Source organism: Lineus longissimus, chromosome 6, assembly GCF_910592395.1.
Source record: "Lineus longissimus chromosome 6, tnLinLong1.2, whole genome shotgun sequence".
Classification (NCBI taxonomy): Eukaryota; Metazoa; Nemertea; class Pilidiophora; order Heteronemertea; family Lineidae; genus Lineus; species Lineus longissimus.
The window spans coordinates 10,151,052-10,222,149 of record NC_088313.1 but is presented as its reverse complement, the minus strand read 5'-3'; the positions used below and the strand labels follow the sequence as shown (position 1 = coordinate 10,222,149).

Below are 71,098 nucleotides of genomic sequence, written 5' to 3'. Positions count from 1 at the left end.
TAAAATTGACTTGGGAGTCAATTTGAAAACTACCGACTAGCACGTAAGAGGATTCCATTAGCATTATCATGACTAGAAATTGAACTGCCAGTCAATTTGAAGACTGCACTCTGGAAAGTAAGAGGTTTAGTAGTAAGAGGTAATTTTTTCACTTTTCGCATAACGCCCCTGCTGGCAAACAAGGAATGTTATCTGGTGGCGAGTCGGTCACTGAGTAGCGGTTACCGAGGCAGACGTTACATTATAGGAATGAATGATTCACTTTTCACTCTCCATGCGTGACCCGTTCCCTCTTCACACGTCTCGATTCACCCGTCCTTTTTGCTGGGGTGTTACTTAGGGATCACGTTTATCTCGTTCATTTGTCACTTTGAGTTTCTCGCGACGACTTTGGACTCCTCCGAGGACAAAATATTGGCGAGGTTGCTCTTAATCGACACCGAACGAAAGTGGAAGCTTAGGGAACATTTCTAGGTACGAAGCACGCTGGGATAGTTCCATCTGATTGATTGATTTTCAAGACATGCAGGACGTCGAATTGAAAGCTAAGGAATTGGTCCTCTGAAAGAGAATCTACCTTTAGCATTAGCGATTTTAAGCATCTATTTGGAAAGTGGTGTAGTCTCACTCACAATGTGGCCCGGTGATTGGGACCACTGCTCTCCCTGCTGCAGCCCAGGGTGAGGGCAATCGAGGGTATACCGGGTGGCCCGGTGGCCCCAAGCCCACGATTCACAGGAGCTTGTGATTGAAGAGGCCGAAGCTGAGAAACTCAGCCGTACAAATCAGTTAACAGCACACCCAAACCGTATTACATCCCATAATAATTGTTATATTATAATTTCCACCCGACGGAGCTGACGGTTCTTTCAGTCAACGGGCGCACTCCCTTTTCCAAGTAGTGGGCTCCGCCAAGGTCAACACCAGTTACTCGATCGGACTATACGCGGGAGGTCGGGCATTAGGTGGCACGTGGCAGGTAGTCGGAGAAAGAAAGAGAGAATTCAGCAAAACCAATAAACTACCGACTGAGTAGTCGGTAGTTTTATCATACGTCAACAGCATCGTGGTGGGCCGATTATGTCAGTGAGCACAGATTGGTTTTTGACATATCATACCGACATACCTTCGTAATTTCAATAACGTCATCCTGGTGTTCGATAAGAGCCTCAGTCTGTTTTCTTTCGTTTGCTGCTAGATGATGAGGTGAAACAACTGGTTATGGGATATCACTCCGTCCTCCCATTGCAGGTGTTGATATTTTCTAACCTACACCCACATTGGGTGTATTTAGGATCGACAGAATTTTATGCAGCTTTTTGAAGGATGCGTTGGGTCTGATGTCTACAACCCTGGAGTATTAGCAACACAATTTCAGAGAATATTGCTCTGTTCCTTGAGATGTCAACCTCTCTACCGTAGTCATCTTGCTTACCAACTGAAAATGCTCAACCTTTGTATCAAAATCGCATTTAGATTAATGGAAAAAACCCTCCCATTCAGCTCACTGCAATGAACGACAATGTTATAAGGAAATATAGTGTTTCACGAGAAATAGCGGAAACTAAAATTTGTTCCTGTTTGCGGAATTTGAGCACAAGTGTACTCACAGCCCAATAATATTGAGTAGCACGGGTGGTGCTAAGCGGCCACTGCCGTTAGCCTACTTCTAAACGATTTATTTGTTTTATTCGCAAAAGGAATCTGTCGGAATATAGTGACAATTGTAAATGTTCTATTCGACGCGAAAACATTTGTTAACTATTAATTTTGTCTAGTATTAGCAAGACATGCCAGCTTTAATTTATTTACCAAAAGGCTTGTTGTTCCGCACGTCGCAGAAACACTTTTTACATGTAATATTATGCAATGTTTTAAATTCTATGCAACCAAAGTTGGCAATTGCGAAGGCAGTTGGGCGCCACTCCTCAAAGGGAAAAGTCGCGCTTTTTTTACTGCCCCTTTCTTTACTATGCGAAACAATTTTTTCATACGAGTTGTCCGTTTCATTAATATTTGAATTACACAAATTTGAACGTTTTGTTGTAAAAACACCCTCAAGTTTGAAAATCGACGACCATACTCTGTCCCAACGTTTTAGCTCCCGATAGTTCGCACAAGTGAAATTCGCATCGATCTGCTGCCTCTAAAGCGCGTTGAGGAAGTGCAATACATGGCAATGTCTGGAAACAAAAAGAATCCGGAAGTATTATGTCTTGTAGTACATCACAGATCATAGTAAATGTCGTGGGAACTTGAGTTCTTATCGAAATTCGATTTCATAATCCACAATATTGTTGTCGGCATACACAAAGAAAAGCCCATCAGTGAGCGACTCATTACTCGATGTCAATTTCCTCCTAATGCTTACTGGATAAATCATGGTGGATTGATTCGACCATAATTGATAGAGAACGAATAATACGTGTATTTCATAGAAAAGGGATCTTACATGCGTCATATAAAAGCTAATACAAAATATATTGAGTGCTCAACTGTGATTTTGCAGAAATATGCTTGATTTCGTAGTAGAAATCTGACTACGAACAACGACTTATTAGTTCAAAGAGATCGAGTAAAAAAGATTTTTGAATATCAGAAAACATCTTAAATTACATATATATGTAAGAGGAAAACTGAAATAGTTCTTCAAAATCCAAAGTTTTCAATGGGATTTATAAAAACTTAAAACTCTTCTACTAGCACCTCCAGTACAATTAAATGACATGTTTTAGAACATCAACAGGTTGGGTTGTTCACAACCACGTTTGCTTTAGCAGCGCCGTCTTAACATGAACATTCTAATGGGATTAACTGAAAGTGATAACGTCCATAATGATACTTAATGTAACCGTTAAGGATAACTGAAGAGGAGGGATAAACAGGCCATTTTTCTGAATTTTAAATTGTTTCCTTTTTGATTCTCAACACCATAAACACAGTCTACATTAACATTATCTCTTTTCCTTGTCTTTGGCACGCGTAAAAAGCTTTAATCTATTCTAAACACAAGTGGATTTTAAAGTAGTCTCTTTTAACCAGTTTAGTTGATGAAGCAAAACTAAACACCGATGACAAATGTCCGTGTACTGTGGATTCCTGCTGGATTATACGCCGTAACCGCGATGTAGTATCTATCCTGGCTCGCGAGATCCACTTCCGAAGGTATCTGCATCTCTAACCAGGTCTGTTGCGTCTCTTGCCACTGTATCACGTCCTTTGCACCAACCACTGTACCTACCGAAACCTCGTATCTCAATTCGTGAGCAGATGTGAAGAGATTACCCCAGTTTACGCGGAACGTTGTGCTCGTTAGCCATGTGCTGTTCAGTAACGTGTAGTTCCACACTGAAAGATATACAATTTGTTATTTACGCTAAAATCATAATTATCATAAACTGACTTGCCGGAAGTTGAGTGGTTGAATCATGTACAGCCTAGCTCATATTGATATACAGACAACAACATTTGCGACAACCTTGTGCAAACCGCATTGAAAACGGTTGAATAGTTTATAAGAATATCATACGTTGTAGGTGACGTAGGCACAGAGAGTATGGTCGTCAATTTTCAAACCTGAGGGTTTTTTTAAACAATAAAACGTCCAAATTCATGTAATTCAACAACATATAATATTTCCTATAAACAATTCAACCGTTTTCAATGCGGTTTGTACAAGGTTGTCGCAAATTTTGTTGTCTGTATGATCATTATGATTACGAAGAAGTGCATTATTGTCTTTATCATGTAATCCTCAATTTACAAAAGGTAAACATTGTGGACATATTTTCGTCATTCTCGCATAACTGTTCAACAGTCAACGTCCAACGACAATCCCACTCGACAAATGGTAATATTAATTCATACCTTAAAAACCTTTTATTGGATTTTAAAAGCAGTTATCGAGTATGGACAACACCCAAAATATCCAGGAAAAAAACGGAAAAATGACTACAAAAACACATTTTCTCAAAAAAACCCAGCAATTTATACGAAATAAATCTGATGAGAGACAAATCTTCATACAAGTTCAGCTAGGCTATGAAGAATAAAAAAACCTGAAGTGATAGATTTCAAGGAGAAAATCGACGGAAAACACAAATTTAGGGACAGAAATTAGGATCACATTTTTGGCTCACCGTAGGGGAGTCTATACAATACCGCAGTGTCCGTCGTCGTCTGTCGTCGTCGTCGTCCGTCGTCGTCGTATCCTATTTCAAAAACAGTGGCACGTTTCTTAACTGCTAAGCCTATGAACTTGTAACTGTGTACACAGGACTCCCTTGGTCAGATGACCTGTGAGACTAAATTTCGGTCCGATCTGATTCTTAATTTGGCCACCAGGGGGCCGAATGTAGATATCTAAAAAGTGTGATATCTCGCTTATTAATGACTTGTTTGGAATGAAATTTTTGTGGTAGGTACTCATAGCAAGGATACATCATATATCATACGGGTTTTTAATTTGACCTACTTTTCAAGGTCACAGAGGTCAAATGGCGTAAATGGGCTGTTTCAGTGTAACTATGGCACGTTTTTCAACCTCCACAGCTATGAACTTGAAACTTAGTACATATAACCCCCTATACCAGATAACCTCTGGTGCTGAATTTCGGTCTGATCTGATTCTCAACTTGGCCACCAGGGGGCTGAATGTGGATACCTAAAAAGTGTGATAATTCGCTTATCAATAACTTGTTTTCAATAAAACTTTCGTGGTGGGTACTCATAGCAAGGATACATCATATATCGTACGGGTTTTTAACTTGATCTACTTTTCAAGGTTGCAGAGGTCAAATGGCATAAATTGGCTGTTTCAGTGTAACTATGGCACGTTTCTCAACCGCTACAGCTATGAACTTGAAACTTGGTACATATAACCCCATATATCAGATAACCTCTTGTGCTGAATATCGGTCCGATCTGATTCTCAATTTGGCCACCAGGGGGTCGAATGTGGATATCTAAAAAGTGTGATGTCTCGCTTATTGATGACTTTTTTTCGATAAAACATTTGTGGTAGGTACTCTTAGGAAGAATACATCACATGTCTTACGGGTTTTCAATTTGACCTACTTTTCAAGGTCACAGAGGTCATATGGCGTAAATTGGCCGTTAGAGTGTAAACTATGGCACGTTTCTTAACCAGTTAAGCTATGAACTTGAAACTTGGTGCATATAACACCCTACATCAGATAACCATTGATGCCGAATTTTGGCCTGATCTGATTCTTTATTCGGCCTCCAGGGGGCCATAATGGAAAAAGGAAGAAGTGCAATATCTTGCTTATTTGAGTGAATTGTTTTCGATAAAATTTTTATGGCAGGGACTTCTAGCAAGGATACACCACACCACGATTTTTGGATTTGACCTCCTTTTCTAGGTCACAGAGGTCAAATGGCGTAAATTGGCCATTAGAGTGTAACTATGGGCTGGCACGTTTCTTAACTACTGAAGCTATGAACTTGAAAGTTGGTACATGTAACCCCCTACATCAGATAATCTCTGACACCGAATTTTGGCCTGATCTGATTCTTGATTTGGCCACCAGGGGGTCAAAACTGAAAAAGTAGGACGTGCAATATCTCGCTTATTAATGACTTTTTTTCGATGAATTTTTTATTGCAGGGACTCTTAGCAATCACACGATATTGATCTTGTTGATGTCATAGACAATTATTGGTTGGATCATAAACTTATATATACTGCCCTGTCTTATTACTTGACATCAATACACATCTAAAAAAAGTCTTCATGCCTGATTGTGTTCACCATATTCACCTCCAAACTAAGCATGATCCTGCCTACTAAAAGATGTATACGGTGAGCACAATGGCCCCTGGCCGTTTCATTACATTTCTTGCTAAAATACATCTACTCAACAGCTGCAGGAGTGTAATTAGTCACATGTCCAGTTACAACCCGGTGTTAATAATTCTGATAAAGATATGCCCATGAATTATGTACCTCCTTCATTGAATGAGTTTTGAGTAATTGCTGTGCAATAATTGGAATACTAAAAGGAATAACCTATAATAATTTGTCTTTGCTCGTTAATACAGGGCCCTATGACATGGCAAAGGTGGATGTTTGGGGGAAGATCATATGTGTTTATATTAATATCAGCTTTAAAAAGGACTGTTAATGACGGGGTGACAAGAATCCCTGTCTCTAAAATGCTCCAATAGCAAGCGAAGACAAAGCCTCTGACAGCAAAGCTCCAATCCTAGCCTTCCCGTGGCGGCGTCGTTATCACCAACAGTGGTGGTGCGAAAGGCGAGTCCTGGCGCCTCAAAACCAGAAAGCTCTGGGTAGGTGAAGCTCATCAGCCGGCAAATGCAATTTATCTGGGAGATGGAAAACTCTGACATAAAACCCGAGTAGACCGGATGCGTCATCCCAGTGCAGCCAGTCTAGGAGACGGGCACTCCGAAGCCATCACCGAAGCCGGAGGATGCAAGCCTCGATGGCTTGCCAAATCGGGCACCCACGCATAACGGAAAATATCATGCACCAGATATCACTGGATCGATGTGATGTTGTCGTGTTGTGACACCCTATAGTTAGTTTATGTTTTTTGACACCCTGTAGTCCCATATAATTATCATAGGTGGCAGCACTAGGTGGGGACTTGCAAGATGGATGGAGGACAGAACACATGGTTCAAGACCAGAGTTTAATTTGATGATGAGAAAAGAGATATATTACAAGTTATGAAGTTGTTGATTAACATCAAGAGTTTGAGTTGATTCATTGATACAGTCCCATTAGGTCTCTCCGACCGGATTGAGAAGCAGTAAAAGTGACTTTTCTTCTTCTTGTGAGAACTGTCTGAACTCTGTGACCATGTGCTATCTATGTACATTTTGTGTACAGTTGGCCTGTGCATTCGGCCTGTGTTAGTTGTTGCTAAGTGCAGATGAAGCCAATGCATGCTGCTGTCCACAAGAAGGACTCTGCTGGACTTTGGATGCGGTTTTGAGAACTTAGAACACTGTACTGTGCCTCCATCGGGTATAGAATATTCTTTGTGTGAATATTCTGAGGAAAAATGTCAATCAATTCTGAGAAGAGACATTTACAGTGAACCGTGATATCAACGTTCGTTGGACGTCGTCAGTCTGATTTGTCGAATTCGTATCGTTGCTGATTGATGTGGTCCCTGAGCTGAGAACTGGTGTGTTCTCAACATTGACCATCGTCATTTGTGTGCTCATCATTGTCAAGTTCGATGCTAATGTGTTCCCGCTAACGCTGAGTGTCGTCATTTGAGCATCGTCGAGAGCTATAGCCTACATTATCGTCGTCGATTGAGCATCGTCATTCATGTGCTCAACATCCGAGTACCAGCAGTGTATCAGAGTATCTTCAAGGTCATCTTGTGTGTGAGAGAGAAGCTGTTCATACTTCATCCCATGTCCAGGGTCGTATCCCGTGCTGCATTGATGAACTGAACTGTTTTCAAATGTGCGCCTTGAGATTCAAGAACACTTCTGAGTTAGCGAGTCATCATCTCCCAAGGACTGTGACTTTCCAGTTTAGTGTATTGTTGTCATGTGCATGAATTAATATAACTTTCTTTCAGCAATACTATTTTAATTCCCTTTCAGATATTGAGTAATTTTGAGATCTTTGCCAAGTATTTGGTATAGAAGTTGGCCTTTTACTATGGTATTACATTGTACACTTGTTGTATGTATTGAGTTCGAGCATCTTAGTCTAGGTTTGTTTAGGCCTTTGTACTAAGTTAACATACATTGTTTGTGCATGTAGTTGAATCACCACATGAGTCTGAGTTCGAGTTTGAGTATCTTGGTCAAGATTGCGAATGCTTATACTAAGTCACCATACATTGAGTTTGAGAACTTTGCTTATTATTGGATGACGGAAATCTTTCTCCTGACTTTAAACTGACTTTAGTCTTGAGACTCTTCGCGGTAGTACAGGTTGTAATTTGATCTTGCTGCATACCATTTGGAGTTGAGTTTGAGAATCTTCGCTGTAGTACAGGTTGTAATATGACCTTGCTACATGTCAACAACCACTTTGAGTTGAGTTTGAAAATTTGCGCTGCAGTTTACAGTTGTAATTTGACCTTGCTGCATGCCTACTACCAAGTTGAGTGAGTTTGTGCTGTAGGGTTGTAATTAGACCTTGCTGTGCAACAACCAGCATACTGAGTTGAGTTGAGAGTATCACTTTGGGTTTTGAGTGACCTTACAGTGTAGCAAGTTTACTACATCAGTGTGACTGTAAGTAAAATTTACGTCTTTCATGAGTAGACACAAGAGTTGTTGCTACATTGTTGTGCTTACAAGTAGGCCTTGGTAAAACTTTAAATCTAACTTCACGAGTTCATAACACCTATTGTTAAAACTGGGTGTTTTTAGTCAACACTGCAAACATGGGTGATCCACCAACTTTGCAATCTCTACAAGAGAAACGCAGAATATGTCGCGCGAAGTATACTCGGCAAGAGAATACTGAGATTAGATTTTACAGGGAAGCTGCTACGTTGTTGGAAAGGGCAGATAATGTTAGGCAGTTTCAAACAGCAGTGAAAAAGACTGCTAACGCAATGGAGGAGCTCAATGCCATCTACGGTGAATTGAAGGATGTGCAGACCGAGGTGGACTTCATTCCTGATTTTGGGAAGCTTACTGAAGAAGCCTTGAGAGTCGAGACTGAGTCGGAAGAGAAGTACCGCACCCAGTACTATGACATCTCTGCCAAAGTTCAATAACTGCAAGCAGATGCAGACAAGGAGAGGCGCACCCCGTCAGAGAAGTCGAGTGATACCTTCACACCAGAACACTTTGCCGGAGACACTTTGAAGGAGACACTGCAATCCGTTCAAACTGGCATTTCGGCAGATCAGTTGGAAAGGATATTGGGGACTCTTGCTCATAAAAAGCGCCAGATTCCAAAGTTCAAAGAGGACACCGAGCTATTTGATCAATGGAAGAAGCTGGTAGGGACGAATTGGAGAAACCAGGGTGCAGTGAAGTTGAGAAAACGCATATCGTGATATCCTTAGTTGATGGAGAGGTTTCCAATCTCCAGAAGAACAAGCAACTATCAGAACTAGAGACTGAAGCCCTGAGACAACAAGAGGAGAAAACTGTCAAGAAGACCGATCATTATAAGACGGGAATATCCGGAGTGGACGGGGAAAAGTCCAACAAGCAACAAGCCATCAGGAGACTTAGTAGTCTAGAGCAGAGACTAAAAAAAGTCCCAACATTGACAGCGAGATACCAGGAGCAAATCCAGGAGTTGATCAAGACAAGTCGAGCAGAACGAGTGATTGAGGAAAAGGAGCCTGAGGATCCTAGCGTGTGGTACTTACCCCATCATCCCATAGTGAGAGAAGACAAGACGACAACCAAGGTCAGAATTGTCTTTGATGGATCGATGAGAGGCCCTGATGGAGTATCCTTGAATGCCACATTGTTAGCAGGTCCTGCTTTGCAACCCGACCTTCCTGGAGTCTTGATGCCATTCAGGCGTCACAGAATCGCATTGATTGCCGATATTGAAAAGATGTTCCTGCAGGTAAGTATGAATCCAGTAGACAGTGATTGTCAGAGATCTCTATGGAGATACCTGGACACAGACAAGGAGCCAGAAGTTTTCAGATTGACCACGGTCACTTTTGGGCTAACTTCTTCACCATTTTCTAACATCAAGACTGTGCTCGATCACGTCGCGTCGCATCGTGAGGAGTATCCCAAAGCTGCTGCAGAGATCGAGGAGCACATTTTTGTGGATGACATTTTGAGTGGAGATGACGTGGACGCGGAGGTAGCAGAGTTAGCAGTAGGCCTCAAGAGTATTCTGAGCCCAGAATGGAATCTGAGAAAGTTTCTCTCCAATGTACCAGGCGTTGTGTTGAATCTAGCCACAGAGAACATCGCATCAGAGTTAACCGAGAACATTGTTGGGGAAGAGATAGCAACCAAGGCTTTAGGGGTTCGATATTTCCCATCGAGGATGTACTGATGTTTTCCTTTGTTGAGAAAATGGAGGATGTCGAGTTAGACTTAGTAATTTAACTTCATCACATTTATTGCAGTTCTTGCTTTCATGCTTAAAATAATCCAGGAATTTATTACATCTGTTTTTTTTCAAATTCACTTTCAGGCTTTGTTACATAGCATTTAACACATTTAAATGTAGGTACTGAAACATTTGGTAGATACTGATTAACAGGATACTGATAAACATTGACCGTACCATAATTATTGTTAAATATTTGTCCTTCCATTTCTAGCTTGATTTAATGGAAAAAAGAGCGTGGCCGAGTGAAACTTTCATGACGAAGTCAGGCTCGAATTATTACTTTAGAGACTTAATCTCTGAAACTGGTAACGAATCATTGAATTTGTCACTGTAACCCTTCCACTTCACTAATCCGTATTTCTTGCCTTGACTGGTCTTGTTTCTTAATATCTTCTCTATCTTGTACTCTAGTTGCTCAGGATTAGGAACGTAGCTCAATTGTAGCTTGTACTTTGGATCACCAAATGTCTCTTTGAGGTGAAGGCCGTAAATGTTGTACCATACTGCTCCTTCGTTTTCCATCTTTCTGGCGTCTATTGGTTTCATATCTATTGATGAGTGAAATGTATTATTGTAACCACTGACCAAGTCACCTAGAACATATATCCACTTGTCGGTCTCCTTAGCCGTGAAATACCTCCACATTTTATTCTTCAAAGTCCTGTTGAATCTCTCTACGACTGCTGCCTTCTTGTTAGATTTTGAGGAGAACCATTCTATGTCATTTTCTGTAAAAAGTTGCTTGACGTGTTTGTTGTAGAATTCAGTACCGTCATCAAACTGGATCTTTTCTGGCACTGCATCTTCAAAAATCACTTTAAATGCATCTCTGATTTCTTCTCCCCTCTTACTCTTCAATGGTAGAGCCCAAGAGTAACGACTGAATAGATCTATGACCGTTAAAACTTCTGCATGTCAACCAAGTCAGCTTGCCACTGTTGATCGATGTATGATACCAATGTCTTTCTGAAGGTGAATTTCTTAAAGGCTGGTTTGTGTAGTTGGTGTGTTGGTAGTGTGTCTAGAAATTCATTCACCTCTTTGTACTTAATACCTTTAGCAGAGCTATGCTCTTGTCTATCTTCCTTTACCTGTTTCCACATTTTACTCAAAGAACTGTAAGCCGCAGGACTCTCGGGGTTGTAGTACAAATCTCTCAGATACTGTTCTTTGCTTTGAGTACCATAACTTTGATTTTCATAACTTTGATTTTCATTGCTTTGATTTTCATTACTTTGATTTACATTCATTTACATGGGTGAAGTATTTATTCACGAGCAGCATAACATGCTAATCTCTGGTGTCAGCAATTATGGTAAGACACATTTTGTTCTTGACCTCTTAGAAAAGGAGTATTGTAAGAAGTTCCAGAGCATAGTCATTTTCTGTCCAACATATTTCAATAATAAGACATATGAAAGGAAATGGATTTACCAAGACAACAACGTCTACATTATTAATCCTGAAGCAGTGGCCAGTAAGTTGGACCTTGTGCTTAAATTTGCTACTCTAACCTTTGCAGGGTCAGACACATTATTATTAATTGGTGATTGTGCTATTTTGAGAGACACACAGAAGAAGGTGTCCGAGTTATGTAATCTTGCATTTTCCAGTAGACACTACAGTCTGACTGTTTGGTTACTAGTTCAAAGGTACAATTCAGTAGTTAAGGACTTCAGAGAGAACATCAGACTCTTAGTCCTGTTTTTTAACAAGGATGAATCAGCCATGGAACATGCCTTAGAAGAAAACAGTGTTATTCCTAAGGACAAAAGACAGTATTACATAGAAGAACTTAAAGTGAATAGGAGATTAGAATTAATCATCAGGTTGCAACATCCTTTCGGGTTTACTCTCTCTTCCTCTTTCTTACAAATGAAACGGCCAAGGGCCATTGTGCTGACCGTATAGATATTTGGTGCTTTGGAATTCATCCAGGTTAAGAAACATTATGCATGTATAGTATATAGGTCAAACCAAAGTCGGTATGACATGTGATGTATCGTTGCTTGGAGTAAGTACCATAAGAATATCATCAAAAACAAGTCACTAATAAACGAGATATTGCACTTTTTACCTATTTTAGTTTTGGCCTCCTGGTGGCCAAGTTGAGCACCAGATCAGATTGAAATTTGGTGTCCGAGGTTACATGACGTAGGGAGTCATGTGTACCAAATTTCAAGTTCATAGCTTTAGTGGTTAAGAAACGTGCCATAGTTACAATCAAACGACCAATTTATGCCATTTGACCTCTGTGACCTTGAAAAGCAGGACAGATCAAAAACTCATGTGATATGTGATGTATCCTTGCTAGGAGAACCTACCATAAAAATGTTATTGAAAACGAATCACTAATAAGCGAGATATCACACTCTCTAGGTTTTCACTTTTGGCCCCCTCCTGGCCAAGTCGAGAATCAGACCGGACTGAAATTCAGGGTCGGAAGTCAGCTGACCTAGGGGGTCCTTTGTACAAAGTCTCAAGTTCATAGCCTTAGGGGTTAACAAACGTTCCACAGTTACGCTCAAATGGCCAATTTATGCCATTTGACCTCTGTGACCTTGACAAGTACGTCAAATCAAAAAACCGTACCATATGTGATGTATCCTTGCGAAGACTATCTACCATAAAATTTTTACCAAAAACTAATCAGTAATAAGCAAGATATGGCTTTATTCAAATTTTTTGTTTTGGGCCCTTGGTGGCCAAGTTAAGAATCAGACCGGACCGAAAATCAGTGTCACAGGTCATCTGACCTAGAGGGTCATGTGTACCAAGTTTAAAGTTCATAGCTTGAGCGGTTAGGAAACGTGCCATATTTACACACAAACGGCCAATTCACACCATTTGACCTCTGTGACCTTGAAAAGTACGCCACATCGACCTGATTTTTTGTCAACATGTAGAGCTACGTAACTTTAACTTTAACTTTTCGGTTTTAGCCCCCTGGTGGCAAAGGCAAGAATCAGACCGAAACAAAATTCAGTGTCAGGGTACATATGACCTTGAGCATGATGTATACAAAGTTTCAGGTTCATAGCACAAGCGGTTAAGAAACGTGCTAGAGGATACAACGGACGACGACGACGACGACGACGAGACGACGACGACAACGGACACAGAGCTATCGTATAGACACCCCTACGGTGAGCCAAAAAGTAGTAGACCCCTTATCCTACAGCACTCATACCTAGGACAATCCATAGGTACTCGTATTCCTTCATTTTATCACTAGGTTGTAATAGTCACTTAATTTAGGTCGTTTAGCTAGTGATGATACTTGTTTCTCAGGGTGAAAGTGGTTGTAAACAGCAAGAGCGGTGTCAGTATTATTAAAATCAATAGCAGACTGGTTTTCTCTCTTCATTTCAAGGTTAACGAAGTCAATTATCTTCTTTCTATGTTCTTCATATTCCGCTGATGTTTTATTTAACTCTTCCATAGCCCTATTATGTCTTTTATTTTCAGCTTCATAACTGTTCTTGTCTAGTGCTTTAAAAAGGTTACCAGATCCTGAGAATGCTAATGCTTTGACAACAGCGCCTCCAATCATAATAACAATACTTGCCATTTAATTCGGTGGATTTCCTTTTATCAACAATTGATATATTACATCAAAACCATTAAGGTCGATAATGTCACGGTGTTCATCTGTTAATTTAATCTCTATTTTATTGAATCTTGACTTGCATGGTATTTGTATTGGTTTAACAAAATCTGTATGTAATAGTATCTCCAATATCAGCTTCTTTAATCGGTCTAATGGCTAGAACATCTGACGGTTCCCCGTTATCAAGTACTTTATTAGTGTTAATTATGTCACAGTGAAAAACAAAATAGTTTATTGGTCTGAAATTCATTGGATAATCACTTACGACCAAACCATCTTCAGAAGAATAAGGCCATTCAGAACGTTTAAATTAAACCAAACAGTTCATTGGTTTTATCCATAAACATAATTTGATATCTCTTCTCATTTCTTCTCTAAAAGTAAGTGTATGTATGTCGTACCAGTGGGTTCTTCTAAATCAAAGCTAACAACATTTCTACTTAAGACGTTTTCTTTCAATTGATATGAAAATGCTTTTGAAAATTTGTCTAGGTCATAAAGACCATCAGGTATCGTAATAAGTGTCATGTATATATCCCTTAACTTGATTTTGACATTCTTCCTAGCTCCACTTATGTTGTGAAAGGAACAAGGTATTCCTGCATCAGTTAAACTAATATTAGATGCATTCTGAATTTCTTTGTTGAGATTAATAACTAAATCACTTGAACTCTGTTCTGGGTATTTGCTAGAATCAATGTTTAACTCAGTTTTCATTTAATTAACTTAATAATATTTTCATCTTCCATTTAATTATTTTAATTTTTAAGATTAAGAGTGAACATTAAAGCTAGTTAGGATACAGCATTTACTGTACCATCACTTGGTGAGTCTATCTTGACTTTAAAAATACGTTTTTATAAGTAAGATTGAACCACTGTTGATAATGTTAATCTAAAAGAATATTGGAAATATTTGAATAATATTTCAATGTTATTCTTAAAATATTTCAAATATTTTTTCATAATCTTCTTCTTTCAATTAAAATAAATTAAATTATCAAACAAAAGGAGTAAAAATTAAAGATAGTTTAAGTACAGCCTTTACTGTACCATCACTTGGTGTGTCTATCTTGACTTTAAAAATATGTTTTAATAATTAAGATTGAACACTGTTAATAATGTTAATCTAAAAGAATATTTGAAATATTTAAATAATATTTCAATATTATTCTTAAAAATATTTCAAATATTTTTTCATAATCTTCTTCTTTCAATTAAAATAAATTAAATTATCAAACAAAAGGAGTAAAAATTAAAGATAGTTTAAGTACAGCCCTTACTGTACCATCACTTGGTGAGTCTATCTTGACTTTAAAAAAAAATTAAATAAGTAAGATAGACTCACTGCATATTATGATAATCTAAAACAATATTTAAATGTTTTTAATAATATTACCAATTCTTTTTAATATCTTCTTCTTTCATTTATTAAATGAAATTATCAAATAGCATATTTGTGGCGTAGCACAACTTTGTTGCAAAGGACGAAGTCCTGCTCTAATACAACTCTGTTGCCAGGAGCGTAGCTCTAATACAACTGCGAGTGCGGCAATGGAGAACAGACACCAGAGCACATCGTAAACACCTGCCCATTACTAGAGCTGGCATTCAGGAAGTTCTGGCCCGTTGAGACAACACTCCAAATGAAGCTTTGGGAAAATGCTGACGACCTGACGGGAAGAACCTCCCGTTTTGTCGATGCATCCAAACTGCAAAAGCTAAAGCACATCTATTCAATAGCCATAGGAGTGTAATAAGTGACATGTCCAGTTACATCACGGTGTCAATAACCCTAATAAACGTATGCCAATGATGTTGTCCCTCCTTCATTGAATGAAGTTTGAATAATTGTTGTGCATTAATTGGAATACAAAAAGAAATAACTTACTATAAATTGTCTTTGCTTGTACTTGTGCTATAACATGACACACTGCATGTTGAGGTGGTGGAAGTTTGGGGGCAGATTTCAAAGTTCAATAGAAAATTTGTTTATTTTGCATGTTGATATTTTTGCAGGAAAAGCATGATTATTGCTCGAAACCAAGATAAGATATCAACATGAAAACACCCATGAAAGTATTAGTTATTGCTGAACTATAACACTAGTGATTTTTTGGTGGAATTTTTCCTTAATAAAAAAGTTTTTTTCGACCTTTTTAAATGGTTGATTATATAGTGAAGACAATAATGCGTTTCACTGTAATAAGTTAGTATTGACTGCCTTCCAAAAACTGCTCGGGTGAAGCTATAATATTTGCCAAAACCTTGGCTTCGCCTCGGTTTTGGTTGAAATTTAAGCTCCGCTTTGCGGTTTCGTGGACACACCCAATACCCCCAGTATCGATTCCTTAAGCGAAAAGCAGTTTTATTGTTCGTATGATTCATTCACAATTGTACTTGCTTAAATCGAATCCGCCGAGATCCACCAAAGCTGGCGGCTCCGTCAAAACGGTGACACTGGTGGTAATCTCTCCACTGGTCAGCCCCATCACGTTGGTAGCTCTGATGGACACTTCATATGTCTCTCCTGGTCGTAATGTCAAGTCAGGTAGAATCGCAAACTTTTCCTTATTAGTTGCGAGAGTCTTGAAACTCTTAAGATAGTAATAGCCTTTTAGCGCAACCTGAAACAGGAAATTAATGTGCTTAGTACTATTTCTAAATGATGCCACTCGTATGGATTTATTCCACTAATGCATTTTTGACCGTTGTTTTTTCTCCACTTTTAGGGTCGGTTACCCGCATGCCATCACAACATTAAGTCAACTCCATACAGTTTCCAGGAACGCTTGACGACGAGGGCGATTTTGAAAAAGAAAAGAAAATGTTAGCATATAACAAAATGCTGGAAGCCAGGTTCCCTCGGGAACTGCACGGAAGGTCTTCACCATGTCTTACAATAAGGAGAAGGGTTAAAAAATTACAAAATTGTTGTCACACATAGTACATGGCCGTATGTCCTAAATCGTGTATATTCAGTTGTTTTCCATTAAGAATGATTCAAGACATGCGGGATATTTTTCATTGTGTTCTCACCTCATAGTAAAGTATGCCACTGGCATCATCGAACCCATCCCACATGACATGTAGGGTATCGTTACTCGACTGGTAAAGATTAGCCGTTGCGTACCGCGACGCCCCCCATGGCCTGATCTGTACGATCGCCCCTGACGTAGATGGCGCTTCCTTAACGATGATCACACCATCTGAGGACATAATTGAAGACCAACCAGCCAGGTTGAAGCAACGCACCGTGCCATAGACTGTTGCGCCATTTGGGATGCTGGAGCCATTGAGGAAAGCTGTGGCGGTGTGATTGTCGCCGATGTTCGTGAAATTCATCAGGCCCAAGGAACCCGAGATGTAACCTGGAATCATTACAAACAGAATAATTAATTTTGAATTTTGAAGAAATAATTAAAACTAATCATCAAAAACGTGTAGAGCAAAGTCGTCATGACTGTAAGAGTTTGTAAGTCGGCCCTCATGAGCAGTATTGTCACCGACTGGATATCAAATTACTTGCCTAATTGATACCATGGGGCAATTTCCTCTGCCCTCGATAGGAGCACAGTAAGCACACAAGGTACCTATACCTCAAATAGACAACTATAATGTGGTAGTTTATTTTCTTTTGTTTCCAAGATGTATAATTAATCGTTTCCCAGCAATTTATATTTTGTATTTAGTTAATACTTTGGTAATAATTACAAATGATACATTAATGCTGTCCTTCAACTTAAACTTCTAGATGCACATGGTACTGAAAGATACAAGTTTTATTTCATTGAGAGGTCATACGGCTGAGAATTGAATCAGACTTACCTAGGCCCCATTCACAATAATCAATCCAACTCTCATTATCGGCAACGTCAAAATTGATGCTAATGTCAGCGCTGGACTGTAGTTTGAGGTCATCTAAAAAAAGATGGAAAATGCCTGACAGAAAATTGCCGTGTTTACAATTGCCCGAAATCTTGTTTATAATCATACATGGCAGGAATATTAGGGCCGTTCAGACAACAGGAAAAAGCCACATGCGATCCGATTGAATCTGAATCTGGTTTAACTTTTTCTCGTCTAAATGCAAAATGATCCGGATCAATGCGGTTCCATCTGGATTATAAAAAACATCGATCGAGGTAGTTTTAATCCAGGTGCATCCGGATGCATCCGAATCAAAAGCGTTGTCTAAACCCAAATGGATACCGAATCGGGATTCATTTTACATGGATGCATGTGCACTAACGTATTTTTTACACCTTCAAAAGCAAAGGTATTGGAGATTTCCACATCAATTTCCACAGAAATGGTTCCAGATGAGACCGGATTACGCTGAAAGGTTAAACGCGCGCAGTTTTTTAGACCTGAATGTGACTCAATCGGATCGCATTCGGATCTGATCCGAATGTGTTTTTTTCGCTTACCGTCAAAATGGCCCTATTGCATATGTTTTTCATTACAACCTTGAATCATTCTTTAGCATTTTCCCTGGTTTAATGGAATCGTGTTAAGGCAGTGATCTCAAGGGACATCTTAATCAAAATTATTCAAGAAAACATTGTGGAACAACGCCTTCAATTCCGATCTCCTGTTGTCATGAAAAGAAACAGTTTTAACAAGCTGTCTTTAAAAAAGACTGAAGGGGTGGTTCGAATTGTGGGCAGGGCAGGGACTGAGGTTTTTGCGCATGTGATGGGGGCAATCTGGGCAGGAGTTGTTGAAATGTGATGTGGTATCATCAGAGGAACCTGTCATAGATGTTTTAATTGTAAATCATTAAAAATGTTCTAGGATGACTGGGGAAATAGACGCATGATCAGTCCCATAGGAATTTGTCCGCATTCAGTAGGCCTATGAAGCTTAGGAATGCAATTGCGAATTGATCTATGATGGCTTATTGCTAGAACATGTATAATTAAGGAATTGAACCCGAGGCGGAGGACCTTGGTTGAGTTACCAAGACACTCGAGGGTGGAGCTAAAATACAGTCCAAACCCGAGCCGACAGGCGAGGGTTTGGACGAAATTTTAGCTCCACCCGAGAGTGTCTTGGTAACTCAACCAAGGTCCGAAGCCGAGGGTTCAATTTCTATTCTAAAATACCTCAAACTTAAAAAGATAGGCCACGAAATAACTTGAATATGTGCGAATTTGGCAAATTCCATCCATCGCCTGCCCGGAGCGCCGGTAGCGCCGTTGTTTACATTATGTCACGGCAGCGCGTACAGGAAGTCCGGATCGGCTCGCTCAAGTGACGCTAAAATCCGCGCAAATGGGCTATTTGGAGCGTTTTTCTCAGCAAATATGTGTAGTGCTCATTAAAAAACTTAGGGTGGTTGATGCTTCCTTGGCTGATTTGTGTTTGAAGCAGTGTTTTGAGAGCCTCAAACTTCTGAAGTGAGCTGTGTGCATGGTTCCACATTTTAGTGCAACCCGAGGGAACTTTGGTAGAGCATCTTGGTTGCGTGTCCAAAACACTCCACTCTCAGAACGAGGCTCATGCATTTTCCGTTTAAAAGTTGACTTTACGGTACCAAGGTATTTTAGAATGATAAATATAGCCCTATTTTGATCTCCTGGTGTTGGCCAGCTAAATGCATACAGTACTGTATTTACCGTAATTCAACTGTGTGGCACACCAAATTAGGTGATTCGAAATTCCCGCCACGCTTTCTCGCGAACTCAACTGGCTATCGATAGGCGGCAGCACCAACAATTTAGACGGCGCAGATTTTTTGGCGACTAAATGTTGAATATCTGCAAAATCAAGTTGCTAATCCACCAAATCAGGGTGAAAGGCGAATATCACTGTTAATGCGATGCTGCTGTGAAAAGTGTAGCATTTGATGGCGCCAGCAAGCTAAAATGTGTACATTCACATTGCGTATTGACAGCTTGACCTCCACAAGCAGACAGCCGACTCAATATAAGATTACTACGCTATACATCGGCGATGTATGAAACAAAATGGGTATTAAATAAATCATTTGTTCAGCAGGTTATAGCAGCTATTAGTAAATTCAAGTGTGCGAATCAAGCTGAGATTAATCTGAGGGATCTAGGCAGAATAGCATTGTCTTTTTGGACGTTACAAACATGAGAACTAATTTGTTCACGCAGATGCATACATGGGACTATAGATGAGTAAAAACGAATAACCAAGCACAGATGGTGGTTCGCAATCGAACCACCAAAAAATAATTCCTCAGTTAATTCACATCCCTCTATGCACAGTCTGTGGTGTTGGGCGGAATGTGTGTATTATACAGGGTGTCTCATAAAAAAGGTAATCCGGGCGAAATGGGTTAATATTTTAAAACCATTAATTATACAGCTTCTGACATTCCAGCACAGTAAAGAATAAGCTATGAGCTTTGTATTGATACCATTATGACGTCCATGCAGTCATGCATGATTGAGCACCATGGTCTTTAAAATGACAGGCAGAAGTGAACATGTTCCAAGTTGGGAAACTCCATGCAGTTGTCGTCTCACATGGTTCATTGTCAATGGTTCATTAATCATTTTATGTCATAACTGGGAGGGGTATTTTGAGGCTCTTATGGTGGGCACATGATGGTGCTTCAGCACATCGCTCTCACACAGTTGAGGAAACATTGACGGCCACTGCTTTGTTCAAAGAACGAGTAATCGCACTGAACCGCCCAGTGGCCATGAACAAGGTCACCAGATTTGACTACCAGTGATTATTTTCTTTGAGAGTACCTGAAGAACAAGGTTTATGAGACTCCAGTTCAAGGTCTAGCAGAAGTAAGAGCTCGCATAATTCGGGAGGTCAATGAGTCGAGGGACAATCCAGAGATGGTGGCATGGGGTGTTCAGGATATGTGTGGACATTGTCAAATGCATCCAAAGAGGAGGGTACACGTGGAGGGTGTCGGAGTTTAAATTGTAACTAGAGGCCCAAGGGCCTGGCGCTCAGCTGAGTTGTTGCTGCGTTGTTCGTATATATTACATTACTCGTCAAACTCTACTAAACTAAGGACTCAAAGCCTAAGGATATTAGCTTCTGGATGTGTAACAGTGAATTACGGTAGACTGGCGCAATCTACTTCAAGCAAGCTCCACCCTTGCAATGTGTGCGCAAACAGATAACCTAACCTATATTGGACCATCAATTCTACACACAGCAACATGATTCATCCTCAGCTGTTGCCATGATGATGATGATGATGATCCTTTTCGCAAATTGGTCGTCTTCTGTCTTTCTTCCATACTTTAGTGCCACCGGATGTAGTCTGCCCTTGTGGAGGGAGCCTTTCAGCACAGGACACAAGAATCCATGCGAATTGAATCACATGGAGAGACTAGCCCAATCACCCGCTTTTGGCTGGGTAGAAATGGGTAAATGTCGCAGACTGGACCTTAAACTCTACTGCCGACGTGTGAGGCCGGTCTGACAGATGAGCAAGTAGGGTCCACCTAATGCAGAAGGCACCAGTTTCCCTAACTAAAAGGGTAACATTAACAAAATGCTCTACCCAACTCTATTATTGCCTAAAGGCCTGTGTACACTAGTAAAATATCAGCAACATTTTTACAACATTTCCAGTTGCAACAAATGTTGCAAAAATGATGCGTAGTGTGTACAGAGCAAAACGCGTCTTACATTTACAACATGTTGTAAAATTGTTGTAAAATTGTTGCAAATTAAATGCAATGCAATTCTTTGTTGCATGTTGTAAAAATGTTGCAAACTCTTCAGCCAATCAGAAATAGGATTTGCGTCATGTGATCTACCTGAGGTCATGTGACTTGAACAAGAAGCAGGTATAGCAACTCTCAAGTGAGTGTCTTGCTTCGTAGGGTGATGAAACCTTTTCTAGAAGTTTCATCCATTCGCAGGAAGTTTTTGTATGACGGCTTGTCAGTCAGCCGCAACTCCTTTAACAGGCAGTTTTATGCCCCATGATCCACCCTCATTTTGATCCAGGGCCTGGTCCATATTCTCTTTGGTTATTTCGCCGCCTCTTCCGTCTCTCAACAATGACAGCTAAAATTGCTGCAGATTGAAGCACTCAAAACACATCTTCTCTCCTTGGAATCATCCATTTTCCCTCCAAAATACCTATTTCCCTTTGTTCCCACTAAAAAGTTTGCAACAATTTACCAACATGTTGTAAAAATGTTGCTAATTTGTTGCAATTTTGTTGCTAGTGTACACAGGGCCTTGAAGGGCTTGTTGCAAAATTGTTGTAAAAATGTTGGTAAAATGTTGGTAAAATGTTGCTAATATTTTACTAATGTACACCCTGCTTAAGTCAAGTGAAACTCTTACAAACCTTAGCAGAATGCCACCATTGAAATGTTGATAGCAAGTAAAAACGTTAAACAGATAGACTTGATTTTTTTAACCAACTGCCACATGCGGTTTTCTTTATTTAGTCAATTTTGAGGTAAGTATTACAGAATGAAATACTTGAATACTAAAATTGACTGGCTCTTCTGATGATTGCACTGGTGAACACCGAAGTCGATGGGATGTGCAAGGTCATAGCTCGATCCTCTCTCTTGGTCATCTGTGATGTGGTCACCAAATATGTTCAAATGCAGCTGCAGTAGTGCAGATCATTCCTGCAAAACATGATGAGGAGATAACATTTTAATTTTGATAGATAGCTAAGCTAGCCAAGTTTTATATCAAATACAAGGCCAACAACAACTGATAAAGCCCGCACCACACGGTGAAATTTGCGTGATGCAAGTGACACGCGTGCACGTTGCGACAGGCAAATTCTCACTGTGTGGGGTCGTATTTTGCTGCGTATCTTCCTCGCGTGTCGAGACGCAGCCGATCTAGCATGTTTGATATTTTCTCGACACGCGAGGAAGTTAATCACCGTGTGGGGGCTACCTGCAGCAATGTTGCGCGAGTTCGACGAATCACAACAAGCAGATCGGTCACATGATTTATAGGTCAGTCACATGATACCAAAATGGCAGCGCCCGGGAACTGTCAAATCCTATTAGAAGTATTATGGACCAAGAAGACCAAATTGCCCTTATTCTCCTGCTGTTACTCCGTCGGAGGCGGGGGCGGAGGCGGCGCCGCGTGGACCGTAGTCTTTGGACAAGGCCATGGATTCAGAGAAGAGAGGATAAGGGGGCCTATGCAAATCTAATTGCTGAATTGCGGGAGGAGGACCCCATGAAGTATCGCCAGTTCCACAGAGTGAGAGTGCGGGTCGAGGAATTTCAGGAATTGCTCGAGATGGTGGGGCCGCAGATACAAAGGCAGGATACAGTAATGCGACGCAGTATCGATCCTGGCCAGAGACTTGATCATGTGACCGATCTGCTTGTTGTGATTCGTCGAACTCGCGCAACATTGCTGCAGGTAGATCCCACACGGTGATTAACTTCCTCGCGTGTCGAGAAAATATCAAACATGCTAGATCGGCTGCGTATCGACTCGCGAGGGAAGATACGCAGCAAAAAACGACCCCACACAGTGAGAATTTGCTTGTCGCAACATGCACGCGTGTCACTTGCATCACGCAAATTTTCACCGTGTGGTGCAGGCTTAAGGCGCTAGGGCCGAATAATCAAGGAATTTCATTGAGAATGAATTGTGATAAGAGTGATGAATCGGCCCCGTTTGAAGCATTGTGCTATGTACAGTGTGCATGTGTCAGTGTGTATCAGCTATCGCATTTATTGTTTGTTGACATTTCAAATCGCCGGAGTCGATCCTCAATTACACTGTTTATGTACATTGGCAACCTTACCCGATGATACCAGAACGATGTTTATTATTGTCTTGTTTATTCACATTAGTTCTGCTATGTGACAATAGTTATTTGTTGAGTAATCCATGATTTAAAGCCGGACTTTGACATCGTTTCTCAGACCAAGCTGCATTTCGCAGATCGTTTTTCAACGATCGTCGACGAACTATTTCAAATTAATCACATCCAATTAAACAATCCAAGCCTTCCCTAATGTCATCAACATGCAAAAACACAAGCAGCCAAATATTATCGCCTATGAAATTGTGCATTTAATGAGAACTTACCTCCGAATTGACAGAACGCGATCTATTCCATAGCATGGTCTCCTTACGACTGAACTGCGCAGACTCCGAGACGTGACGTTCGCTGCACGTGGGATAACTCGCGCGAAATTTAAAATGCTCTTCTTGGGGGGGGGGGGGTGCTCACTAAATTGCGCCAGTAACACCACCTGGTGAGAAATTCATGAACCACGCCTATTGATAATGAAAGAGCAAGCTTTGCTCTATAAGATTAGATTTGATGCATGATCCCCAACTTAAAGAATTAGGAGAAATCAGCTGCTGGAAAAGTTTTTGGAAAATTTCGCTCGGTGCCACCTAGTGGCCAAACCGCTCATCCTGCCGGACCCACATTTGGTCTATTCAGGAGTCCTGAAGGGTCTCAACGCCTCAGAGGGAAAATCTATCGCCTATCCGCCATTGTTTTGAAACGTGCCTGTTTAACGGACAGCCAGACAGACAGACAGACAGACAGACAGACAGACAGACAGACAGACAGACAGACGGACATTCATTCTACCATTTACTCATATGAATAGCTCAGCTTGTCAGCTGAGCTAAAAATGTTGGAGTCATGTGGAATAAAATTTATCTGAAAGAAAGTGATGTGTTGTTTATCATTAAACATGCTTTCATTCTCAGCCGCGTAATGTGACTTAATGTCAAGCTTGAATTTCCCTACATGGAACCAGGTGATTTCTCCAGACCTTTTTCAAGGCCATGGTGCTCAGTCATGCATTGCAGGTTGGACGCACACTTAACTGTGCTGCAATGAGATAAGTTGATAAATTAATAATTGCATTTACTGACTATGTGAGTACTTACCACTTCCTAATCCATCTCGTATGTAGTAAATCACAGGTGCAGTTAGGTCGACCAATATGGGGTCAGACGCAATCTTAGTATCCAGGCCTGCCCTGTTGGTCCCGATCACTGTCACATGCACGTTCGAATTATGATACATCTGCAGGCCACTGTTCATAGCAGTATTAGCACGGCCGACCGACTCCCAGCCCTGAAGTTGAGTCCCACCAGGAACGGTCCCAATTGCCCAGCGGTAGTCCACAATTGGCGATTCCAAATCGACCATGTCCCAAGTCGCCCGTAGTATTGACCAGTCGTGAAGGAAACCTGTGTGAACCTGCAGAGGTTGGGTATGATTGTTGAATGGGGACACCCTGTGCGGTTGTGGACGTGATCCATCCTGACAATGCACGACCGACACAGAGTCCAAGGCAATACCAGTCTTCTCTCCCAATGATGAAAACTTAATAAGAGCGGATGTGGTTTCTGTAGTAAAGTAGTACACGTGCCTTTGCCAGTCTATGTGTTTTTTCAAGTCGTCTTGCATGTGGTCATACCTAGATGGCCTACTGTACAGGCTGAACACATGGCTGACTCCAGGAACTTCAAGTCTGCCTTCTTGGGCAAGTAAAGGTAAGCTTCCTGGTGCGACATGGCTTGCCTCGAACGATAATCGGTACTTCTCATACGCTGCAAGTCCAGTTAGAGTCTGTGAGACATCCCCGTAAAACAATAAGAATTGTTGTCCGTCTTTTGCCAACACTTGTTGCGAGCCCAACAGCTCCCATTCCGTCACGCTGCCTTTGGTCCAAGAGCCAACCGAGATACGGTCGCCGACTTGGCTTGGCTCCGCCACGGCTGCATCGAAATCTAAAGCATCAGAGTCGTACTCGAATGATGGGTTACCTATGAGATTTGTAGAATCGCAGGCAAGCTTCGACGCGACCACTGGGGGTGTATCGTCAACAACAACACCGTCACTCACGACGACATCTGATGACAGCCCCGCAGCATCAACGGCACGAACTTTGTTGTAGAAAATGGATCCTGGAATATCAAATTCACTTTTATTTTACATTATTACCTACAAATACGTATGGACTACTTGCAACAACTGATTCATTCTGCAAATGATGAATGACCTGTTTTTACATTTTTGATACAGGTACATTGCCATATCAGAAGAAACGAGGCTAGGTTATCGAATGGGATTATTCGATCAGCGAGCAACTTAAACCTTCTTGAAATTTCGCAAAGGGGATGTTCGGCTAAGGGACCTGATTACCAAAATTTTTTTAGGGTATTTATAGTAGGAATTAAAAGATGAAATTTGCATGGATGGTACAAAAGACCGAACTCTAGATGATGAAAAAAGAAAATCTCGGCATATCTGTAATTAAGGATGGAAAACAATGAGGTTTCTAAAAAGTGGCAAAAAAGGTAGAAAACAGTAAGAAATTAAAAATATTAATATGAATATCTTTAGAATTCATTATAATCTGTACCCTGACAAAAAATTATTTTGATCCGAGATTGCCTTCATGCAGAAAATCGAGAAAAATCAAGAAAAAACGTCATATTGCTGGGTGTGTGTATTGCATGGAATAGCCATTTAAAATGACCAGCACAAAAGAATAAATGAACCAGTAATAACTTTGATAACACAGTCCTGTGGCCCTGTGTCTGTTTCATTAATTGACTAGTTTGGTTGAAGATTGATTTGGCTCTGTATGCATGCATTCCATAACCTCTTGATGACCAGGCGGTTAACCCTTTTTGCTCATGTGTGTCTCCAGCGCTGGTCAGAATTTATTCACCCTAATTTGAGTATATACTGTATGTTCAGCGAAGAAAAACTACATGCATATAGCGTTTGTGCAAGAATTGGATTGGCAAGGGTGTTTCCCATTCATATCGACTTTATGTGCAGGCAATTGGTACTTATATTATTAACTTGTGTTTTTTTTAAACATGTCAAAATGTACATCAGTTATCAGTACTCAATATTTGGTTCTTTTTAGCTCACCTCTTAGCAGAGGTGAGCTTATCCCATACCGTGGCGTCCGTCGTCCGTCGTCGTCGTCGTCGTCGTCGTCGTCGTCGTCGTCGTCGTCGTCGTCGTCGTCGTCGTCGTCGTCGTCGTCGTCGTCCGTCGTCCGTTAGCAGGGCACGTTTCGTAACTGTTAGAGCTATTGAGTTGAAACTTGGTACACATGTACCCTTATGTAATGACACCTTGGAGACCAAGTTTCGGTCCGATTCGTTTCATGGTTTCGCCACCAGGGGGCCAAACGTTAAAAGTGAAAATATGCAATATCTCCCTTAATAGTAGTCGGGAAATTTTGAAAAAAATATGGTAGGTACTTCTAGCAAAGGTGCATCATATATCCTCCGGGTTTTTGATTTGACCTCCTTTTCAAGGTCACAGAGGTCAAATGGTGTGTAAATTGGCCGTTAGGATGTAACGATGGCACGTTTCTAAACTGCAATGACTATTGATACCAAATTTGGTACACATTTACCCCTTAGTCAGGTGATCTCAGGGACTGAAGTTTGGTCCAATATGATTCACCACTTGACCACCAGGGGGCAAAATCCAAAAACCTTAAAAATGTGATTATTCCTTAACTTCTTGCCCGATTGCCACCAATTTGATATCATGGGTATATCTAACCACCATACAGTATATGTCACACAGGTTTTTAATTTGACCTTCTTGTCAAGGTCACAGAGGTCAAATGGCGTAAATTCGCCGTCAGGCCGTAACTATGGCACGTTTCTTAACTGCAATGACTATTGATCACAAATTAAGTACACATGTACCCCTTGGTCAGGTGATCTCAGGTACTGAAGTTTGGTGCGATCTGATTTGCTGTTTGGCCTCCAGGGAGGGGGCCAAATCCTAAATTCTTCAAAATGCTATTATTCCTAGTAATGACTTGCCCGATTGGCACCAATTTTATATCATAGGTACATCTAATTCTAACAACCATTCAATGTGTCACCCGGGTCTTCTTTGATTTGACCTACTTTTCAAGGTCACAGAGGTCGAATGTACTGTAAATTGGCCATTTTGGGGAAATTGTAACTGCTTGGACCTACATCAAACCTAACACTACATGACACAATACCATGCTCTTTATCCATCTTTCCTCCACATGAGGTGAGCACAATGGCCCTGGCCATTTCATTTATGTTGGTGTTCTTGCTTTTTTAGTGGTATTGTCTTATTATTGAGTATAGAATAGGCCATCTACAATGTGATTTTTATGTGTGTGACAAGATCAAAGTAATTACATCATCAAGCCATACTCTGAACATGATGCCCAGTGGCAAAACCAAATTATATAAATCCCTCAACTTGATCATGATGTCATCACAATACCTCCCCCCACCCACCCCTTTTGTGTTGGTCATGGTTCATAAGCAATTTCTATAGTTGTTTTCCACTCTAATGACATTGGCTGTCCATGACTAAATGCCGTTTTTAGGCAGTGGGTTCATTTCTTGTTATGTAATAGTCCTTGTAATAGTGTTGGGGAATTTTACCTGTGTATTTCAGTAGTGCACAGTTGTTCTTCAAAGATGCCTGAAAACCAATGTGAACACTGTACCCATGTATTCACCCGATGGAGTCATTTGTTGACACATTCGTGTCCATTTAGAGTGAGTGCAGTGGATGCAGCTACCTTTCAAACTCTTGAAAGACCAAGCAACGTAAATAGTGTTAAGGATGCTTTGGGAGCCAATTCAATTTGTGAGCGACTTATTATTTGTCAGGCCGGCAAACTTGCCGTACCAGGAGTGTGGCCATTTGTGTTTATACCCGGCAGAATAAATGCAACAGCTTATCTGAAGCTAAAGGAGCTAGCAGCTATCAATCCCCATCAGGAGTTGCACACAATTCTCAAAAACAATGGCACCATAACTTATAATGCATACCTGAAAATTCATGACATTTCCTCTAATACTGATTATACTATATGTCCGCCATGGACTCTACCACCAGGAGGATGTCAATATTCGTCTAGTATTAGTGGAAATATGGTAACAATTGTGCAAAGCTCGGTGAGTATGCAGGTTTTGCGAAAACTAGGTTACTTTGCCACAGCAGTTTTACTGCATGATCTATTACAAATACTCATCCTAGTCTTCACTCCGACATTGTGTGATGTTTACTGGGTAGATACTTAAACCCATAGCCTATAGGACCAGGTTCGCGTCATCATGGTTCTCACCACCTGGGATGATGTTGCATTGTGCCTTTTGGCGGTTTCAGTCATTTTTGACATGCTCAGCCGGATAGGTGGCGCTTTGTGAAAAATGTACTTTTGGCTTTTGGATATAGACGAAGTGATTTGCAATTTGAATGAGAAATACCATTTCTATTTCATTTGACCTACTTTACAAGGTCACAGAGGTCAAATAGCGTTAATTGGCCATTTTTACTAAAAATCTGCCCTGTGACATTTGAACCTTTCACTGCGTTTGGAAATAAGGTCGATTTCTTGGCCAATTTCTTGTATTGAAGGAGGGTAAACATCTGATTTTGGCGGGAATGCAAGGGAAAGAGCAAATGTCCCAGGGCAGATTTTTAGTAAATTCAGCACTGTCTACCATGAACAGAAAGAGAAATCACTAATCCTTCACACGTCCCCCCAATAATGATTGGAAATATTTACCCCTAGAGTTGTTGAATATGACAACCCTGTCTATAGCATTTCCATTACTATGAGACCAAGGGTTGTCATATTTGACAGCGCTGTTGAATATTCACTTTTGCCGAACTGATATTGTTTGAAGACAATAACTCATTATACAATTATTTAGCCAAAAATAATTATCCTGGATGTATTAACCTTTTATTTACCCACCCTGTAGTATGCTTCTTTCTATTTTAAACAAGATACAGCCACACTCACAACCCGGACATCTTGGAGCATCACAGCATAGCCAGGATATTTCAGCTGAGGATAGTACAAGTTCACATGGAGACTCAAGCGATGAGGAATACGGTTATCTGGATTTTTCAGATGAAGAAGATGATATTCAGGGGTGTTCTGAATCGAATGTTCAGAGCAGTGCAGGACAAAATGGACAGAGTGGATATACATATAAACAAACTGATAGTCATTATGATGAAGTGTATGAGAGGCATCAGTGGCCAAAAGAAAGACGGGAAAGTAAAAACTGTTTCCGTCATCCATGGATGTTGCAGGAAGGCCAACTTCAGAACTGTTCAGGACTAAGGGTCAGAGATTTCTGGAATCTTGTATGGCTACAGAGAGATACCGTTCACAGAGACTCGGGATTAGATATTTCTGCACGTGTGTTGCTGTATAGGTATAGAATGAGGTCAAACGTTGACTTCATTGACATTTCGGCCACCTTCCAAGTCGCTGCATCAACTGCGCACGACATCTTCTGGTCACAATTGACCTATCATCTTTTCCAAAATAGTCATATACCAAATCTCTTCTGGTCTCCATCAACCACAACAACCGAAAAAGATAAGTTTTTTCAAAGTGTTCAACAAGCAGAGTCGCCATACCACAGGGAGTTGCTATCGTATATGGATGACCCAACAGGACGACACCGTAGCCCAGTAGGAATTTCCCTTGATTCCAAGAAGGTGCGGGTGCCAAATTCCATGGATTACGATAATCAGAAAGCTTCTTATTACCCAAAGAAGGGTGGTCATTGTGTCACATTTACCTCATTAGTCAGCACAACAGGGCATGTTTTGTTGACAACGCCAATAGCTGCAGCAGCAACTCCAAGATGTGGTGACAGCCAATTGGCAGGCCTCGAAATTGCCCGTGAGTCACACCAGAATACAGGGGATCATGGGATGACGTCCCTCTTGAAAGGCACAGATCGTTACTTTGTTGTCCTTGCTGTAGATAAAGGGTACATCTTCGTTCCTCATAATGTCAACCTGAACAACATTCAGAACTTCCAAGAGTGGTGTAAGACAAATGGATGCTTTGTAATATGGCCCAGTGATGGAGATGAACAAATCCTGCAAGTACGAAATAATAACATTCAATTCGTGGACTGTCCTGGGGATCCCATTCTGACAAAGAATAGTCGAGCCATTGTTGGAAAGCTGCGTGCAGGTGTTGAGCAATTTCATGGGGCCATGAGGCAGGAGAAGATCTTTACCACAGTGCCATATCAGTTTCTGCTACCCCTTGGAGAATCATTTTGCCAGAAGTATCACATTCCCTTGGCTTATGCGAACAGCCCTCGCTTGTCTTTAATATGGCTAGCCAGTGTGAACGTGTACAACCAATTCCATAGGAAATTCAGCTTGAAATTCGTCAGCAACCAGGAACAGATACGACTAGCGCAATTGGTGAAACTTCGGCTGAATCAAACAAGTTTCTTGCACGATCTTGACATTCAGTGGCCAGTAAATATCACTGACATTCCGAGGTCAAATGCTGCTTCCAGCGGCTGGAGTACGATAACAATGAGTGGAACTGGGACTCTCAGAAATCAGCTGAATCTCCCCACAGTCGATGCGCAGGAACGGGATAGCTTTTATGAATTGCCATTGGGTCCATTCCTGTTCAAAAGAGCTCTGTCCTATATCACACACCTGCGGCAGCTGGAGCTAGACATCCCTCCGATTCTTGACAGTTTTGAAGACATCAGTGACCTCTGGGATGCAATGCGCGAGCCTCCTTCTACAACTGTTGTTTACTACAGAACACTGGCAAATGAACCCCAGGGATGGGATGAACAGCGCTATTTCCAATGGCCAGTCTCTGGTGGAATTAAAATCATTACAGCAAAGATGCCATCAGCAAATCGATCAAACCGTAACACTACAAATCTCAAACGCCCACTGTTGGTCTTCGCTGATGTTCCAAACAATTACCTGGGTTTCACAGGACCTCTAATGAAACTTGTGGGCTGGAATTGCAGCTCGGCAGCTGGAAGCGATCTAGGATCACGCATCCTTGTATCTGACGCCCATGTACTAGCCTTACTGATCATAATATGTGGAAATCTACCACACAGGCCAGTGATCAGACTATGTCACATGAGTGATCCGAAGTTGCCTCTCTCACTACAGCCAAGTTATGCTGGGCCACAGATTTGTAGACAAGTCAGCGTAAATTCTGCAAATAGTCAACATCAGTCCACAGTGCAACTTGGGGCGAGCACTTCAGTAGCAGACAGTCGATCTTGCAGTGCACAGACCCAATCACCACCAATCACAACCAGGATACCAACAGTGTCACCTGGTACTTCCTCAGCCAGTCGATCTTGCAGTGCACAGACCCAATCACCACCAATCACAACCAGGATACCAACAGTGTCACCTGGTACTTCCTCAGCTGCATCTACTTCTGGATTTCTTGGCCTAACAAATGACGGTAACATATGCTACAGCATTGCTGTTAGTCAATGTTTAAAGCATGTGGGCTTACATGACAACATTCGAGGAACAAGTGCACTTGATAATATTTTTATGAACACCTGCCAGAGAATTGGGGGTGAGGAGTTCTCGCTCATTCCTCTAATCCGTGCAGTCAATGCAACAATGCAAGGAGCAGGATTCAGAATCCCACTGTATAATGACGCCGGAGAATTTCTAATGGAACTTCTGCAGAAACTGCACATAAACGAGGGTTTCCTCACCTCTTGGCCTGCAGAACTGGTGTGTCCTTCCGGGCATGTGTCACAGAAAATGGTCGGTGCAGATAATTTCAGCATCCGACTTAATGTTCCACAAGGAAATCGTGCTTCGCTGCAACATATGTATGAACATTATTTTGAAGAGGCAGCACCAGTTCCACTGATATGTGAGACACCAGTTAGAAATAGATTATGCGCTCAAAGTGGCATCGGATTACAAGTATGCAGGCAAGGACAGGTGTCAATTATAGAACTAAACAGACGCCTCGATCTGTTATCCAACACAAAGTGTACTACTAGTATCTCTGCTCCAACTTCAGAAGTTTTCACTAACCAAACAGCAATGGCAGTGCTATGCCATTCAGGAAAGTCCTGTGACATCGGTCACTGGTTATGTTTCCTAAAAGACACGAGACAGGATTGGTGGAAGCTAGATGATAGCCAGCGGCCAGTTAAAGTTTCACCCTGGGAGACCCAGGGCAATCTACTTACAATAAATGCGATATTCTTTCGCTAGAATAGGCAGCATTAGAACCAAGCTTAAATTTGTACATACTTTGAAATGTTTCAAACAATTTAGCCTAGAACAACTCTGGTCTCAGGACAATAGGCTAACATTTTGTAAATACGTAAATGCTCAGAGATGAAGTGACTTCCCCGTGAAGAGAAACAGTTAAAGCATGGATGTCATGAAATGGCAAACGCCGGTATCAACCAGTTGACGAGATTACCCGAGAAGGGAAAGAGTTGAAGGACAATCGTAATATGTATTGTTCACCTGTGTCATGAACGAGTTAGTCGTGAAATGGCGATTGCTGGTATCAACAAGTTGACGAGATTACCGGAGAAGAAAAAGAGTTGAAGGACAATCGTAATATGTATGCCACACACGGTACATTTTCATCGTATAGGAATTGGATAGGAAAAACTGGCAACGTGTCTGTCAGGAAACATTGTTCAATTTTTATCGTAAAGGAAAAAAAACTCCACAAATAGGTTCTGTCCTATTCATTTCGTTCAAAAAATGCTATGCGAAATAATTAATTTGACCGTTTAAGCTGGGGCTACATTTTTATGTCAAATTGACCTTTCGGGCCGGCGATCATCGACTACAATGCTTTATAGGTACCCGGTATCTGGTTTGTAAAGGGTTAACAATACTAAAAAAAATTATGACCCCACCATACACGATACATTACTTGATTGTTCAAAATATTTCCTAAAAAAATATTGATATATATTTTACATCCAACCGATTCTCATGGAAAATCATAGGAAATATTTTAAAGGAAAATAGTATATCGTGTATGGCGGTCACAGGGTTAAATACGATTTCAACTTCTTTATAAGCTTTAAGAAATATTTCCACAGCGGCCAAGGCCATCATATTTATGACCCCTTGTATATGGGACAAAAAAAGGCATTCTTTTAACACAAAAACATACTCATGGTTAGAATGGGTTTAAAATGCCCAATTATTCATTGTTGGGGCAAAGAAAGGTGAGATTAACATGTTATATTATAGTATGTTATTTCATTACAAAGAAGATAAAGATTGGGAGCAGGATCAAAATATCACCATTTATTAAGGAATTTCTCTGTACTTCAATTACAAATTACATGTAGATCGTAAAAATCAAATGATTTTAACAAATGTCTAATATTATTATCTTGCTGGGACAGAATGGGTTAACTTCTTCCAGTTGGTAAAGTTGACAGTCACTTAACAATTGAACTACTCAATTACAGCATTTATAAAGCTTATTGAAATAGATTCATGTCTGGCAAATAATGCCTCACGGTGTTGTGGTTTTCTATTGTTAGTTAAGTTCAATATGGCTATTCCATGCAATACACACACCCAGCAATATGACGTTTTTTCTTGATTTTTCTCGATTTTCTGCATGAAGGCAATCTCGGATCAAAATAATTTTTTGTCAGGGTACAGATTATAATGAATTCTAAAGATATTCATATTAATATTTTTAATTTCTTACTGTTTTCTACCTTTTTTGCCACTTTTTAGAAACCTCATTGTTTTCCATCCTTAATTACAGATATGCCGAGATTTTCTTTTTTCATCATCTAGAGTTCGGTCTTTTGTACCATCCATGCAAATTTCATCTTTTAATTCCTACTATAAATACCCTAAAAAAATTTTGGTAATCAGGTCCCTTAGCCGAACATCCCCTTTAATCGTTATTACGACCATAGGACTACATGCATACCTCTTATTATTAATGTTTGATATCAACCAAGTATTATCATTCGGAAACAGTATGTGTTGTTTGTCAAATTATTTACTATATTCACTATCTCTAGTTATTAATAGACCTGTATTCTCCTCATTAACCGCTTGGTGGAATATTGTAATTTTTTTAAGTCTGAGGTTGGCCATTCGAAGAACTTCAGCTATGTCTCCAGTCTGTAAGAAGCGAAACTTGCAAAATATGCTCTGATCGTGCAGATTTTTCACTTTATACGTACCAGAGTCTTTTAAATAAAGAGTCGGGCAACTAGAGAACGTATTTTGCTTCAGCATCAAAGCTGCCGCCTGTTTCGGAAGACGCGCGTCGGTACAGAGCTCTCTCGGGTCACGTGCTACACCCAAGCCAATTCCACAAAACTGGACTTTGAACAATTCTTCCATCCACTGAACATGGCTGTCACAAACAACCCGTTTTAAAGCAAACGCCTGCTTCAAAGTCACTGATCTCTATAAAACTATTTGGATGTAATGTAAAAGATAGCAATTATATGAAAAGAGATATGTCTGGCATTTTGCTTTTCGACAGTTTTGAGGAGAAGTGATGGCACTGGTTCGAAAATAATTTTTGAAAAGGGTTTTTTACTCCACATCATCACATATTTTTGTGGTTAGCAGTTTAGTATGTTGTCGATGCTTAACGGACCATCTAAAGTTATCACATGGTTCCATTGATTGTCTTCTAATGGGATATCTATATCTTATTAAATTTGACCGACCACAACTAGTGTTATAGCAGGTTTAATTTCGCGTTCGCGGTAAAAAAACGAAAAAAAAACATGAAAACTGCAAAATGTCTAGTTTTTTGTGGTTAGATGTTCACTTGTTTAGAAGTCATATTCCATGCCTATTATAATGTTTTTAGCTCAGCTGACAAAGTCAGCAAAGCTGGTAATATTACTAAGGGAATGGTGTCTGTCCTTCCTTCCGTGTCACTTTTGGGCATTTTGTAACCGCAAGGCCTAGGCACTTCGTTGACGCTGCTAAATTAGGCGTAACCAAAGATGAACTCAGAAACCAAAAATCAGCGCAATCCGACCTACATTAAGCGAATGAGGTCATCAGGAAGTTTAAAACTTCATTCCTTTATACCTTGGTCCACAGAGGAAATATTGTTTTCACACCTGGCCTAATATTTTTTGATAATTTTTCATTTTTACTTGGAATGGAATTAGTTTAGTTTTCACTGCCAGTTGGCGCTACAGGCACATTTATCTGAATTTTTGACGATTCAAAAGCCCGGGCTATGACATATAGTTGCGCAGTTGTATTCTGCGCATGGAATTGGCCAAGGAACCAGGCTATATTTCAGCATACCCACTGTGACCAGTCTAAAGATGGAAGATTGATTTTGCAACATGGTAACCAATTTTCTGCTAAAAAGAAGTCAAGTGGGCAATATTATCACTAGTTCCTTTCAGTGGGTAGTCATAAGGTCTTTAGGGACTACTTTCAGAAATTAGTTCTTGAACATTTGGCCACAATTCTGTGAAAACGATATTAGAAGTGCACGCTCTGTTCGCGAATTATTTTGAAGTGGAGAATTCCCACAGTATGTGCAGTGAATCGGCATGATTTTGTTTGCATTTTAGTTTTTAGTACTACGATTCTTACATGAGTAAAAAGTAGACATTCCAAGCAACACAATAATGTTACTCCCATAAAAATTGATTCGAAATTGACGGAGCTACGGCATTCTGTTCGGCAATTGGCAGCGCTGATAAAATACATTGCATGCTAAGGTCTCGTTAGGGAGTTTTTCCCAAATGTACGCGACGATGACGCGCCCCATTAACATGACGTAACATCTATTTTAAAATGCGTTTCCAAAGTGATTGCACGAGGACAACCCATTTGTGTCGTATGTCACTGAAAACGCCCGATTCCCCTGATTCTGCAGGATGTTAAATCGGGCATTTTATTTCTTTAAATAAATCATAAGCATGGCATTTGCTCCTAGCTCTGTTCACCATCCCAAATGGCATTATTGTCAATTGGGTCGGACAATCACGAAAAACCCCAAATATTATACATTTCTTCCTGAATAATTCTTACAGTGACCATTCCCCAATGAAAGACAGTTGCTTACACTACACAAAAATCAAAAAAAATCGAGGGTCAACCATTGAACTTTTGAGATATGTTGAATTTCGCACAAATCAGCGAAAAACGCACCAACTGGCACTGGACGGCATTTCAACACGGGGCCGACGCACATCCAAAGTTCAGTGTACACATACGTCGGCAGCAATAGTAAATGCGTAGTTTCTTGTTAGCCGCCTATTGAGTAGCGCTCTAGGTTTCAGAAACTCCAAAAAAACATGTCTTTGCCAAAACAACTGCTGAATCAACACTGACATACTGTGAGGACCGAGTAATCAATGATTTTAGGAACTACGGTTAGGGCTTGGCCGCGCATGAATACAAAAAAACCCTTCCTAATGAGACCTTAAGGTAAGGTTGACATTACCCTGACAGCTTTTTTTTAACATATGATAAAACTGCAGCCTCCTACACGTCTCCTGATACCCGACAACACAGGTTTCCTCAAAAGGAAAGGCTTGAACGACCATCTAGAAATATCATAGGTACTATGACAATCTGCTCAAATTGTGTCATACTTAGCATCCCATACGTCGAAATATATAGAACGCCTCAATTGTGCAAAATAATCATGTTCAGCGTCAATCACATACTGCAAATCATGCATATTCTTATCCTGAAAGAATCAAGTTATTCATATTCAACACATATCATATAGAAGCATATTTGTTTAGTTCTTGGGCAAGGCAATTCATGCCTTGTGCCACTGCAGTGTTCACATTTGGCGGAAACTGCACTTAAAACAGGTACCCCTTTAAGAGCAACTGGTCATTTTGCATTCGTGCTGCAAGCAAAACTGACCTTGGGAATGCCGAATAGATTGTATTTTCAGGTAGTCAAGGCATTTCTTTGTAATATGTGCAAAAGGTCTGACTGGATTCTCTAAGAGGACACCTCCGTTGTTATAAGGGGTAGTTGTAAAACAAGAAACACAGAAACGAAACAGAAACACAAAAACGCAGAAACGAAACACAGAAACGAAAATCAAACGGGTTTTCATAAAAGTTGGAATCAAGCGGCACGCCGATACTTTCCTTGCCCAATCCGTTGTTATTGTCGTTTAAAAGTAAAATCTGAGGTTGGTGGGTTGCGGCCAGCCGGAATGCAATAGAGTTGTTGAGGGGATACATGGAGCAACTTGGGGGGGGGGGGGAGGGGGGGCACGATATGGGTGAAGTCTTTTGAGGTGGTGGTGTAGTACTTTGGTAGGTTCGATTCGATTCCTACAGCATGTTATTTTAAATGAAGGTGCAGTGCAACATCTTGCCTTGTAGTGTTCAATTTACATGAAGTACCAGGATCATCCTACAAATCCCGTCTGATGCAGCACTAAATGCAAGGTACGGTACCAGTACATGGGTGAATCATTTCGACGTTATGTGAGACGTGAGAGACCAATTTTGGCGACTAGAATAGAGTAAAGTGGGGGGGGGGGGGGGACTAGACTTGGACTTGGAGTAACTCAATCTTGCCTGCCCAGCTGCTGCCTTTAAATAGTCCCTTTAAATATCTGTTTATGTTAATGAGGTTGCAGTAGGGAAGTTCAGCCTAGTGTCGTGCACAGGCCATGGAATGTACAAAAGAACAGGACTCGCTATTCGAAGGACTATTTTCTATTTACGCTGTGTAGTACATACATGTAGTGTATTGGCACGATCAAGGCCGGATGCTGCCAATCTGCGCACACGTTGATGAGGCTAAAAGGGGTATTGGGAAATGAGCATTCCTCCTTCCATTCCGACTGAATACCAGTTTTAGTTACACCCGCGTTCGCGGGTGGCAACAAGATGGAGTCTGCAGACCAGAATTCGCCACAAGACTGGTTTCTGCGTTTCGTTTCTGTGTTTCTGTGTTTCTGTTTCGTTTCTGTGTTTCTTGTTTTACAACTACCCTGTCATAAGATACCAAATTTGATGAAAAGGGCCGAGTTTCACTTCGGGCCTACAGGAAATGCGTTGGAAGAAAACGATGACGCTCTGTTGTTTCAAACGGCACACTGTTCACCAATATTGCATATTTCATATAGATTTCTGTTGGAAATTATTCAAATTATTCATGGCTACATGGCTAAGTTGAAATTAATAGTTTCTGAGCTCATGAAAATGTCGTCATTACGTCTTTGTACGTGATGATGACGTGCCCCATTAATAGGTCTGTCTCATAACAGAACGTAAGGGACGGACGGGAACCAAAACCAACGTCCATGGACGCGTAGTAGGATTAATCTAATAGGCCTTCACATGTCACGTGGAGCACGTTTGCGTTCCAAGTTCTGAATGGAGGCCGGCCATATAACAATGATCTTTGCACTGAATAATTGCATTCAATGGCAATAGACCGCCCATATTGGAAGGTTCATGTAATTTTCCTTTTTTATGCGTCTAGCCTTATCCCTGCGGTGACATGATTAGACACCCATTAAAAATGGTCAATAAAATATCATTCCTTTGTCCGAAATTGAATTGATTATTGATAACATTTAATTGCCATGGTTTGTGTTGGCCAGCAGTCGCTTGGCCTCAGGCTACTTTCACCATGGAGAGAATTAGGATGTTTTTGTTCGCTGCTCCGCCGCCCATACCACCGCCACCAGTTTTGCTTGCACCAGCATTTCATAATTTAGAAGTGCGTCCGCCTCCGTTGCCTCCAAGACTTGATGAAGTTCTCACCAATCAACCAAATGGTCCATACGGTGGTAACGACGTCTTTACCAGGATTAGAAACCACCAGATGGACTTTTGGTATCTATCAGGTGAGACAGCCTTATCAAGGAGCTGCTCACGGTGCTGAACTTCTAGCTTGCCTGTCAACTAATTGCCTTGCCCGAGACATTGCTACATGTAGGAGGAGCACGCATTTTAAAGTTATAGCAGTGATAGTACAGTTGGTTCGAGCCATTTGGAAGCCGACATGTGAAGGCCTATCTGAGTTCTCCTTCTTCTTCTCTGTATAAAAAGGTGCATATTGCTGACTAAGGAACGAGGCATATTGACATTACCTCATCATCTCTATCGGACCAATTGATATACTTTTTATGCACGCATACAGCACGCCACAGCTAGGTCCGAGTCTTTGGACAAATGGTTTGTTTAATTTGTCTCTTCGATATTGCTCCTTTGATATTGCATCAGATTTTCATCGCAATTCAATCTATTCAAGATATAGCCCATTTAAACCTGCCTGTGCCACGGGTATAATGCTAGTAAAAAAGAATTGGTTCCCGATCGACTCACTAGGAATACGCAGTAGAGCACAATGTCATGAAAAACGACCCTTTGTAAATTCCAATCACCTGCAGGACAGGTCAATTTCTCTCAATAAAGTTAATTTTGTTGACTCCTGTAATCTCTACCTTATCAAAAAAAAAGACAGTTGTGTTAGTCCCAAACTGCTCATTTCTATTTATTTTGACCTCTGTTATCAGGATACCTCTCAATTACAGACAGCATTTTGTATCCTTGGATACAGCACGTACAACCCAGCCTGGACATACTACAGTTGTCCATGGAGAAGTCACATCCTCTCTGACACTTCTTGTCTGTAAAGCTACCGATACAACATACTTAACTAGGGATATCTTCTGTTGCGTCCTGTAATATTTACATGCCATGGATGATTAGTTCAGTCATATTTCATCCAGCTGGCAGCTTTGCATTTGAAATTTTAGTGGGAAAACGTGTTCTCTTGACCTTCAAATAGTAGTATAAAGCCGACATTTACTACTTTACACCCTCAGTCCTATGTTATTACTATTAGGTCATCCAGCTGAGCGCCAGGCCCATGGGCCTCTTTTTAATTTATTATAACTGTTATTTAATGGCATATTTGATAGTTTTGTGATTTTGAAGCCCAGTTCGTAGCTAATTTAGATTAGAAAGCGGATCATTTTCCAATCGATGAGCTGTTTTGGCACACAAGCGCAAAGTGGTGTGAGGTATATCGTTCCAATATTGTTGAACACGAAAATAGGCTTAAACCTTACAAATATTCATGATGTGTACATCAACCACAGTTCGGTGAATTTCTGATGTCAATTTCATACAGGGTACAAGGTAATTTTTGAGTCACCTCATAAGTAATAATTTACAGTATATGTTGCCATTAATTACAACCTTATTATGGATTTTTCTGTAACAAATTGCAAACAGATGAGAGAATGCAGTTTAATTGTGGTTTGATTATTGTTATGTCAGTTCGGCAAACGTCAAAATTCGGCAGCGATGCCGTCTGAGGCAACCGTTGCGTAAAGTGACACTTTCGGTGAAAATTGACACCACAGCATTGAAAATCATGTGAGCATCGTTCGATTAATTCCGGGTTTTTTTTGTTACTGCTGAAATTTAAAAAAACACATATTTTACACACAAATTTGCGCCAGAATATTCTGCAGTACATGTCGTCTGCTGAGCCAGAGCTTACAAGACGGGGACATGAGACAGGTCGTATTAATTAGCTGTATTTGAGGAAGTGTTTTAGAATTGAACCTCCATCAGTTGGTCTGACGCCACATTTCAGTGGAGGCCATTCTGAAAATTGAGAATTTTCAAAAATGCGTGGATAGACTTACATTTCCTTGGGTAAATATTTAGATCAATACCAGCTGCCCCCTATTAATCTATAATGGAACCCCCGATCGGCAGCGCTCGGCCCCGAAGTTATCCCGAAGCTGAGGGATGCCGCATGAGGCATCCGAGCGATGCTGTATAAAGCAACCGTTGCCGTTAACAGCAACGGGGGATTCCTCGAACGGCATCGCTGCCGAATTTTGACGTTTGCCGAACTGATGTTTGGCAATTAGCAGCTAATCAACAGATCTGCCAAAATTCTTAGATCGTTCTCATCAATATCATCTATATTGTACGTATTAGTAACCCGAAAAATCATAATGTGCACCTCATGTACAGAGTAAATATTTTTCGTTGAATATTGGTCGTTCCATCATTGTTTTGCTCCTCAGCTCAGTTTGTAGCTTAATGAAAAAGGGCTTCATCATGGCTTTTAGTTAATTGCATGAGAGAGCTGTGGGATCAAAGGAAACTTGCCGTGATGACCAAACTCTTTATTTGAAAGACTCTGATGTGTCCTTGCCCAAAACTCCTCTCAGAGCTCGTGTGATTGCCAGTCTATATATTATTACTTGACACGTAATTGCTCTAGCTCCGCATTAACCGCTTGGTGGAATTTGCTCATTTTTCGAAGTCTGAAGTAGATTGGCAAAGTAAATCAACTTCAGCAATGTGTCGAATCTATATTTTCAGCGCAAAATATAGTTTTCGGGATTTTACCATCCGAAGGACGGTGCTGCCATATACCCGAGATGAAAATGAAACCCCTTTTACAGTACCATCAGAACATGTCCCCAGCTATATTTCACGGCAACAGAAAAAAAGCTCCACAGTTAGGTGAATTTCTGAGGACAACTTCATACAGGGTACAAGGTAATTCGGAATAATATAATGCCTCGACACGCAAGAAATGTAGTGTTCATTCCAGTGTCTGCGATGTGTACATACAGTTACTGATGGAGGCCAGTACTATGACAACTGGAGGCCACTTCAGTGGATTCCCCTCGCTGCTCCACAAGTCCGACACCCAACAAGTCCGAGCACCTTAAGTCCGAACCACCATAAGTCCGAAAGATGTGTATTGTATAAAAAAACGTTTTTTAAACTTTAAAAAATAAAAACTGATATGTCTAGTTCACCAATTGGTCGAAAAGTTATTCAAGACCGAGTCGAATATCATGCTTAAAGGCCTGCGTCATTTGTTAAATACTTGAAATTTGTAATGGACTATAAAATTTTCTAATTGCGTGAATACATTACATACACGCCATTGAGTTCAGCATTGCTATTGTGTAGACAGACATACAAATACTATACAGAGTGAGTCAATAAAAACTATACACTTTTTAAATCCTTTTGTTTTATGGTGCAACGATATACACAATATTTTTTCACATGTACGTTGGTAGCAACTCTTCCTTCTTATCATGGCACCAGTTGCACTTCTTTAGGTTTATGCATGTCTGCACAAGTGCCTGTTAAAGGGCTCCAATGAAATCTAACTTGCTCTAACTTATCATCATCACTGCAATCAGGGCTGGATACGAATGAAATGGACATGAACAAGATTCGTGTCCTGGGTTGCATAATCAATTCACTCGGCCTAAGATATGAAATGAACATGCCATAAATGTTTACTGCTCTGATGAGGCAATCAGAATGTGCTCTAAAATCAGAGATAATGGCAACCACCAAAGGAGTTGACATTGGTATTGTATTGACCAACAACTTCCCATTCATTTTAAGTCAGTGGAAGGGCAGTCACCCACAGCACTACCAATTTCCCGCCTTTTATTTTAATGAGATTTAATGATGCTGAGAACTTTAATTTCAAATAAATCCCAGTGATAACTCATTATTGTCCGACTTATGAGATATCGGACATATGACACCTTTCTGTAAACGACCGACTTGTGGGGTCGTTCTTGTGGTACTTCGGACTTATGATACCTTGCTCTGAATGTCGGACTTGTGGAATGTCGGAATTGTGGTACGTTTTCAAAATGATTTTTTCATCGTCGGACTCATGATACTTCGGACTATTAGGATGTCGGACTTACTAACGGGGGACACCCTTCAGCGTGTGTTTTCTTCCATTTGACTTTACTTCACTCACCACATGTTTACCTTTGTTTAGTGTCCAACAATAGAACCTGATCTATGACGTATATTAACCCTCCACGGACAGCCTCCAAATTCTCAACGATTCAAATTAGATCTAACTAACTCCTGGAACCTGGTATAAGCATATCGCACCTTACTGGTAGGTAATGCATCCTTTCACTAATCATGCAAGGATAGAATTTGTAAACACAATATAAAGTTTGATAATCTTTCTTTAGGAGATATAATTACATTATAATTAGATATAACCGACAGCATGAGCCACATGTCATGCAGGTTATTCTTTTCAAAGAGATGAATCCGTGACCTACCAGTTGCCATGACTGACACTGCAGCTTGTCCTTTCGTCGTAAGGCCTACATTTGTCTCACTCAGAATTGTACATTCCCCAGAATCCTTGCTACTTCCAACACACCATATATAGTGATCAACGAAGGAATGCCGGTCTAAGAACCCGTGCCAGTTCGCTGATACTTCTGTTGTGAAATTCTGGTACTCGACATCATGAGAGCCTAAAAATAAGGACGGCTTGAAACATAAAAGACAACAACCAACATGACCAAAGCGACACAATTCCTTTTAGTTGAAGTGTGTGCCTTTGTCTTCCTGTAAACGCGTTGATTTGAATCTACTCTGAACAATCACTATTGAAAAAAACAACTATTGTCAATATGATGCAGTCCGGTATGACCATGATTGGCTTCTCCAGTGACCTTATTGATTAAAGCTGAACTGCATGCACAAAACCGGAGCACCCCATGCGGCAATAGTAAGAAATCCAAACGACCGAAAGACCCTTCTGAATACGGCCTGAAACATGGTAGACCTCCAATGCTTCGGTGCGCTTGATTTCACAAACCAGCAAGCCGTGGGACGATGCGGACAGTCTCGGAGAATTATGGAAGAGAAAAAAATCTAAATCTTCTCCAGGGATTCTTACTATTGCCACATGGGGTGCTCTGGTTTTGTGCATGCAGTTCAGCTTTAAGATCCGAAAACGATCAATAATATCGAATTTGGTTGCTTTTATCGAACCATTATAACTGGCCTGCTTTTATCAGAGTATGTGACCCACACGATTCTTACCGAGACCATCAATGACATATCCTGGAAGTGGGTTTTCCGTGTCAACAATGAAACCATCAGAGTAATCCCAGTAATGGAGATTTGCGTAATTGTATGCCATGATAGAGCAGAAGTGTCTCTTTCCGACAGGAAGGGTAGCCGAGACAGATTGATTCGTCAAACTTCCAACATCTTGAAGACTTAGCGTATTCTGGCCTGAATGACAAGAATGTGATGTGTTAAGCTAAGCTGGTGGATGGAAGGGAGCTGCGGTTCCAATAAGTACTTTCTCTGACTATAATATATTCCTTTTTGCGTATAATATTCTATATTGTTGATTGGTAAAAGAGGGCTGTCAAATTTATGAAAGATTCGCTTACCTCCTGGAAACGTGCCCAACATGAGCTTGTAATAACCAATGGCTTCAGTACTAAAGTCTCTAAACCGCTCGTTCCAATTGAAAAAGTTTTGGGATGGGCTGGTGCTATAGTCTACATCAATAGTGGCCTCCAGTGTTCTTGTGTCCTTTACCTAAAGGGAAAAAAGCTCCAATAAAATTTTATCAAAATTCGCTAATCTTACCAAAACTGAGACACCGTTACTTTGGGACGCACTCCTGATAAAGACTCACAACTTACTTCGACGCAAGAATCAAGTACCGGCAGCGGAATACGATATCGTCCTACACGAAGGAACCGATAAGTCCGAAACGAACAGCTTTTCTTGAGGTGTGGTCAGGTTTTGGGCAAACTGAGGCAAAGCCAAGGATCAGGAATGTCGTGGTGCAATCCTGATGGATAACAAGTGTGCCATTTGGCATGCATTAGCATGCAATGTATTTTATCAGCGCTGCCAATTGCCGAACAGAATGCCGTAGCTCCGTCAATTTTGAATCAATTTTTATGGGAGTAACATTATTGTGTTGCTTGGAATGTCTACTTTTTACTCATGTAAGAATCGTAGTAATAAAAACTAAAATGCAAACAGAATCATGCCGATTCACTGCACATACTGTGGGAATTCTCTATTTCAAAATAATTCGCGAACAGAGCGTGCACTTCTAATATCGTTTTCACAGAATTGTGGTCAAATTTTCAAGAACTAATTTCTGAAAGTAGTCCCTAAATACCTTATGACTACCCACTGAAAGGAACTAGTGATAATGTCGCCTGCTTGTCTTCTTTTTAGCAGAAAATTGGTCACCGTGTTGCAGAATCAATCTTCAATCTTTAGACTGGTCACAGTGGGTATGCTGAAATACAGCCTGGTTGCTTGGCCAATTCCATGCGCAGAATACAACTGCGCAACTATACGTCATAGCCCGGGCTTTTGAATCGTCAAAAATTCAGTTAAATGTGCCTGTAGCGCCAACTGGCGGTGAAAACTAAACTAATTCCATTACAGGTAAAAATGAAAGATTATCGGTCAGATGTGAAAACAATATTTCTTCTGTGGACCGAGGTATAAAGGAATGAAGTTTTAACTTCCCGATGACCTCATTCGCTTAATTTAGGTCGGATCGCGCTGATTTTTGGTTTCTGAGTTCATCTTGGGTTACGCCTAATTTAGCAGCATCAACGAAGTGCCTAGGCTTTGCGGTTACAAAATGCCCAAAAGTGACACGGATGGAAGGAAGGACAGACACCATTCCCTTAGTAATATTACCAGCTTTGCGGACTTTGTCACCTGAGCTAAAAATATTAAAGGAACAAGAGTTGTCCGTTAGTTCTTTCAGATCTTTTCCCCAAAATATTTTACCCTCTAGAATATGAACCTAGCTAATACTGTGTCGAGGCTATTCTTACAGCCGGTTAAGGCGCGCCTGTTTAATCGTTAGACAGGCTTTTTGGACAGGTGACCCTCAACCGGCTAAATAGCCTCCATGAAAGTTCTATAAAGACTAATGCAAGTATAAACATTGTATGCAGTCAAATTTTGCAGGCACAAAATAGAATTGTGAGAGATGGTTCATTGCTTACTCACCCTCACTCCTCTGACTGTACTTATTTCGGGCGCAGTGACATCAGGATACACGCCGTCTGATGTGAATTCCGCGTATGTGTCTGCATCATACCAGGCTCGTACGAAGAAGATATATTTTGTCATGACCGAAAGCTTCTTTCCTACAAAAAATAAAAATAAGAATGATTGTCGAGCATCATGTTATTATTGATCAGACAAACAAGAGAAAACAGAATCGGAAACCGTTTGTATTTTATCCCACGATTTCCTTCACCATATACATGTAGGTTTCAAGTTCGTTAATTTTCTCAGTCTAATCACCAAACATTCTAAAATAAGAACTATTATTTATAGAAGAGGATGTGTACATAGCATGATGTGTATGTAACAGTAAAATTATTGTTGCATACACAGAAGGCGAATACGGCCATAGAATAGCCGTACCTCCATATTGTAGATGGTGTAATTGTTGGTCATGGGTTCGGTTCTTTGGATAAACTCTTCAAGTATAGGTACAATTCTTGATAGTTACTCCTCAATGGGGTGATGTAGTGCTTCCGTCATGGGTTCGATTCTTGAGATATTCTCTTCAATGTGGCGGTGTAGTACATCGGTCATGGATTCGATTTTGAGATTTACTCTCTGGTGTGGTGCGGGTCTCAGCCCCCTGTTCACCTCAATATATATATGATACCTTCCATTCGTCGTGCTGTGGCACCTATCCATATCATGTCACAATATAATAGTCCCAGTGATTTGCATTTGTAGCCCCTCTATGTATGACCATAGCAGCAATATATGGACAGTTAGATGCTAGCGCCACCTATCAATCCCATGAACCAGCCAAAATTGACATTCCAAACTACCATAATGTCACAAGCTCCTTTAACATCAAGTGAGTTGCACTGGTAGCGCCCTCTCTGACCATAAGGTCAAATATATGCTCGGTTAGATGCTGGTGCTACCTATCTATCACCATGAACTTAGCCAAACTCATATTCCAAATTAACCTAATATGACAAGATAATTGTTCCTTTTTATTGCCAGTGAATCACCTGTGACTAAAAATGGTATTCCATTGCCTCGGCCGCCAGTCCATATTATAAAATTAAAATTATTGTGTAACCTTATGTGTACTGGAGTTCAATGTCATGGCTTGTATGTGCTAGAGTTATGTGTGCTAGCTTGATCGACTCCAGCTTGCGTTTGGCCTACTTTTGCAATGACAATAGCTCCTGGAATAAATCGCTATAGCGATAATCGGGAAAACTAACGCACCTGCATATTCCGTATATCATTATTATTCCAATATAGGACTGTATATCGCACAAAAATTTGCGTTTGTACCAATAAAGGTGTTTTCAGTGAACACATAGTTTATGGAGGGCGCCATTTTCTCACTTTTTTCGCGATCTCTCCTCCAAAACTGGAGAGTCGTGACGTCACGTGTGCAATTCACCGCATGTCAGTATTGTCACAATAGCAGTCAGCTGATTGATATTTTGAGATCGTGATTGTATTGTTATCATGGCGGCTTCGGATGATAAAAGCTACGTTGACAGCAGTGACACTTCGATGAGCAGCGGGAGTTATGAAGATTTGAATGTAGGGGGAAATGTTGGTGTACAGGGCTACCAGTTTGAGCCGGAATATGAAGAGGGGGAGCTTGCCGCTATGGCTCAAGCTATTGAAGATGCAGCTGGACCCGATGTTGATGGCCAAAATGAGGACCATGCACCGAGGCATTTTGCATTCAAGCAATCAATATATTACGCGAATGTCCAAATAAAACGAAATTAGAATGATTTAATTGCGTGAAATCTTGAGACATGCCAGAGAGATGTGAATTGCGAAGAAACGTATATTGACATGGATTCACACACTGCGCACGCGCGAAAAGCGGTGACAAGCCCATAATATGCACGATCGGTGCTTCGGAATTTCAGCCAATCACTGCCATTGCACACACCGCGTCATCATCGAGGGAAATTTGACTCAAAATGGCGTCGTTCATGTCAGTAAAATAGGCACTATTAATATCAATTTTTCTTCCTGAACTATAATATTTCTTCCACTTTCAAAAGGTTTGTGGTAAAGAGGAATACTCATTTAATATATTTCCATTGGTTTCGTTCAAAAAGGCTGCCAACGATTTATTCCAGGAGCTATCCTTTAACTACGATCCTAGGATGACCAGTCTGTGTATTGTATATAGGAAAATACACCAAGTTGCGCTCTTTGCGTTGCGTTGCTTGCTTTGCGCAAAGTCCACCAAGCCGAGTGCACTTATACCATTGATCTGACCGGCCTTGCTGATGACACGACCGTCTGACGCATCGCCAACCGTTCAGGGTCGAGTAAACGGCCACATAGCTATACAGGTCTTGGCTTAAGCTCATGATACATACCTCTTGGCAGCGTGACGATAGCATGGGTATTCTGCCCTGCATCAAACCAAAATCGATCAAACGCAACACTGAAGATTCCGTTGGGTGAACTTGGGCTAGATGCTATTCCTACACTGTATTCATACCTACAACACCCAAAGACAAATTGTGGTTACAAACTCTTAACGACTAGTTGCTATTAAGAGTTAAGATAATAATAATTTGTCTTTCTTATGAGGCAACAATGATGTCAAGGGCTTGGAGATCGTATCCTTGGACCAAGAAGTATAATTTTCTCCCTGTCAACAGTTGCTTACATTACTTCTAAATTAACATCACAAACACATTAGCATTACCTTATGGGTGCCCTTCCTTGCGTATTGTCTATCTTCCAGACAGCAGCTAGCGTGCAGCGGGAGGGGGAATAGTCAACATCATCAGCTTCTGTCGGGCTAGCAGGGAAGTTGAGGTCAATCACATCATAGACAGCTAGCGTGTTGTCTGTTGGAGCTAAAATCATCAAAATTAAAAATGCTTAGCATCACAATCATATACAAATCCGCAAGCGTGGGATTTCTGAAGTATGAGACGACGCCCAAATGATGGTCTTTGGCTTGGAAACCCCCCAAGATCGCATGTGTCAATATCATCCGGCTTAATATAAAGGAAGAAAAAAGGGTGTCTCTCACCTAATACCGTCGCGTCGGAATTATGTTTCAAGCGTGTAAACTTAGTTCCATCATTTGATAGCGCCAATAGAGGCAAAGTAGACCGGTTTCGGCTGCAAGTCAGTCTCAGCAATGAAAGTTCAGATTCTCTCAGTCATGTGCTATCAAGCATTTTCATCTTATGGCTAGATTGGTCCCTGCTTGAGTCGGATTACCCCGTTGATTTTTGTCTTTGAACATCCAATCAGTGGCGTTTCGGTATTCTTGATCATCAGCTGTACTTCGAAACAGTTCTAATCTACACCCGAGCGAAGATTTGGCTGAGTTTGAGGGATATTGTTTGAAACTGACAATTTTGGCCACAGCCAAGCTGCATATGATAACACCTTTGATGTCAACTAGTTAGTAATAAGTCATTCAACATTTTGCTCTGGATATCCCCATATGTGATAGGTGGGAGGGGCGTGGGGAGGATGAAACAATGAAACACCATTTCATTCCTTGTACGGTAGCCTGTAATAGGCCTAGCTCCCGCCTGTGCATCGGAACCCAATAACCGATATAGAGGGCATTAAGTCACATCAAAAAGTAAGCGCTTTTTCTAAAGTGAGCTGATGTTAACAACTTATTTCCGAATCTACGCCGAATATTTTTTTTAAATCTGAATGTGAGAGTCAGTCAAGTGATCAAGTCATACATGACTGGGGGCTAAGGTCAATTATTATATTGGTGTCAAGTAGCGTTATGCTATCCCCATCATAACAGTCTGAGAATCAGGAATAAGTAACAATAATCACCGAGACAACAATCAGATAATATTCGAATATGATTCTTGGTTAAGTTCTTATTTAGTTTCGTGTACATGAACATTTACATCCCTTATAAGATTGGTGTAAGATTCGTAGTTAAGGATCCTACAATAACGTTGTAATGAATAAACTGGTGCATGCACACGAGATCTTAACTGAGAATCTTGAATATATCGGAAGAGGTCGAAATAATTCACATAAGGTATTTTCATGATTCTCAGCTAAGATCTTGTATGCAAGCAGACCGAGAATATGTAACTGACTACAATGATCAAAAGTTCACCACAGTATCATGCATGGGAAGTTAAATCGGAATTCCGATGACAAAGTTGCTGGACCTAAATACCTGACGTCTGTACGCTGCATGTTCTATCTGCATAATGGCAGACCTGGTCGTGAGGGGCACAGATACAATGGCCAAGGCAGCTGTGTGCGGTACACCGGCGGACAATGGACACCATCCCTCCAGGGAGCAGCTCGAACAGGGAGTGAGATGGAGTGCTGAGAAGGCCAGCCTGAAGAAGAAACCAATGTTCTACAATAGGGACATTCTTAAGCATGCCAAGAAGGGTTAGTAAGCCTAACAGAATCAACTGTGAAAAGCGGTTGTCCGGTAAGGATTGAGGATAAGCCAACTTGTGACCTCAGAAGTACACAGTCCTGTTTAAGTTATAACCTGTCGTTATAAGACTTGATATACAACACCCAACTCGTCAGTTCAAGTTACAGGTTCCCCTCTTAAATCCACAGGTTTGAAAACTGGCCAGGACGAGGTTCGGTGAAGTAGAGTAAGACGGCAGAGTTCTGGGTTCAAGCAATAGAATGTTGAAGTACCTACCCCATTCTCAGCCCAGACTGAGATATAGACTTGGCTGTAGCTCGAAAGAGACACAGTGTTGACTGTAGTTGACTGCACTATTCCCTCATCAACCATATTTTTCCCATTGGTGGAGTGTGCGACTACATGTCGCGTGTTGAACTGAAAAACAATATTCTTTGTCACGAGGAGAAGCCAAATCCAAAATTATGGTTGCATCTACAATTTCTACACCAGAGAAAACTTCCAAATAAAATGCAAGACACCAGGACAAAACGTGAAATAATCATAGTACCCATGGTAATTGTCCAGGCATATTTCGGAATACACAGTGCACCACTTTTGAAGGAAGATGTGAGGAACGGAAGATGTAGTTACCATTCGAAAAACGCATTAAAGTTCTGACCACCTCTTTGAGCTCAGTTCAATTTTAGGAATTGATACCGAACTAGAGGTATTGGTTGTTTCACCAAAACCGCGACAGGGATCGGGAGCTAAAATGTAGATCAAAACTGAGGCGCACAATTTCTATTCTAAAACATCACAAATCAAACAATGAATAATGTGATTTAAAAAAATACCATATGACAGCTTCCATATTTTGCACCAGCCAAAGCGTTTTTTTACTGTCTAACCAGACCGCTGAATTCAAAACGAGGCTTCGTTGGTGCACAGTGAATTCACAATGTGAAGTGCGGTTCAATCTGAATCAAGGTGTTTTAGATTATTAAGCAAGACTTTGGTAAGCTTAAGTTCGCCAAGTCAGCTATAACAAATTTTTTTTTTTTGCTTTTTGGCTTAATAACGTTAGAGGTATTTGTTACTTTCAACGTTACACCCCATAACGTTTAAACAATCAGTCGATCATGAATGCACTAAAAGCGTCATTTAACATTGACCTTACTGTTAGATCATGGTCAAAAAATCCTGATCCGACTGAGACATGGTACTTTGTGATTCCGGAATGGGCATCAAGGAAGCCAACCCAAGCAACATTGATGCTGTTTGCAGTCCATGTCATGAAACCTGAAATGAAAACAAACCACAATAATTATTAAAGGACCATTGGGCAGTTGGCTGCCGTGTCACCTCTTATTCTCTGTAAATAATGTAGTTTCCATCAGCATATTGCACAAATGAAAAGGCCAGGGGCCATTGTGCTCACCGTATAGATAGTTGGTGGTTAGGAATTCATCTTGGTTACGAAACATGCTATATGTATAGTATGTAGGTCAAATCAAAGTGGGTATGACATATGATGTATCCTTGCTTGGAGTACCCACAATCAAAATATTATCGAAAACAAGTACAATGTTACTTAAGCAAGATATCGCTCTTTCTTCATTTTCAGTTTCGGCACCCCTGGTGGCCAAGTCGACAATCAGATCTAAGAGACAAGACCACAATTGATTTTTTAAGCCTTTTAGCAGTTAAATTGTCAATGTTTGACCGCGACGCATCAAAGAACGCGTGGTGTTGTGAATCTGAAATTTAGATTATGTTATTCCGGACAGTCGGGCAAGTAAATGGTGAAAAATAAAATGGTGATTGACCACGGAAATTTTTTTTTAATCGACAAATTAGACAGACTTTGATATTTCCACTCTTTTCAGCCAACTGGCAGAAAAAACTCAAAACACGCCCCCTATTACCCAATTAGCAAAATTCGAAATTAATTTTTTCATCAAATAATTTCTTTATATCTGTAGACTTGCCACAACAAATATTTTTTCAATACCTCTCCAAATATGTACTTGAGAGTAAAAAACATGCACTCGTCTAATAGATAGGCCTCGACCCTCCAACCTATGAATATTCATTAGTGGTCTTGTCTCAATGAAGGTACATTTCAGGGGTTAACATTTTGAGATTTTTTTCAAACTAATGTACATGACATCCCACAACTCTCCAACAAAGGAAAGTCATATCTGGACATTTTTGGAGAAATGAGAGACATTTCAAAGAGTGGTACAACTGTGCCAAAGCGACGAAAGAGGACAAAATCGACAAAAAGTCATGATTTTGCACCCAACAGCACCAAATTCAAAGACCTGCCCTGGCCAGAATAAGCAAGCTATGGAGCTGAAACTTTAGGATGTGATTTAGGAATATCTTTGCTGCTTAGGGCACAACTTTCAGAATCAAGGCCTAAGTAGTTTCAAAGAAATTACAAAATGAATGGCAACACAACAAGACTTGTAAAAATGAAACCGAACTTAGACCGGGGTTAGGTTGACTCTTATTTGGGTCAAATTAAGTTTTTTTCTCATTATTTAGGCTTGTTTTGACCTTAAATCATCAGCAATACAATATTCTAAATGAATTAGAGTGATTTGAGCACATTCAAATTTTTCACTATATTGACCCAAAATGTAGTGTAAATAGAGACAAGACCACAATTGATTTTTTAAGCCTTTTAGCAGTTAAATTGTCAATGTTTGACCGCGACGCATCAAAGAACGCGTGGTGTTGTGAATCTGAAATTTAGATTATGTTATTCCGGACAGTCGGGCAAGTAAATGGTGAAAAATAAAATGGTGATTGACCACGGAAATTTTTTTTTAATCGACAAATTAGACAGACTTTGATATTTCCACTCTTTTCAGCCAACTGGCAGAAAAAACTCAAAACACGCCCCCTATTACCCAATTAGCAAAATTCGAAATTAATTTTTTCATCAAATAATTTCTTTATATCTGTAGACTTGCCACAACAAATATTTTTTCAATACCTCTCCAAATATGTACTTGAGAGTAAAAAACATGCACTCGTCTAATAGATAGGCCTCGACCCTCCAACCTATGAATATTCATTAGTGGTCTTGTCTCCTAACCGAATTTCAGTGCCGGATGTTATCTGACAGAGGGATCATGTGTACCAAGTTTCAAGTTCATAGCTTAAGTGGTTAAGAAACGCGCCATAGTTAGTCAAAAACCCGGATGTTATGAAATGTATCCTTGCCAAGGGTACCTACCATAACAAATTTAGCTAAAACGAGTCGCTTATAAGCGAGGTATCGCCTCCTGGTGGTTAAGTCGAGAATCAGATCGGACAGAAAGTCAGCGACAGAGGTCACCTGACCTGGGGAATTATGTGTACAACTCTAGCAGTTAAGAAACGTGCCACTGTTTTTGAAACAGGATACAGACGACGGATGGCGGACTCTGCGGTATTGTATATACTACCCTACGGTGAGCCAAAAAGGGAACATTCAAAAATTGACTGAAATATCGGGCTATTCCAATGTCGACTCCGATTTGACCACTGCTAGACCTCCAAAATCGATCCTCTCCATGTATACCGATTAACTAGTAAGGCGCTGCCTGGAGCCACGGATCTTGTAGAATATCAATTTTTCCTGGCTTATGATGAATGAAAATGGCCCGTGGCACAATGGCACTTTGGTTGAGGAATGTGCCTTTGTTACACCAAAATGTAAAATTTACAACATTTGCACTGTCTTCATGACCTTGAAATAAGGTCAAATAGAAAACCCGGGTAAGTCATGGATCCCAATTGGAAGTACGTGTAATACAATTTGGAGATGATACAGTCAATAGTTCAGGACATATGGGCCTTTTTGTGTTTTCAGTTTCGGCTGAGAAAAAGATCGGACCAAAATTTCTTGTCAGAGGTCATCTGGGAGTATTGCATACACAGTTTCAACCTCACAACATTAGTGGTTAAGAAATATGCCCGAGTCGCACTCTAACCACCAAGTTACGCCGTTTAACCTCTATGGCCTTGAAAAGTAGGTCAAGTTAAAAAATCGACAGTACAAAAACATATAGGTACAACTATACACAGATATACAATACAAAAAAAAAATAATTTATGAAATATTTTAAATAGATTTCTGAAGAGCTTCTTTTCTTATAGTAAATGAATTTTTAATAAAGAGGGCAGTTTGGATACCAGTTTGCTTGTCGGAACTTGACATTAATGAAATAAAATCTGATTGAGAATTTCAAATATCAAATATTTAATTTTAGACTTGAAATGAGGTCTTTTCTTAAGGTTGCATTGTTTGGACACTCAGTGAAGAAATGAAACTCATCTTCCACCAATTTACAATCAAAAGGACATAATTGATTATCTAGTTTTTTTGCAAAAATGTCTACCTTGTTCAATCACGAGGTCATGATTGCTCAGTCTAAATTTGGCTAACTTGGAGGTGATTGTTCTATTTCTAACAGTGTCAAGATAAGGTTAAAACATGTAAGTGTTTTTGAAAGTTCTAAATGTTCTTAGTTTACTTTTCTGGTTTTGGTCTTTCCTTTTATCATTATACAGAAATTTAAAGAAAAGCATTAATGTAGTTGTGTGAACATAATAGTAAACTAGAGCCTGGCGGCTATGATAGCTTCGCTTGGTGGACAGTAACAGTGTGTCAGACATGTCAATCAGATTGCTTGCTACATACAAACTTATTTAATTGACGTCCTGATTTGACTTCATGATCAGGTTGTGGTTCTTTGATACATAATACCATACGCAACAAGTGCACTTGTCTCAGGTCAGCATGGTCTGGAATAAGCCATGTCACATGCAGGTTATTTAGGTCATTTATAATCAAATGAGCCGGGCGTGCAGTGTTAGTCTCGTGCGTAACCCATGAGACTAACATTAGTGTATACACGTGGGAAGGAACGGAATAAACGGAGACTACAACAGCTCTTCTATTTTCTGTACGTTGCCTTCTATACAACGATATAGTGCAAAGCGTGTAGTGGAAAGGCCAGCAGCAGGGGTGAACGCGGCAGAAGTTTCATTCATGCACGCATGTTTTTTGGGAAATACCTCGAATGACGTCATGTATTTTGAAATTTAGCGCCCTAAAAGTAAAGATCGAGGGCTTTCCGGTGATAAGCGGATGAACCACCAATGCACTTTTCCGGCATCCGCCATTTTTCCTCGATTTCATTTTTTCGCTCGGGATTTTATTACCAAATTGGACAGGTTAGGATAATCGATTCGAGACTTTAGACCTGCATATTAGAAGTATTTAACTTTGTAATCATTAAGTTTTAGCTTACGCGGGATCAAGCACTACATATCCGTGCGCATGAACAAATTTTATTGAAGGTTCGTACGTTGGTAGAGAAAAAGATACTACGTGTCATCTATTCTATGTACATGCAGCTGTATATAAACTCCGCCTTCGGGGTGATCAGGTTATCCTACATGATTTTCGGCGTACTACTTTCCTAATGGTTTCAACGATAGAAAGACGGTAAGCCATAAGCTTCGCTGGCAATTAAAAATTGCTAGCGAAGCTAATAGATGTCTTTAAAAATACGAAAGAAAACGTCTTTGGATTTAGAAATAAGATGACGTTTTCCGGTTTTGAAAACACAGGGAAATACATTTAGAAATAGGTTTACACAATTCACTGTCTTCGTTGTTATAATTTAATAGGAAAATCAGCTGATCATCTTCTGAAAGGGTATTGAATGATGAGAACGAAATAATTTCATAAAAAAATGTTTATCCTGTGTTCATTATTTAATGGATACTTGAGAAGGAAATGTCTCTTATCTTCAATTGGACTTAGATTATGGACCAATTATGGAGCGCCTTCAGTACAAAAATTCTATGTGACATTTTTCAAATAAATATATTTTTCAGTTTCAAAAGATCTGTACAGCCTCAATCCAATTGACTTCAGATAATAGTACTGATACATGATTTTTCCCTTTTTTTCACCTGGGTCTACTTACGTTTATGGGGCGCCTTTTGTGCACCAAATTTATGGCATTTTTTTCAGTTTTAAAAATCTGTACAGCCTGAATCAAAGAAGAAATCATCAGATCCTACAATGTCTAATGAAATGTTTCCCTTTGAGTTGATATGATAGTCGTATTAGGCTAACTATGTTTTCAGATATTGCCTCTGGTGGCCAAATGGTGAATCAAATCAGAATGAACTTAGGCCAACCATACCTTTGGGATAATGTGCAACAAATATGAACTTAATTGTCATTGCAGTTAAGAAACATGCCGTAGTTAGGCCGCCAAACAGCAAATTCACGGCATTTGACCTCTATGACCTTGAAAAGTAGGTCAAATCAAAAACCTGTATAATATGTAAAGTATCCTTGCTGGGACTACCAACCATAAAAACTTTATCGAATACGAATTACTAATGAGCGAGATATCACACTTTCTAGGTTTTCACTTTTTGCCCCCTGGTGTTCAAGTCAAGAAACAGATCAGACCAAAATTCAGTGTCAGAAGTAACCTGACCTAGGGGGTCTTGTGTACAAAGTTTCAAGCCCATAGCCCTAGCAGTTACGAAACGTGCCACAGTACGCTCAAGCGGCCAATTTACGCCTTTTGACCTCTATGACCTTGAAAAATAGGTCAAATCAAAAACCTCTATATTATATGATGTATCCTGGCTCGTGGGAGTACGTCACATAGCAATTTTATCAAAAACAAATCACCAATAAGTGAGTGAGACATCACACTTGTTGTGTTTTCAGTTTTGGCCCCCTTGTGGCCTAGTCAAGAATCAGATCAGACCAAAATTGGTGGTCAGAGATTATCTGACCTAGGGGGTCATGCATGAAAACTTCCAATCTCATGGCCCTACCAGTTAAGAAACGTGCCACAGTTACACTCAAACGGCAAAGGTCATCTGATTTAGGGGGTCATGCATAAAATGTTTTGAGTCCTAGCAGTTAAGAAACGTGCCACTGTTTTTGAAATATGATACGACGGACGACGACGGACAACGGACATTGCGCTATTGTATAGACTCACCGTACCGGCAAGCCAAAAACACACAGATGCCTGATCACACTCGACACCCGACACCCACCGACCCCGGTCTGCAGATTTATTCCCTTTCAAATGTTATATTCTATCCACGATTGCAGGTCACATGATGTAAATAAGCGCACGTGGTCCACACTTCGCATTTCAATACTTAGGGTTTAACATGATTACAATACATACGTCATGCAATACCCGCCCGACGATTTGGCACACGGCAGACCTCCCAATACGGATGGATCTTTCCGGGAATTTATTGCAGGAATTCGACAGGTTGTATACATTTGACACCTTGACATGTCTCAGCCATGCACCGGCTATGTCTTTGCCTCTTGGTTATCCTATGTTTATCACTAAGGGGCTGTTCTTCCATACGTTTTTAAGTTCGTACCCACAGACCCCTCGCCCCTCATGCAAATAATCGTAATGAAATGGCCAGGGCCATTGTGCTCACCTCATGTGGAGGAAAGATGGATAAAGAGCATGGTATTGTGTCATGTAGTGTCAGGTTTGATGTAGGTCTAAGCAATTACAATTTCCCCAAAATGGCCAATTTACAGTACATTCGACCTCTGTGACCTTGAAAAGTAGGTCAAATCAAAGACCCGGGTGACACACTGAATGGTTGTTAGAAATAGATGTACCTATGATATAAAATTGGTGCCAATCGGGCAAGTAATTACTAGGAATAATGGCATTTTGAAGAATTTAGGATTTGGCCCCCTCCCTGGAGGCCAAACGGCAAATCAGATCGCACCAAACTTCGGTACCTGAGATCACCTGACCAAGGGGTACATGTGTACTTAATTTGTGATCAATAGTCATTGCAGTTAAGAAACGTGCCATAGTTACGGCCTGACGGCCAATTTACGCCATTTGACCTCTGTGACCTTGACAAGAAAGTCAAATTAAAAACCTGTGTGACATATACTGTATGGTGGTTAGATGTACCCATGATATCAAATTGGTGGCAATCGGGCAAGAGGTTAAGGAATAATCACATTTTTAAGGTTTTTGGATTTTGCCCCCTGGTGGTCAAGTGGTGAATCATATTGGACCAAACTTCGGTCCCTAAGATCACCTGACTAAGGGGTAAATGTGTACCAAATTTGGGATCAATAGTCACTGCAGTTTAGAAACGTGCCATCTTACATTCTAACGGCCAATTTACACCATTTGACCTCTGTGACCTTGAAAAGTAGGTCAAATCAAAAACCCGTATGATATGTGATGTATCCTTGCTAGGATAACCTACCATAAAACTTTTATTGAAAACGGATCATTAATAAGAGACATATCACACTTTTTATGTTTTACGTTTTAGCCCCCTGGTGGCCAAGTTATGAACCAGACCGGACCATATTCAGTGTCAGAGTACCTCTGACCTAGGGGGTCATGTGTACAAAGTTTCAAGTTCATAGCACAAGCGGTTAAGAAACGTGCCACACAGGATACGGACGACGACGGACGACGACGGACGACGACGACGGACACAGGGCTATCTTATAGACTCCCCTAACGGTGAGCCAAAAATTTACAGTGTATTCAAAATTGTCCGCCCTCAATGTAATTCCCTCTCAGATGCATGCGTATGTAAGTACACGGTCAACACAGTCCCCGTCCCCTACCTGTATATATTAGTAAAAAAAACCCCACCAATTTGACCCCCAAGATCCTACCTATAGTCCCCCTTTAAGAAACCCTTTTCAAAACACCGGGAATACCCAGCAAGTCCAGCAACCACTCACGTACATATTTGTTGACATTCGAACTGCGCACGTGCGATTGTTTACAATTTCATTTTTTCGCGAAATCTCAACGATCAGGTGCTCTGCAATCGTGGGTTGAAAATAACATTCACCAGGAGGGGCGGGATTGAGATGTTATAAAATATTGTTTTCACAAACATCAAAAATTTTAAGAAACGTTTTAAAATAACACCCACACTTCATGCTTTACTAATTACTAAAAAATATTGTATATTTACGATTTTACATCTCCATTTAGGGTTTAATCTGTTTGTTTCCCAGGAAACGGGAAGAATAAACTTATTGCAGTAAAAAGCCGTCCAGTCCTTTATGTTTCCTGTCTGATGAATCGTATGAACAGTATGGAGTCTCTAATTTAGATTATCAGCCATTATACATTTCATGGGCTCGGAGGATTAAGTGGTTTTATGTCCATCCGCATAAAAAAAATCCTCACATGACTTCATCCACCTATTTCGATAGGAAAAGCTGGACATAGAATCTTACAAGTGATTCTAGTTGTTGGGTTTGGTAATGGGGTGGAAAATGTCTTTATTTCATACAATGATCATCAATAATAATTTCAAGGTGAAATTCTTGTTTCTTTGCGGCGAGTACTGGTTTTTAAAAAAAATTGGACAAAGAACAAGTTAATCCTCAACCCACGATTTGCATACCATCTTCATCATCAGCGTTCCTGCACAGAAAAGAGATATTTGCCATCGAGAATTTCTCCTCCATGGCTCGATGAGCATTTTCTGGTGCCTTACTACGGTTAGACAGAGTTCCTAAGTCTTCGGCCCAGTATATGAAAGGCCATCACAAACTACTCTCAACTTTTTGATTGGATATTTGCTTGCCCTGGTACAGGCACAAAGCACAAGTAAACACTGTTTACCCTAATGCTACCTTAAGGTTATCATGCTCGTATTGGAGACATCCTGTTCTGCTGAAAATTATGCACTGTTAGTCACATCACTGTAAATCTTCAATAACTTCCATAATCTCTTCCGAGTTTTGTTCCTGTCTGGCATTATTCTGACATGAAATTTCAGAAGAAATTCATACCGAACTGGCGGTATCGGTTGTCTCACAAAAACAGCAACAATGGGGCTGAAATACTAGAGAGTTTTCGCACCTGTTCGTTTAGGCGGCCGACTACATTTCGTTATCCGTAACAGTAAAACAGTCAACGTTTAAATTATTGTGATTTCACAAGTGGGACCGGTTAGGCCTTTACGGATACATGTAGTGAATAGACTAGGCTTATATAAGTTTCCCGTGTTGTAGGCATGTTACGTTAAGTTGGTCAATGCCTTTCAAAAGGTTAGCTAATTCTTTTCTGCACTTGGCCCGGGTCATGTGCGAATAGCCCTACAAGTGATGAATACAGTGAAAGATTCAATTTTTTTTAGTTATTGGACGAACAGCTTGTCGATCATAAACACGCGATCCTTACAAACTTGCAGGGTAAAGAAGCTGTCAGGCTTCACCTCCTTCAACGCTATGTTCACATTTTTGTGGACTATATCCAAATTTGCCTTGGACGTGGGTTGTGTTGCAACCACGTCTCTTAGTAGGAGAATATCCAGAGCTGAAAAGAATCGAGTAGGCAGCTTTGGCTGCCATGCCGAAAGAGAAACAGCAAATTTTATGCATGCGGTCATCTGTAGGCCTATTTTCAAGTCCTAAATCCAGTACACGACCATCAATTCAAGTACGCCAAATGACTTTCCAAACAGGGGTTAATAAACATTTGCCATTAAATACTAGAAGCTACTTCTGTCACCTAGATCTACTACTGGAGAAAATCAAGCTCCCCGTCGTGGATTTTACTAAATGCCATTTAACTTACGGATATCCAGCTTGTTACCTGTGAAGTGCAGACGGCTAGTCAACAGGCCTCTTATACGTGCCGTACACGTGATGACCACTCATAAGTCGATGACCTAACAGTGTTCAATCTATAATCAGTTAAATCGCAAAAGGCCCCCTCTGACTACCTTGCGATCAATGGAAAGGGCATATACGTATATACGAGAATAACAACGAATTCAAAGGTGAAATGGACACAAATACCAGGAACATAATTTTTCACACACACTAAAAAGATAATTGTTCATAAATTATTTTAATAGAAAAACGATCAATGTGGGAAGACTTGATTTCGGAAAAATATGCTGTTTTGTCAAACTTTTTTTCACAAACGTGTAGCTGACTAGCTACAAATAGCTTTCTCTCTAAACCATATGTGTACTCGTCAAGAGTCGGTCGCCTAAACGTGTAGGTGCGAAAACTCTCTATTGGCCCAACCCTCTCTATTGGCCCAACGGCTATGGTTGCCTAATAATAACCCCTGAATTTGAAACGAGGCTCCACATAGCGTGTCATACACTGTAAACTGTGGTTTTATTCATTACAAATCAAGGCGTTTCATAAATTCTTTTAATGTTAGTCCTATGACCCTAAGGGTATTACTGGATGCGTGGCAATGATTCATTTGGGCCATCTGGAATGTAATAAGTACAGTGCTTAAAAAACTCCTTACTGCCATACTCGGTAGTGTACTCATTTTTAATGCGGCCTACCCGCTATACCCACTTACCATCTGTGTGTCTTGTCAACTCAGCTGCATGGATCGTCTCAATAGCGAACATTCCGGTAGTAGGTGGCGTAGAATCTACAAGGATGGGACTTGTTTCTGCCCGTGTGCAGTGCTTAGCCATGTTGCATGCCTTCACCTTGATTACGTAGTTCTGGCCATCATGGAGGTCCATGTCGGTGAAGGTGTAGTCAGTGGCAGCACCGTGAAGCTGGAACAAATTCAGCAACTAACTGTATGCTCCGGACGTGTTTGGAGGTTCAAGCATAAAATGTGGTCTCCACATATGCCTATATGACACTTGATTATTTCTGCATGTCAGTCGTTTGAATTTTGCTGTTGCTGACTTAAACTTGACTATTTGATAGCTTATGATTAAGATTTTTCTTAATCATATCGTATAAACGTTCTTGATATTGCTTATACAACGGGCATTCGAAGGAATATGCCCAAAAGAGCGGGACTATATAGTCTGGCCAAGGACTGCTAGCTTAATGATTATAAATTCATGAAAAATCTGAGACACATCGTCTAGCTACCCGAAAAGGCCAATTATAAATGTCAGTACTGAGCGCTGAATATATACATGCAGCTCGGACAAGCCAGAACATTCATGCTGATAATAGTACGTGACTGCATAGCGGAGGTAAAAATGTGAATCGTTTTGAGCTATGAAACTGCATTGGATTTAGCGCATCATCATTATTGGTGTAATTTTTGTTTTTCGTCTCGTTGTTGTTATCATCATAATTTTTCTTCTGTGTGCCGCCAGTTTAGTAGGCCTTTCGTCGAGCAAAATGTCACTGCACGCAAGAAGACATGGCTTGAAAAAGTCATTATAACGCGTCGGCCATGCTTGGTCCGACTCTGGCTGTAGTTTTAAAAAACGATTTTTCTTTCCTTGAAGTTTCAAACCAATCATATTGTTTATCTGCTGCATTTTCTGCCCATTTACTCATCCTGGATGAAAATAAGTAACTAAGGTTGAGTGACTTGCTTGAGGGGAAACAGCTGTGATTCTTTCGAGAGTCCAACCGCTGATCATCGGTTTCAGAGCCCGGGCCCCCCCCCCCCTTACGTTTTTAATTGGGCCAATCGTGAAGTTGCCTGGAACCATTCGGGTGATAAAGGGATCGATGTAAGCGTCACCTATACTCACCTCAACAGCCGGTGCATCTAGGTCTCCTCCCAGGTCAGAAGATATACTGATCCATTGTGTCTCAATGTGAGACTCTAAGTCCGTAAAGAGCCACTCAGCCTTGATTGACGTGCGGAACACCTGGGTGCTGGCTACCAGGTTACCTTGGGAGGCCAAGTGACTGATTGAGCTAAGGACCGGTGCGCTGGTATCCACTGTAAAACCGTCGGATATGGCCTCCGAGTAAAGACCTTGAATTATTAAGATCATTGTTGTCAATAAAAACCAAGGGACACAAAGGTTAAACATTGCATACTTCTGATTATGATTTTGATTCTCCCTAAATTAAAGTGTAGTCTTACATAAACCAAAGTTCTGCTGCACTGCCTATAATAACATAATGATAATTATTAAGAGTTTAATTATACGGGTTATAAGGGTTTAATTAGAATGTAGCTACCGAATTAAACCTGGTCGGCTCCAATATTGCCGAAAAAATGTAAATACATGTACTGTCTATTTAGCGTACTTTCAAATAAAATTTATTTGAAAAGCTCTGCTACTGTGCACCGCCTAGTAGTAAAAAAAACCGATAATGTAGTAACCTTGAATATACCGCGAAACACCCATTAGTCGTGTTAGTGTACCCATTATCCCGTAATACACGAATAATTTCTTGATTGCTGATCGAAAGCAACGAATAACCTCGGGCTTGTTCCCCTCTACATCAGTATTAGCCACTAGTGTACCGCACATATTCAGAACATAATTTTCATGAAGTCCGTGGAATCCGCGGAATCAGTGGAGTCCATCTTTTAGAATTGGCCATATTTTGGGGTGTCAAGCTTCGGGTGTCTATGAAACCAAGATAGAAGATCTATAAAACGAAGATTCACCCAACTATAAAACGATTACCTTACTATAAAACGAAGCCCCTCCCTCCCAACTATAAAACGAATACCCCTAATAGAAAACAAAGAAGCTGACGTCCTAAGTTAAAACTTGTTTCTACCACTGCGTTTTGCGTAGCAGACAGCGTAGCGCTACTCGTTTTTCACATGTATCAGGTGATTGGCTATCAGGTGAAAATCAAAAACTGCAATTTTTCACCTGATTAAAAGACTGTTTCGGCGAGAAATAATAATTTCGAAAAACAAAAGTTAAACCGTTCCATGTGCAGACATGGGAGGCATAAGATGCCGGTTTATTTCAAACATTTCAGGTGGCCAAAATCGCAAAAAAATGTTTTAGTGTTTTTTAGGCCAAAACTCATGTTACTCAGTATTATATGCAATATTCTAAATGCTGATTTTCCTTTAGAAACTCTTGTCACATCATATGAAACCGATATAACATCAACTTAAACGTGCGTCCTTCACATCAGAAAAGTGAAATCGTAAGTCAAAGTTCGGCACGATTGCCCGCACTGGAACCGGATGATCGACCTTAGAGAGCTCTGATCTGCAGTCAATTGTTGTCGATGTTATGTTGTCAAAACCTCATCTTGCACTACTCTCCCCAGGCCCTCGACAGGATATCAGATTTTTAAAGCTTCTGGTAAGTCTGTGGCTCTCCCTCAGAAAAGAAAAATATTAATCTGCGGTGTTATGCATTTTCCTGGCATTTGAGATCTTTAGCAATCCAGAAAGTCATGGACTGTAAAATTGGGAATATGCAGTGTTACTACATTTAAACGGATTTTTTTTTACTACGTTATCAGTTTAGAGTTTTATTACATTAATGGTAAACTTCTTACTACGTTATCGGTTTGACGGATTACTGCGTTATCGGTAAAATGTTACTATATTATCGGACATTACTACATTATCAGTAAATTTGTTACTACGTTATCAGACGTTCCTACATTATTGGTAGATTTGTTACTACATTAACGATTTCTACATTATCGGGAAATGACTACATCATCAGTTGTAACATGCCCAATAAAAGCTGTGGACGAGTACTCTAATACTGGTCTTACAAGGGTGGTCTACATTGCTTCCTTCACCGCAGGAGTGTATCGACTAAAATTGTGCTTTATGAATCCAAAAGCTCGGTTTCCCTTTGCTGCTGTTACTTCGGTGTGTCTCGTCCATGATAGGTCGTTTGAGAACGTCACACCAAGTTATTTACTCGCTTCTTCGTCGTCCAGGGTATATTTGTGTCGGGCATCCGGGAAGGTGATTATCTTCGTTCTCCTTTTCGCCAGTTTCCACATTCGCCAATTTTATATTCGCCAAATTCCACATTCACCATTTCCACATTCGCCATTTACTTATACAGCCTTTTCCCCCTGCATATTTGAAATGGACCATTCCTTAAAGTCATTATTTTCTGGGCCCAAGATATTGAGTCATGCGATATTCTAAGTATCAAAATGGTTGGTTATACTGCATGGTTTCAAGCTATGGCTTCCAGCTTCATGATTTATTCATTGCAACAATAGGCCTAAACCCTATTGTGCTTATAAAGGGCCTATAGCTTGATTTTAAATATGGTTTCGTGGGTTTCATGTGCTCTGTTGTATGCTTTAGGGAGATGGTTTCCTGGTCCTCAAACTTTTGGGTCCATCCAAGGCATATTCATTCCCCTTTTAACTGCTGAACCAACTACGACACTTCCAATGGCTAACCAAGGGCACATTGAGTTTTTACCAACCTCACGGACCCGCGAGCATTTAATTCATCAGAATTACAAGTTTCATGTTAACAACAAGACACGCGATGGTGGCCGCTTTTGGAAATGCGTTGTCAAGACCTGCAGGACTAAAGCCACTACAGATAGGAACAATAGGTAAATATGATAGAGGACCTTATCGGGATTCAAGGTGCACTTACCCGTGCGGTCATTATCTTCATAATTACTATGATTGTATTAACGAGTATTTTGTGCAAGGACAAGCTTAATTATTAATTACAATATGATTAGAAGATGTAATTAGAAAAAGACCGTTCAAAGGCATCTTTCATTCTTCCTTGGTGCTCAAATGATAATGCTGTTAAAGTCATTTCTGCCTGATAATTCTGCCTTGTTGGATTTCAGATTAACCCATTCAACTGAACACAACCACCCCAACATGAAGACGAAACCAGATGCCGAGAAAATCATACGAACTGTTAAACGCAAGTCATCAGACGAAGTCGTCCCAATTCCTCGAATCTACCATGATGAAGTGGCGAATGGAACAATGAACGATGGATTTAACCAAGAAGTAGCAGCACATCTCCTGAACTTTCAAAGTTGCTCATCTGCTCTTTACAACGAACGCCATAGACGAATGCCACTTTTGCAAGCTGCTCGTGAGAATCTTGTACTAGAGGGACGGACGGCGAGAGAGATGAACATAACTTCATCGTTGCCAACGAGGGAGACGTCGATCGATTAGTTATATTCGGAGGTACCGAGGGGTTGCTCCGGGGTCGCGTAGGCAGACACGATATTCATTGATGGAATCTTTTACGGGTATCCGAACATCTTCCGTCAGTTGTACACTATTCACGCCAAAATATACGGACAAATGTTTCCGTTGGTCTATGGACTTTTGCCAGACAAACGCCGCGAGACGTGCCTGAGATATATCAACTTGGTGGCAAACGCAATTCGGAGGCATGGTGGTATGAATTTCGAACCCACTATGAGATGGGGGCTTACCAGGCCATAAGGAGGACCCTGCCTCTAACACAAGTTAAAGGATGCCGCTTTCACTATGGCCAATCAATCGACCGTACCGTACCGCCAAAAGACTTGGACTCACTGCTCAGTATCAGAATACTGGCCCTGACGATGTCCTATGCAGATGGTTAAGGAGGACACTGGCACTTCTGCTTATTCCGTTTGATCACGTGGACGAGTTATGGCTGGTCATAATGAATGAGGCTCCAAATGTTCCACAGGCCCGTGCATTCCATGATTATTTGACGTCAACATGGATGGACGACATGGATGCAAACAAGATTCGACAGAGGCATGTGGAATTACTATGACCGCATCAACGAGGCTGATGAAGGATGGCACAACAAACTCAACCGATACGTTGGAAAGGCACATCCGTACATATTCGAACTAATCATGTTTTTGAAAAACGAAGAACTCTTCCAAAGGAACGAAATAGAGTAAAGTAATTGCCCGTGTTGACTGTTTGAACTTTGTTGATTTTGATGCACTCGCCGTGCTGAACTGTGCAAGAACAGACCAATCTCGCTTTGTGAACTTTTATTTGTAATACTTCGTGATGAACTGTGTAACGGCAGAGTAATTTTTGCTGATCTTTATGACATTGTGATTTCTGTGTTCAATTATGCTGCATACCAAATGCAGCTATTTTCTTGTAACTGGTTCCAGAGCAATGGTGACTTTCCATGTGACAGCACAGTCTGAGTATGGTGATTGCTCATTGCAGGCATGTACCCTACTGCCATCTGGAAAATGAAACCCCTTCCTGTTGCCTATTGTATTGTATTGTGCTGGACCAAAATGGAGTATAAAGGGTTGTGTTCACAAAAATATATCGTCCAGGTATCATGAACAGGCAGGAAAAAAGTCCTTAATAATATGCCATCAGCATGTCCTTGCATCAAAAAGGCATCTCAAATGTTATGCACTCGATCACCAGAAGTATTTTTCCGCATGGATATACGATACATGTATATATATATGTGTGACGTGTATTTTCAAATTGCGATCATTTGAATGATTATTTGTTTAAATTCATTTAGTTCATGGTGCTTTTTCCTCAGGTCTTTAAAATAAACATCAAAGGTGGAATGAAATTTCATGTTGATGTTTTGATTTGATTGATTTGGAAACAGCATTGTACGACAGTCACCAGTTACAAGTACATTGTACATGTAGGGGCCTAGATCAGTCCCTTCATCGCCGAGACAGGAAGAGTTTATCTATATATTAATAGGTGTTTTCATAGAGATGAGCTGGTTTTGGCGAATAAGGAAAATGGCCAATGTGGAAAAAGGTGAGTATGGAAATGGTAAATATAGAAATGGCGAATCTGCAAATGGCCAGTATGAAATTGGCCAATAAGGAAATGACCAATGTGGATTTATTAAGGTGTCTGAGAAGTTGACATTTTCTTGGAGATTGTTGATAAACAGTAGAAAGGTTTGGGGTCCTAATACTGTTTCTTGGGTTACTCTCGTAATAACGTCCGCCTGGCCTGATGTTGTGCCTCAAAGGACCTCTCTCTGCTGCCTGTTTAAGAGAAAAGACTCGATCAATTGCTTGGTTGTCCTTCTGATTTCATAGTGCTCTAGCTTACAGAGTAGGCGCTGGTGTGGGACCTTGTCCAAAGCCTCGGCAAAATGGATGAGGATGACGTCTACCTGGTTGCCCTAGGTCATCTCGCTGGCTATCTCTTGTATGGTGACTAGGAGTTGGGTCTCGCAAGATCGACGCTTCGTGAAGCCATGCTACCGTGGAGGATCCCGTGGTGGTCCAAGTGTGCCATCATGGTAGTGTGCACGATATGTTCCAGTATTTTTCAGATGATTGACGTCAGTGACACTGGTCTATAATTGGCAGGTTGATTTTAATCGCCTTTCTTGAATATTGGTACTACTCTGGCGTCTCTCCAATCTATTAGGGTGTGGCCGGAGTCTATCGATAGTTCGAAGAGGAGTGAGGTTAGGATTGGGGCGAGTTCATCGGCGGCCGCTTTTAAGATGAAGGGTGGAATAACGTCAGGTCCAGCTGCTTTGTGTTGATTCAGACCGATGAGTAGTTGGATAACTCATTTTGGGTTGACTGTGATGTTATTCATGGCCGGAATGTCGGAGGGGCCTATGGGTGGGGTGTTGGCTATTTCCTCTTCTGTGAAGACGGATGACAACTGGTCATTCAGGATCTCTGCTTTTGCCTAACACCTTTGTTCTTCATCCAGGGATGGTACGTCCACAGCGTCTTGTCTTGTGCTTTTGATGTGCTGCAAGAACTTCCTCAATATATGTTCTGGTTTTCTTTCTCTCTGGACTTTACTTTGCAGATGTTATAATGCTCGGATGGCTGATTTTCTGGCTTTCTTCTGTTTGCGCTTGCTCAGGCGTCTCAGGGTTGTGTCCATCCAGGGTTTGCTCGTCATGGCCTATGTCAGCTTTTGGGGTACGTGGTCTTCAACTGCTTTATGGATTGTCCGTTTGAGTGCGTTCCAGAAGGAGTCCACATCACTGTGTATCGCGAAGTTGAACTTTCTGATGCTTGACCTGATGCATTTTAGGTTCGCTTTACTCCAGAGTCTGATCAGTCGGCGCTGGGACTTAGGCGGTGTGCTCGTGATGGACATGTCGTACATTACAACGTTATGGTCCGAGTACTCGATTGCAGGGAGGGGTTCACGTCATACGGGAGAGCTCTTTTTGATTTGGTGAAACTCGCTATTGCGGAATTGCGGATCTATGGAGGACCACTGATCCCAAAAACGATCACTTATAATGTTGCATCTGCAAGTAACTCATCATATTCTATACCAGGTGCACCCCCCCCCCCCCCGCTATTAAAAGCATCTCTAAATTCAAGATTTAAATACTTTGTTATATCAAATTATCATGTAAAATTTTACAAGCATTGTAGCTACATGCAGTTTGTCTAAAATGTAAAAATGTTGGGTTTTATTGTTTGTTGTGTCACAGTGAAGATATTAAATGTTTGAATGTTTTAAATCTTTCTGTTAATGAATTCGATGCTCCCATTCCATTAGTGGGATGACACCGTGAACTTACCGACATGATTATAAGCTCTGACTGTCACATAAATCATCGTATTGACCGGCAAATTGATGTTGTTGTAGTTGAAAACCTTCTGTGTATGATGGATGGTTGCACTGACGATGTCATCACCCCCTGCTGACGTCCCTGCCCGCCACTCGAAGTATTCGATACCGGAATGTGGGTCGTTGAAGCCGTACCATACTGCTCCGATCTTATCACTGGAAGAAGAAGATACATATTGTATCTCAACGAGGGCAATGGATGTGATTGCTAGAGTGAATGACAAACGAGCTAATTATAGACTAAAGATATATGGTTAGCAATATCGTATCAGTAGCCTTTTCACGCATGAGTGCAATCAACTCGACTCCTCAAATCTATTGTCTGGGTCAAAGGAGTAGATATCATGGTCCAGATATTCAATGAGTAATAACGGTTATTGATTAGGCGGTTCAATGCATGCTAACCGGACACAAGTGCACTGTGCGTGTTATAAAGAAGAAGGGATCATAAAGCGAGGTTGCCAATGTCAATCCAGGCCGTCAATCAATTACTTTGTGTCCTTTGTTTGGTGATCCTTGCTTCACTGCGTCCAGGCAGCACGGTGACAGGCCACGTCTCCTTAAAAGAATATTTAAATATTGCCTGGATGGACTGACCAAGATCTACTCTAGGTCAATCAAGGGGAGAAATTTACTCATTGCGGTCCCGCTATCAGGATACCTTTGTATATCCAACCGTATTTCTTTGTCGCCACACGCATCTGATGAGTCTCTTGACGAAACCGCATTTCCTGCACCTTCATGACCTATCAGGCACACGCGGTTGCTTCATACTGTCAGTGCACGGTGCCCAGTAGCCAAAATCCTTCATTTTGGTCCTCTCTTGTTGCTATGAGCAACAGAGCATGCAGGCTCAGGCTACGATGTCACTGATGACGTCACAAGGATGCCATGACGTCATAATGATGTCATGACGTCGGGTCAACAATCACAGCTGTCAGACAGTCCCTGAATGATCTCTTCATTCAGTTGCGGTCATGCAGGCGCAGTGGACACCAAATTGCCACGTCAGCATCATTTCTCCTTAAAAGAATATGATCGTAAGTAAGGTTTTTGAACTTACTTCTCTCCCTGATAATCAATTTCAAATCCATGTATGCCGTCAAATACCACACCTGGAATGGGG

The 71,098-nt window shown here is 40.7% G+C and overlaps 1 protein-coding gene across 1 annotated transcript; it reads right to left on the bottom strand.

Moving 5' to 3' along the window:
* Positions 1–16,056: 16,056 nt before the first annotated feature.
* Positions 16,057–51,047, bottom strand: LOC135489960 (uncharacterized). Its single transcript, XM_064775597.1, has 12 exons — positions 50,952–51,047; positions 50,460–50,628; positions 48,993–49,146; positions 48,658–48,782; positions 46,271–46,410; positions 44,668–44,818; positions 44,309–44,503; positions 43,534–43,734; positions 24,536–25,561; positions 17,501–17,593; positions 16,712–17,043; positions 16,057–16,299 (listed from the first exon to the last, which is right to left on the bottom strand). The coding sequence occupies exons 1-12, from the start codon at positions 51,045–51,047 to the stop codon at positions 16,057–16,059; spliced, it is 2,925 nt and encodes a 974-aa protein (XP_064631667.1).
* Between the last annotated feature and the right edge of the window lie 20,051 nt (positions 51,048–71,098).

Bases quoted from the DNA above. Each gene is read 5' to 3' on its own strand.
- LOC135489960 (XM_064775597.1), bottom strand. From the start codon at position 51,047: ATGGTTGATGAGGGAATAGTGCAGTCAACTACAGTCAACACTGTGTCT. The intron at 48,783-48,992 runs GTAATGCTAATG...TGGGTGTTGTAG, and splicing joins CAAGGAAGGGCACCCATAAG to GTATGAATACAGTGTAGGAA. The intron at 25,562-43,533 runs GTAGGTCACGGA...TTGATATTCCAG, and splicing joins AGTGTCAGTCATGGCAACTG to GATCCATTTTCTACAACAAA.